Source organism: Watersipora subatra, chromosome 11 (genome assembly GCF_963576615.1).
Source record: "Watersipora subatra chromosome 11, tzWatSuba1.1, whole genome shotgun sequence".
NCBI lineage: Eukaryota > Metazoa > Bryozoa > Gymnolaemata > Cheilostomatida > Watersiporidae > Watersipora > Watersipora subatra.
Genome location: NC_088718.1, coordinates 38,239,418 through 38,290,033, shown reverse-complemented (window position 1 = coordinate 38,290,033; position 50,616 = coordinate 38,239,418). Strand labels below are relative to the sequence as shown.

At 34.5% G+C, this 50,616-nt stretch overlaps 1 protein-coding gene across 1 annotated transcript; it reads right to left on the bottom strand.

Moving 5' to 3' along the window:
• Positions 1-8,142: 8,142 nt before the first annotated feature.
• LOC137408038 (uncharacterized) lies at positions 8,143-34,077 on the bottom strand. Its single transcript, XM_068094428.1, has 7 exons — positions 34,008-34,077; positions 16,969-17,091; positions 15,119-15,210; positions 11,483-11,558; positions 9,683-9,821; positions 8,620-8,761; positions 8,143-8,220 (listed from the first exon to the last, which is right to left on the bottom strand). The coding sequence occupies exons 1-7, from the start codon at positions 34,075-34,077 to the stop codon at positions 8,143-8,145; spliced, it is 720 nt and encodes a 239-aa protein (XP_067950529.1).
• Positions 34,078-50,616: the final 16,539 nt, after the last annotated feature.

Sequence of the window (50,616 nt, the reverse complement as noted above, 5' to 3'; positions counted from 1 at the left end):
TATATACATACGGTAAATCTCACTGTTTGTTTGTTTTTTTTGTTGGTCTTTTTGTTTTCATCCCCGTGTTCAGTTATAGCAACTAAAATCTAGCACTTAAAAATCTGTTTTGCAGAGTATTTTATCTCTCGATATTCAAATCGCAGGTCTACAAACGAGTGCCTAACCACAAAGCTAAGTCATTCTTATCATTTTTAACTCTCTCACATACACGTAGGTATATCCTTATTGCAATTACACACGCTAAATATTCATTTTTTATTATTACTTTTTAGTTTTTACTATTGTTATTTTTTCACCGTTATCAATTTTTTAATTTACACTTTTTACACCTTTACATTCATATACATTGTATTTGGTTTCAGTAAATCCGTAAAAACTAAATTCTTTTATGCGGGCGATTGTATGTTCTGGAATATGAGCTGCTTCTACATTCTCTATCAGCTTGGTCAGACAGAATGTTAGACAAAAAAGGTTCGAGTTCTCATTTTGTAAGTTTGTACCAGTATTGAGAGGTACAAATAATATCCCTCAAAACATTGAATACAAAGAGCCTCTGCTGCAACAGTAAAATTTTTTATACACACACTTCGGTGAACTAATTGTTTTTTTCTCAATGTATTTGAACTGCACAAAAACACTTTTCTCATTATATGAAGTTTAAAAGTGAGAATCGCAAATGTATTTTTCAATTAAAAATAAGTTTTTTGCACAAACCCCTACTTTATTACTTATTATTATTTATTATTATTATTTAGCTTTTGTGTTTATAGTTGAACAGTAAAGTATTCCTGCTTTCCTGTGTCCTATAAAACAATTTTAATACACAAAAAAAGTTTCTCAACATCAGGGCCACAGCATCAGTTTCATTTTTTGAAATATAATCTTTCTAGCATTGAACTGAAATATGTTCTGGTAATAAGAAAAGTTGAAATTATTAAGTTTCTCAAAATCCTAATTGTATTTTATGACTTAGTGCACTTCTTAACCTATGCATTCCGTTAATGACTATTAATATAAAAGTCGAAAAATATCTAAACTCTTAAGATAATGCAGTTAAAACATAGTTGTGATGAAAGAGAAAAATACAAGAGCTAGAGTGTTGCATGAATAGTATAAAATAAACATCAATAAGAAATGTTGAAAATCCCTCATGTTAAACTTGTCTAATACAATCCAACTTTATAAAAGCACTTCAATTTGTAAAATAAAACTAGTTAGAAAGTTTTATATAGCACAAAACGTAGCTAATCATACATACTAATATGATTACTGTATGCAATGTGATGTTGAACCATTATGCTTCAGCAAAGCTTCAAAACACCCAAATTAATGAATTTTTCTTTAGAGCTTGTGTTGTTCGTAGGAGACACTGCTGTGTCATGGCAAACCCAGTTAATTCAGCATTATCGAGAGAGAGGTCTGAGGTTGATAATTATAAGGTAACTCTCTGAAAGGCGTGACAGCTCTAAAGGTTTCTGTTGCTTTCAATTTTATGTTAACAATGGTAATTGGGTAAATGTTTCAGCTTGAACAAACTTGTAACTTTTGTGTTAAAGTGGAGATTTAACATTTATATCTCCTTGCTTCTCCAATACTGCAAGTTTGTCTATATTAGAAAGAGGGAGAGGGGAGAGAAGGGGAGAGGGAGAGAGAGATAGGGAGGGAGGGGGAGAAAGGGGAGAGAGAGGAGAGAGAGGGGAAGAGGGGGGGGAGAGAGTGAGAGGGCGAATGAGAGGGTGAAAGAGAGGGGGAGAGAAGAAGAAGAGAGAGAGAGAGAGAGAGAGAGAGAGAGAGAGAGAGAGAGAGAGAGATAGGGGAGAGGGCAAAGAAAGAGAGGGGGAGAAAGGAGGGAAAGAGTGAGATAGAAGAGGAGTGAGGGAGAGAGAGTGAGAGAGAGGGGGGAAGGGAAGAGAGTGAGAGAAAGGGGGAGAGGGGGAAAGAGGGGGAGGGAGAGAAAGAGCGGGAAAGAGAGGAAGAGAGAGTCAGAAAGAGGGAAGGAGAGAGAGAGAGGGGGAGAGAGATGGAGAGAGATGGGGAGGGAAAGAGTGAGATAGAAGGGAAGAGAGGGAGAGAGGGAGATAGAGATAGGAAGTTTGTGTCTACTGTTTGCTAGTATACATGGTTTGCCATAGATCAATACCTTTATGTTGATCTAAATACATCTATTGTTTTTTATATCTGCTAGCACTCTGGTACTTGATAGCTTGAGTTTTTCTTTTTTTTGCAGGAGATCGGCTTCAAAAGTTTGAAAGGAAATTGGAAAATGCAGAAACTAAATAACTCTCTTTCCTCAGTTCACAGCTGGTTGGATACAAAGTATCCTAGTTTAAAACTACGTGTAACAAGAGGATAAGTCGATTTCTTGTAGAAATGGCCCGTAGCAAATTAGACAGAATTACTGATGTCTCAGGAAAATCTTTTCAACCAAAGATTTAACTCCTAAAGATCTTTGTTAGCATGTTTAAAGACGTTTTACAGTTTAATTAAGGCCTTCATTGTCATACTAATTTTTAGAAAGATTTTATATAATCTGTGTATCAGGATTGTGGTTTGTCTACACAGGAAGACTGAGTTGAAAAAGTACACTTTCAATTAAGCAAGTATATTACGGAGGCCAATGAGGTTTTCAAGGTTTGTAAACATCAGTTAATGATTGTGAAAATCTATTCTAACTCGGGATCTAACTAATAATCTAACTCGGGATCCTCCATTATATTTTACCAAACTACGTGGTTTGGTATTAGAAAGATTTTGAACTATTGAACATGGCAAATCATGAAAGTCTGCATGTTGCTGGCCATTTTTTCAAGTGACCAAATGATCAAGGCTGGCAGTGGTGACACCATTTTTATAGCTGTACAATCATATTTAATAAGAAAAATTGTGGACATTTAATTTCACAAACCAATATTTCTTATTAGATTTATTTATTATTATTATTATTTATTATTATTAATATTTCTTATTAGATTTATTAAACAAACAGGCGCTACAATGGCAAGCAAAATTAGACAGCTTAGAATATTACAATCATGTCATATGACAACCGTCCAATAAAAACCCGTTTTCCACTATTTAAATATTTATAACTTTACCCATTTATGTAATATCTACTTATTTTTTGTAATGCCTAGCCTTTTATGTTTTAATATCAATACACCGGTTCGATTATGTATCGCTAACAACTTTTTAGGCATTCCTATACTGTATGGTATATTTGACCTTGCATCGCCTTATGTAAATCCATTTATCTGTTGACCTTTTATAGTCATATGTAAATGCATTTTATCTGTTGGCCTTCTAGTCATATGTAAATTCATTTATTTGTTAACATATATAGTCATATGTGAATTCATTTATCTGTAGACCATATACAGTCATATGTAAATGCACTTGATCTGTTGACCTTATACAGTCATATGTAAATGCATTTTGTCTGTTGACCTTATATAGTCATATGTAAATACTTGAGCAGACAACCATGAAGATAGTTTGTACAGTTTGCTGAAGGCTAGTGTCATGCAAGTGCCAAGTATTATTGGTACTTTGCCAACAAACATTATGCTTTTTAGCTAAAGCTTTATACAAGCTAATATTATATAGTACTGTCTCATTATAGCTATTAATAATGCTTGTAGCTTTTTACAAAGCTTTTCTATGACCAAACATATAAATACTTGGGTTTCCTGTTATCAAATCAGTTGTCTCTGGAGTGTGCAATAAACCATTTCTCTAATTTAATACTCTATTTAATTGCTTCTGTGCAGAAACATAACAGAAGCTAATTGGCGACAAGGATTTCTCTTTTGAACAGTTACAAAGAGTTTTGTTCAGATTTTATCATTGATAAAATCAATACAAAGAGTTCTAGTTTATTACAAGAGTAACTGTTCAAAATTGCACCACTACAATGGCAGAAGTAGCAGACCTGATCAAGCTAATGCAGAAGCAGCAGGAGGACCAGAGACAGCAGCAAGAGGAGCAGAGAAAGCAGCAAGAAGAGCATAGACAACAGCAGCATGAGGAGTTCAAGCAGCAACAAGAGGAATACAGACGTCAGCAAGATGAAAGAATGGAGGAGAATAAGAAACTGATGGAGCTACTACTACAAAACCTACAACGGAAACAAGAAACAGCTGCAACCGCTGTTCCAGCCTTCCCAGGTTTTGACCCAACAGCAGAGCTACTAACAGATTACATAGACAGACTCAACACATTCATTGCAGCAAATTCTATTCATCAAGACAAGATTGCTGGCACTTTTCTCACCAACCAACAGCCTACACTCTACAAGCAGCTTAGTAATATGGCAGCTCAGCTTTCAACACCCAAGCAGATCAACGACCTCAACATGGATGAAATACTGGAATTTCTCAAAGACCAGTATGACCCTAAGCGCTTCATTGTTAGAGAGCGTTACAAGTATTGGAGTGACATGCAGAGGAAACCTGGAGAAACTATTCAAGAGTTAGCTGCCAGAATTCGTCAAGATGCAACTACATGTGCCTTCATAGACATTACAGATCCATTAGATGAGGCTCTCAGAACAAGATTTATCTGCTCTGTAAACAATGAAGCAGTTCTCAAATCTCTCTTCAAGGTCAAGGACAATGAACTCAACTTCAACAAAGCTATACAGGTAGCACAGGAGACAGAAGAAGCAGCTAAAGTTGCCAAAGAGACAGTTTATGGAAACTCGTCTAAAGTCAACAAGGTTGCTCAACAGAAATCAAGATACAAACCAATCCAGAAAAACAACTCTACATCTGACAAGCAGAAGGAAGGAAAGCTATGCTACAGATGTGACCGAACTAACCATACAGCGGATGACTGCAGATTCAAAGCAGCCACCTGCAACTTTTGTTCTAAACAAGGTCACATAGAAAGAGCATGCAAGAAAAAGAAATCATCTGCAGCAGAAAAACCAGTAAAGATGATAGAATGCACATCAACCAAGATGGTGAAACTTGCTGAAAACATCAAACTGGAGGGAGACAACTTCACACTTGAACTGGACACTGGAGCATGTGACAACTTCATCTGTAAATCAATATGGGAGAAGCTAGGAAAGCCAAACCTAAAACCTACTACAGTTAACTACAAATCAGCCTCAGGACATCTCATAGAGACGCTTGGCAGATGTGAGCTAACTGCCCAATTGGATGCACAGAAAGAAGTCAGACTACCATTTGTGATTAGTGCTGTACAAGATCTCAACCTACTAGGAAGAACTGCTATACAGCAACTAGGCATCTCTATTGATGACAAGCTGCAACAGAACCTTGTATCAACAATCACAGAGAACCAGCCAGATGGGAGGTTACAAATCAAGTGTAAGGAGATGTGCAAAGAATTTCCAGAAATATTCAAAGACGAGCTAGGATGTCTCAAGAACTTTGAACTAGAGATAAACTTCAAACCTTCAACAAAGCCAGTCTTCTGCCGACCCAGACCAGTTCCTATTGCCTTGACAGAAGAGCTCAACCAAGCATACGAAGCAGGTGTAGCTAAAGGCATATGGGAACCAACTCAATTCAACCAGTATGGAACACCAGTTGTACCTGTACGCAAATCTACAACAGGTCAAGCTGCAGGGAAGATCAGAGTATGTGGAGACTACTCCAAGACTATCAATAATCAGCTAGAAACACATAGGAAACCTATCCCACTACCAGAAGATCTAATCAGAAAACTAGGTGGAGGCTATTGCTACACAAAGATTGATTTAGCAGATGCCTACAATCAAATATTGTTGGCACCAGAAAGTCAACGACGACTAGCACTATCAACACACCGAGGAGTACTACTACAGAAGAGGTTGCCCTTTGGCATAAGCTCAGCACCAGGGTATTTTCAAGAAATCATGGAGCAACTGACACAAGACCTCCCAGAAGTAGCAGTATACCTAGATGATATACTAGTGAGTGGAGCCAATGCAGAGAGCCATCTACAAAACTTACGTCAACTTCTTCAAAGATTAGAAGAAAGAGGGCTCAGATGTAGAAAAAACAAGTGCTGTTTTGCTCAACCTACAGTAGAGTATCTGGGACACAAACTCACTTCAAAGGGAATCACTAAAGGAAAGAAGGCAGATGCAGTACAACAGATGCCAGTCCCAACAGACTTAACTCAGCTAAGATCTTTCTTAGGAGCTACACAATTCTACAGCAAGTTCATACCCAATCTGTCACAACTCACAGGACCATTGCACAAACTGACACGCAAAGGAGAGACCTGGAAGTGGGGCACTGAACAAGAAAAGAGCTTCAACAAACGGAAAGATATGCTATCAACTGATAGTGTCTTAGCACACTTCAACCCAGATCTTGACATTGGAATCTCATGTGATGCTTCTGAAACTGGACTGGGAGCTGTACTATTTCATCGTTATCCTGATGGAAGTGAGAGACCAATAGCCAATGTTTCAAAAACACTGACCAGCACACAGAGGAAATATGGACAAATACAAAAAGAAGCTCTCTCAATCATATTTGCTCTAAAGAAGTATCACCAGTACCTGTATGGTCGACGGTTTATCTTGGTAACTGACCACAGACCTCTTCTCACACTTCTAGGACCTACCAAAGGAGTTCCAGCTCTAGCAGCCAACAGACTAGCAAGATGGGCACTGGTACTAAATCAGTATGACTACACCATAGAATACAGATCTACCCAGCATCATCAAAATGCAGATGTCCTCTCAAGACTGCCAGTTGGACCTGATAAAGAGTTTGATGCAAGAGAAGATGAGGATGATGTTGATACAGTATGCACTATTCACACTATTGGACAACAGCTCAACTCTACAGACTACAATGTTCTAGCTAAAGAGAACCAGAAAGAACCTTTAGCTTAGTGAGGAGGTGTCATGCAAGTGCCAAGTATTATTGGTACTTTGCCAACAAACATTATGCTTTTTAGCTAAAGCTTTATACAAGCTAATATTATATAGTACTGTCTCATTATAGCTATTAATAATGCTTGTAGCTTTTTACAAAGCTTTTCTATGACCAAACATATAAATACTTGGGTTTCCTGTTATCAAATCAGTTGTCTCTGGAGTGTGCAATAAACCATTTCTCTAATTTAATACTCTATTTAATTGCTTCTGTGCAGAAACATAACAGCTAGCAAAATCTAGTATATTGAACTAATATTGATAGTATATTGATAAATTTGAAATACTTGAGCATTTTTTCCTCATAGGTATAATGATTTATATACTTGTGCTTTTGGAGTTTTCCATCAACATTTATGTCTAGTCAGTGCATCTTGTACCTTGTACTTTGTAAGCATCTATTCATATATACGTTTTTCAGTTCCATGTTTTTTGCATGCTACGCTGGTAATAGTTGAAATAAATCATAAAGCTCAAATAAACGTTTCAGTTTAGCTATGACAATGCAATATCTATTTCATCTAGAAAGTTGAATAGGTGAGAGAAGTCTAAAAACTTTTGAAATGTCAATAACAAATTAGGTTCATCAGCTTCATTAATTCCGCCATGTTTTGACAAGCTTAATCATTTTTTCTTTTCACATTTTTACGCCCTTTTTAGTAAGGGAATAATTCTCTAATTACCTTGCACCGTCAAGCTTTGCAGTTTCTTTGTTCTCAAACTTTTGTGTTTATTAAACACAATAATCAATAATTCCGGTCGATAATTATAATTATTGACTATTATAATTATAAGCCTGTCAATAATCATAAATTTCCTATCAATAAAGAATGTGTGGACTGAAACAAGTGTGTGGACTTGCTGCTTTGTATTGCGCTGAAAAGCCCAGTTACATGTATAAGTTGATAGTTAACAGAAGACAAGCTGTTCTGATGCAGGGTTCCTAACACGGAATACAAATTTAGTGACCCAAATCATATTGTAAAACTGTTACTAATCATCAATTGTTGTTGGCACTAACTGTAAACACATACACTTTAAATACATGCTTGCTCAATTTTTACACATTTTATAAAAATACTATTATTAAAACTGGCTAATGAAAATACTCTTTATATAGACGTCACAAAATACCATAAACTCTCTTATCTGCACCAGTGTGACCATGTGACCTGTGATCATGGTGCCTTTAATTCAGTTGTTTCTGAATACTTGGCTATCAGCATACATGTAGCTTTGTCTCAATGTTCAACCATGAGTAGGAAAGCGGATTCAAAGTCATCTGCCCACATTTTCTGGTCTCTTGCATAACTCTTCACCTGCAAGTCAGTATATGAACATTCATAGTTACGAGGCCTCGGTGAATTGTTGACATAAAAGGTTAATGTTGATTGGCTGCATACAATTGCTGTTAGCTTAACGCTTGATTTCTGATTGGTTAATGTAAAAAGCAACACTAGAGCAGTTTGTCAACAGAAAGCCAATATAATAATAAAAGTCTATGGACTGATTTGCTGACTCAGCAAACTTAAAAAGGTTTTCTTTCTATGTTTATTAATCCATCAATGTAAAGCCAACTCTTGGCTGTGGTCAAACACTTACACTCATGAAGTCCGAAATGGTTTTTGCCGTTTCATATGAATCTAATAACTGAATAAGAATCATTTTATTGTCATCAAAATTATTGATTCCAATAATTGCAGCTATTGATCTGTTACCTGTTTATTGATGGATGCATTTAGAGGACAATCGTTAGAAGTGAGGCATTCTGGGGTCTCTCCACTGCTTATACCTAAATTCCTTCGTAGAGACATGTCGGCATGGAGCATCATCGTTTCATCCTTACTCCATTGAGTAAATCTATAATAGAAATATGGTCTAAAGACTACATAGATACCGTTTAGAGCCTATATAGCCAGTTGACTAGATATCGTTTTGAGACTCCATAGATATTACCTACAAAGGTTCTGTAGATATAGTCTAAAATTAAAGTAGTCATTTTTAGGCATTATGTAAACATTTTCTCGGATTCCATAGATATTAAATAGAAGCTCCAGGAGTGTTCTAAGTAAATTATAAATGTTGTCTAAAATATTAGTAAACTAACCAAATGCCCGGCGTTGCACTGTATGAAAATACAGCTTAGAAACAGTGGCAAGTAATGTAGCTGCCTGCCACTTGCTATTAGCGTGACACATTACCAATGGGTAGTTTGAGTAAGCTACTATCCATATTGCTAAACTCTTACTATTAAGAGCCGTAAGAGCAAACTTTAGTGACATTACGTGATACAGAGTGCTATGCATATTTTAATGAAATAACCACTCATATCGTCAAAGGAATCCATTGCATCTCGCGTAGCTTAAGTGGTTAGGTTGTTGCCTGGTGAACGGAATGTCCTGAGATTAAATCCAGCACAAAGCGGATCTCTCATTCCTAGATTTTAATAGTTATAGCTTGACAGGCCAAACAATGACTGACTTTAAGGTTTATATATCTAGATACAGTCTAGAAACTCAACTATTATAATTATCAATCCTTTTGTTTTTAGCTAGAAGTAGTAAGACCAGTGTACTGTGAGAGATTGTCAGGTGTGCCGATAAAGCACAGAGAATAACTATGTGCACAAGCATTCTGAAATGCAGAAAGGTGGCTAATTGAAGCAGGTGTTAGAGTTTTCAATTGCTAATCAGAATTTCATAAGTTCAAGTCCTGTTGACAGCAATTCATAACCCTGGCTTTAGACAGACAACTCTCTTGTTATAGTAGAACGTTGCTCACCCATTGCTAGCTTCCTCAAGGTCAAATTTGGTATTAACAAGACTTCGGTAGTAGCCATTATCCAGTGTCTGAGGAGTCTCATCCCAGGGGCCTTCAAATCCGCTGTTGTCCTCACGACATCGACCAAGTGAATGAGCACCTATGACACAGAACATTACTAGGGTCAAAGTTTGCTCAAGGTTGAGGTAGATAAATATATCTAGATGTAGCTCTGAAAGCCTCACTTTTTGCAAACGCTGGAAGCTAATACAAACTTTTGGACAGATGCTTAATTTTATTTAATATCGAAAGTCGAAGGTCAACATAACTATTTGTGTAAAATTTACAAATAACTTAAGCATTTAATAAAAGGTAACACTTCTGCGATAGAGCAAGAATACATTTGTACACTAATGAATTAGTGATTGCATGCAAAATGGCTTCATTTGTTGAAATTAACATAAATAATCATAAGTATTTTTGTTTCCAAAGAGCCATATAAAATTTTGAGTTCAATAAAATCAGCAGATTACAAACAATGATTAATAGATGGGTCTGTTAGAGCCGGTATATTGAAAATAGAATACCTACTTCATAAACACATACGAGTTATTTTAAGGCTTTTTTCATATGTTACAAGTGTCAATAAATGTAATGTAGAATAGTTTATACCTAACAAAAGTAAATAAACCATATGGAATAAAAAAATGCATTCTTTGTTCATTGATACAACATTCTAGTTGAGTTTCTAACATATTTAATATAGCTTCGTGAACAATTTAGCCTGAAATTCTGGATAGCTGTGAATTAGCGCAGGTATTATAAAACTAGGCTGCCAAGCTGAATGTCATGACCAAAAGCAGTGCAGTGCAAAGCAATCTTGTATCTTAACCTCCAAAGCTGTCTTCAAAGAAATGGATAGGCGTACACCGCTTTCACTACACAAAAGGTTTTTGCTCATGTACTGTGCAATCACCGTTGCCAGGTAATCGTTTGATTTACTGAAAACTAATCGTGAATGCTTCATTACATCTATTCATGATAATATTATGGAATACAGTATGTCAATCAATAAACTGTAGAGATCAATGCATGACTATACATATAACTATAGTTGAGAGCTAAGTCGTCGTCAGCTGTCCTGCCCATTACAAATTTTAGATTGAAAATGCCTATGTTCTTACCCTAGAAATGAACTAAAACATTAAAGATGAAATCACACAAAATTTTTGTAAGTTATATCAAAGATATTAGTATTTTTTGATCATTTCCGATTGTTTTTGATGTTTGAGGTGATCTGATTGCGAGGATGTTTTAAGATTAAAATTGATAAAACTTTTTCGCGATTAAAATGTTCAGAAGAAAATGTGTGAATTGGCATCTCCAATTGTTATCATTATTATATAATCTATAATATTACAATATTATAGATTATTATGTAACAGCTGGTATCAACTATAATATATATTATTATAGTTGCTATCAGCTGTTACAGTCAAGTTGAAGCGTTACTCATTTCTGTTCTACTGGTCTCTTTGCAATTATAGACTCCCAATTGAACTTTTGTCGAATCTGTGCGTTTTAATAACAATTAAGTTTTATTGATTTTAATCTTGAAACATCCTGGCAATCAGATCACTTCAAATATCAAAGACAATTGTAGATGATAAAACTGTACCTATACTTTCTAATAAATTTTATAAAAATTTTATGCTAGTTCATCTTTAATTAGTAAAAAGTAATAGATAAAAGAGAAAATGTACTCTATATAAGTCATATATCATATGACTATATGACTATATGACTCTATATAAGAATCACCCATCAAAGCGACTGCCTGCTTCTTTGATAATCCAAATTCCGTCATAAGGAAAGATAGTGATTCTGGATCTTCACCCTGCAAGTAAACCAAAGTCAACCTCTGCAAATATCTTTAGTTGAAAGTCGTAGCTGTGGCTTCAGCTATGACAAACATCTGCTTGTATATTTATTAAGTTAAACTTGCTAAGACACCTTTTCTGTGGCTACAAACAATTTAGGTTTTATAAGTCCTGTATTATCACATGAACTTCTCTGTACGCTTTTAAAGCATTTGATAACATTTTAAAATATTTAAAAGTTTTTAAACAGGTAGCGACAATTTTACTTTTAAACCATTACAAGTTTTAACGAGTACACATCAATAGGGGTAACGGGGGCACAGTGGGCCGTTTTTTACCTTACTCAAAATTTCCCTGCTCATAGTCGATCAACTAAGTTTAAATTTATATGAAAGCAAAAGAAATATGTTCTCTAACATATCTGAAAGCCTTCTGGCTCTATGCCAATCCTTGTAAAAAATATTGCGTATTACATAAAATAAAAATTTTGGACCACTGTGCCCCATGGCTGGGGTACAGTGGTCCATGACATGGGGCACGCTGGACATCACTTATATTCCGTCATAATGTTATCAAATCACAATGATTTTAATGTGATTATTTATCTTTGTGAGTTATATGAAACTTTATCTATTTTTACTGGATAACAAGCAAGCGTGAGACAAGAAAAATCAATGTATTCAGCTAAATGTCACTCTCTTTGTCTTTTCAAGTACCCGTTTATTCAATCTTCCCCAGCACATTTGTTCTCATCCTATCTGGGAGGATAGCTACAATGGTTTTGTTTAGCATAGGCCCGTGCTAACTTTCTTAGTCGTTTCTCTGTCAGCCCTCAATGATGCCTTAAAGCTGTGAGCAGGTATTCTTTCAGTAAAAGTTCTTGATGAACTGTAAAAACTGTTCTATTTGCTTCTTTTTGGAAATGGACTCAACATTATTTATTCCTTTGTATTTTGCCTTATTTACATAACGAGTCATGATAATTCTCAAGATCTTCAGGTTCTCAGGGACCCTGTGCGCTGCTAGGCCTTCCTCAAGCACCATCTTTATGGCAGTCCTAATTTCAGCAGCAAGGGTTCAATTTTTATCATGGCTGTCAGCCATTTTCTTATATGTATGCACTATCTCTCTCTTTTTTCAATAGCACTATCAATCTTGATGCTTTTATTTAAAAATAACATATATAAACAAATGCCTTTTAAAACCTGTCTCAAATATGAGGGAAAGTAAGTTTGAGCAACTAAACTTAGTGGGTTGAGGAGATTATTATTGGTACAAATAGTGCTGGAGATCTGAGGGGAAAGCGTTTCAAAGTTAGCCTATTTGTATTTTAGCTTAAAATTGCCTTTTTATTACCCTTGTTTTGGTGTAGGAGCATTGAGAATAAAGCGGGGTATAGTAAACCATGTTCACTGTGCCCCACTTCAAATTGTTCACTGTGCCCCAACCATACCATGTGAGAAAAATTGAGCTGAAATTTTCCCAGCTTCCATCCATTGTTTATGTTGAACATTGAAAAAAGAAGAGAACATTCATGCCTATCTTTGTTCACATCAAGAGATACATACCTATGACAGTGTAATGTATATGTTCATTTTCAGCTTGCATGTCATACATTACTTTTACTATGAAAAATTACATTTTGCTTACCTGAGATTTTCCTTTTTTAGCTATCTATTACCAAATAATAAAAGTAAACCCCTGCCATCATTTCCTATTAACTATAATTGGTGTGACAACACTCAACTAATTGTATCTCTGAAAAAAGAGGGGTGTTCACTGTGCCCCTATGTCCACTGTGCCCCCGTTACCCCTAAGCAAAAATTGTTAAAATAACGCTAGTTGTAACAAAATTAACCAGATCTTTCGTTTAAGTCGGCTGCAAACAGTTCGTGTTTAAAAAAGTATTAAAATAGTATGACTAATTCTAGCTAATTTGTTGGTTGAAAAATTTCAAAAAAAAATTGGAATTATTATCATACATATATATTTTCAAATATACTTAATATATATTTTTATATTAATTATATATAAAGTCTTTTCTGCAATCTTCAGGTGATTTGTGGCAGCATAAAACAGAAGTGTAGTGACTCCAGAGAAGAACATTAGGGGAAAAGATAAGCAACATTAACCTATTCCAACTCTCTAGTTAGTTATAATACTCCACACTTTTCAGAGCATAGAGTGTTGTTACAGGTAGACCTGGCTACTTGTCTGTTATATAGGTCTATCTATATATTTTTTTTTAAAGGTTTGTCGTCTGTCATCTGATTTTTTTGTCTGTCCTTTGGTATGTCCAGCTATAGTGATTAGAATCTTGATATTAAAATTCCGCGTCCCGATGAATTTGAACTCACGAAAATTGCATCTGCAAGTTTTTTTTAATCACGAGCTCTATCACTGAGTTACAAAAGGCAATTGATCAAACAGATTATTATATACCGTATAGCCAATGCTAGTGCTAAATGACGTACTATTTGAAACTCTATGAATTCTATTACCTCTATGAAATACGATGGATTTTTGAATTTTTGTGAACTTCTATTTCCAGCTATTCGTAAGGTTCCATGGCTAAATCGTGGTGAAGTTTAATACTTTTCATGCGGACAATTGTATTATCTTGAGTAGAAATGGCCTCTATGTTCTTTTACCGTTCGGTCAAACAAGGACAGTACGACATCTCATTTTCACATTTGTACCAATATCAAGAGGTACCAGTATTGTCACATTCAAAGTTTTGATGAATAGCTTTTGGTGGAACCGTAACCTTTTTTATACACACACATACACTTCTATGCAAGAATTGTTATTATTAATTCAAAATATTCAGAATTTTAATTTTTTTTTCTCAGTTTGTATTAATTGTATCATTACCAAATCATCTCTTACTGTAATCATAGCAAAACAGATTTAATTTAGCTATTATATGCAAATTATTTAACATTTACATTTAAACCCTTTTATAGTCATTTTATTTTTTTAATTTATTCGACAGGCACGAAACATTTTTCTCGTAATATGAAGTTTAAAAGTTACTTGTTTCACAAATTTTAAAAACCTTTACAGTTGTTTTTATTTTCTTTCTTAATTTATTTCAATCACACAAAACACTTTTCTCATGATACGTAGCTTAAAAGTTAGAATAGCAAATGTTGTTATATATCGAATAAAAATAAATTTTCTCTCCATGGAAGCGATCGTCATGAGAAGCGGTAGATTTTATTAGCAAGTTTACTCAAATTATCCATTGGCAATGTGCCAGGCTAATAGCAAGTGGCAGGCAACTCTCATTACCTCTAATTGTTTATAAGCTGATTTTTAATACTCAGGCCACCGCATCACAGCTAGTATTTATAATATATATATATATATATATATATATATATATATATATATATATATATATACATATATACATATATACATATATACATATATATGTATACTAGTTATGAAAAATAGTTGCACTTATCTTTGCAGCTACTAGCAGTTTTATGACTTTTGTCAATTTTCAAGCTGCTACTAAAGATTGTAGACAGATATTACACAGAGTATCAGACAGAGACCAACTCCTTACCCTAGGAAATTGATGATTTTGTTCATATTCCTCTGGGTCAGCACAAGTGGTCCTGCCAGTGCGAAAAGGTATGTTTCTCTTGCCTGGTCCACCTGCCAAGTAATACAAAAATTAAAAACTACTATTGAAGTTATAGTGTTGCTTTTCATTGTAATTTTTTACAGTTTATTTGTTTTACTTTATTTTTTCACTAGTTATTAAGTTTCTTGTATGGTTTAAATTACCAAAGATAATCTTTGCTTTATAATTGCTTTGCTAATTATCAAAACTATAAATATTATTTCTAAAGATAGCCTATATACTAACAAATAGAATATTAGTGTGCGTATAGCATTTTAATGTTATAAGTTTTTGGGCACAACTGAATATTGTGAAACCTTAGATGCCGAGTGGGCGCAGTTTGACTTGTGACCTAATGATGATTCCTACCAGAAGAAAGCATAACACAACCATGTCTGTTTGTGAACATATTTTATTAATTTGACTGGTACAGTAGCAAACAACAGCAGCATCAAACTGCAACAATTCTGCTTTAGAAGCCTTTGCTACAGAAGGTAGTGCATCATGTTTGACACACTGTCATGTTAGTTGTTCTATTTTAAATATCAACCTGCAATACCAAAGGCCATGCATCACATTAAACACACTGGCATGTTAGTTGTTCAATTTTAAATTCCAACTTTCAATTCCAAACATCATGCATCATGATTAACACATTGTCATGTTAGTTGTTCCATTTAAATTACCAACTTTCAATACAAAACATCAGGCATTACGTTTAATACACTATCCTGTTAGTTGTTCAATTTTAAATACCAACTTTAAATACCAAACATCAGGCATTACGTTTAATACACTGTCCTGTTAGTTGTTCAATTTTAAATACCAACTTTCAATACCAAACATCAGGCATTACGTTTAACTCAATGGCATGTTAGCTGTTCAATTTTAAAGACCAACTTTCCATACCAAACATCAGGCATTACGTTTAACTCACTGGCATTTTAGCTGTTCAATTTTGAAGACCAACTTTTCATACCAAACATCAGGCATTACGTTTAATACACTGTCCTATTAGTTGTTCAATTTTAAATACCAACTTGCAATACCAAACATCAGGCATTACGTTTAATACACTGTCCTGTTAGTTGTTCAATTTTAAAGACCAACTTTCAATACCAAACATCATGCATTACGTTTAACACATTATCGCATTCGCTATTCAATTTTAAAAAACTTGTTTAGTTCAGAGCCACCAGAGGCTCACATTTTAGAGCTATTTAGTGCTCATCAACCACTTAATCATAGCTCTATTTATATACTGTACCAAAGAAGTATGATTGCGCAAAGGCTTTTATATTAAGGATTAATCTGCAAAGTCGATGTTTTGCATTAACTATCGTTATTAATGCAAGTAATTCCATTTTATTTTACTCATTTTTTGATGTATCTCATTAGTCTGTCTCACTGTTATTTCTTATCAGCAAACAATTAAACAAAATAAATGAAGCCTGCACTTTCTACTAGAAGTTTAATCTTTGCTGTGTTTGAAATCTCTCAGCATACGCTGGTAGCTACAACCATAGAGTTATCTCCCCCTAGAGTGATAACTACACGAGGAGATAACTCTATGGCTACAACTGTCTTATCAAAAGATGATAAATAAAAATAAAATAACAATAAATAAATATTTGTCTCAAAATAAAATGGCTGTCTCATAGTCCCAGCTTTCACCTCTTCTGGTAAACTACTTAAATGACCTTCCTAATGCTTCAAATTATTGCAAAGGTCTTTTTTTAAAGATTTGCGGTCACTAAAATGTCTCTCTTTTAATGTTCACATTTCCTCACCTGATTGAGCCATGCCCTTCTCTACAGCTGTTGTACCGACCAACACAACAAAATCTGCAAAGGATATTGATGGATCTAGCTCTTCCCATAGTTCCATCACATCTTCATAGATGTCCTCTAGTCCTACATCAGATCATTTCATAATCACAGCCAGTGATGCTCATGTAAAGGCATGTTTTAGTAGAGTACATATACTCTACATATAACATTGTTCTTTATGAAATCAATTTTATTCTATACTTCAAAGATATTATGAGTTCATCATTTTTACCAATGTAATGCTTCTTGTTCGCATTTAACGGTGAAAAATAAGTTTTATCTCAATGAATATGCTTTTAAATGCATAAGCATAAATATATACATATATAGACCTAATGTAGTGTATGTAAATAAATATGCACGTGTCTTATAAATAATTATAGTAAAATATAATATATATTTGTTACTCAGTAGTATATTTATGAGGTGATAGTTGCTCAATAGCAAATACATACATATATACATGTATATATATATACTCAAAATATGTAGGATGGGAGGCCCCCTAATAAGAGGCCTTCGTATATATAAAAATTATCTAAAATGTGTATAGCAAATTGATAATAGGAAGCGGAACATTTTTGCCTCCTATCGAGGATATATTTTTAAATTCGTTAGAGGTAGTTTTGAACTTGGAGTTGTCTCCTCAAGGATATGTGTCCAAAATTAATGAATTCATAGGTAAAATCTGTACACACTTAAGAGTTAAGTCTCCTTACCCCAAATTTTGCAATAAAATGCACAACTGATGGCTGCCAGCTGAGCTTTTATAGGCAGGTTTTTATCAGGCATGAAATCAAAGTGTTATGTGATGTGAATAATAAACAAACCAATTATGAATTGAATTAGCAAGAAGTTATTTTTTGAATATAAACCTTTAAAACTGATGGTTTGATTTCGATGATTGTGGTTGATCTTTTGAACTTATGTGTAAATTGGCTACTTTTCCTCAATATAAAAAAACTCATAGCATTTTATTTATTGTACAACAAATATAGTTTGCAAATGTGGATGTTGGCTGACTGGTTATTGTCATGGCAAGAAGGGACTGAATGGTAGGTACTAAAACAGCTGGTTTACCTAACATTTTTATCCAAAAAGTTGTAAATGCATTAAAACCAATTAAAATAGTTTGTATTTTATTACTTCACAACAGTGCTAAAAATAAATAGCAAACAGCAACAAATTTATGCAAATATAGTATGATCATGCAGAACTACGCTAAAAAAATCATCTTTTGATATTAATGTTAAGAAATCAACAACATATTGATACTTAATTACAAAAACGATATAATACCAAATAAATTTAAAAGATATATTCTACAAAAGTAGAGACATCATTATTCAAACACATACTAAGTATTCACAATGTGTTTTTATTATTTTCTATGATTCATCAGTGTCAGTTTATAAAACATAATATTATTATAATGTTTTTATTTCGTATTGTAAAATGAAGCTATTAAACTATACAGTTATATATCCATGTACATATACGTATGCACATGTATATAGTTTTAGTGTGCATGTAACAATCGTAGGATATGGAATGTTCAACAATAGATAGAATGTTAATTTTGACTTCTCCCCTGGTATTCTAAATCACTGCAAGATAATTTAGATAAAAATAGCAAATTTGATGCTTCTATGGAAGAAATCGTATTTACAGGGGAGATAAATCCTAAAATGTCATTTTTGCCAGATCTCTCATAGAAGTGGAAATGACAGCTACGGCACTTCTTCAGCTTTGAATTATCTATACAATAATTAGTCTAAATCACTGCAAAAATTTCCACTGAAAAACGGTGCCAATGGAAACGCAAAATAAACTGTCTTGGCCCACGGCCAATACGGCATCAAAGTGTTAATTGACTTCATAACAAGTGTTTGGAAAACCATGAACAGGCCATTAGGCATGCTACTAATTAAAAAGCTTACACTGTTCTGGCTACATTATTACAAACATACTGTAAGAATCGCTTGCAGCTAATTTTGTGATGAAGGCAGCAAAAATTCAGTTATTTTATCTTAGTTCATTGGCTATCATTACAACAATGCATCAATAGTTACAAAGAAAATTTTTTTGCTTCTACTAGCATTTTATATTTATATAATTGTATTGAATAAAACATTGCTGTTTGTCAATAAAATGCTACCTCACAAAGCGGAGAGTGGTTAAGCGAATTACTTCATCTAATGAAGAACAGGTTCAGGCTTTCCTTTTTTACCGGTTTTAATAGGCAAACATCAAACAGAGCAGACAGTATTCAATAATTTCTATAGTATGCAACACTTTTGTCTGTGCCTCTGAAGCTAGGGGCAGAGATTAAAAAAACTATTTTTATTGGTTTGGCTACTGGTGGCATACAGCTTAAGAGTCGACTACCCTAACACATGCAATAATGAGCTGTCTTCTTTAAGGGTAGAATAATTGTGGATGTAATTATTCTCTGCACTTTATCAACACGCATGACCATCCCTCAAAGTACAGCGGACTGCCATGGGTACTAGTAATAGCAATACAATGATAATTGTAAAGTATGAAAGCCGCAGTCTGAAAAAATACATATTACATACATATACATATTTTAAATAAACTGATAACTAACAATGAATAAGACATGTAAGATAGAATTTCGAAAACAAACTAGAAGGTGCTATGCTAGATAATGAACACCAAGACTGATGAATGAACTATAACAAATGAAAACAAGCAATCAGACAGTAGGGGACACAAAAGTGGATGACAAAAAGAGGCCTTAAGAAAGAGGCAGAGTGTCTAATAACAGCAGCGCAAGACTAAGCACTGCAAACCAATTCCAGGAATGGTAACTAAGTGCAGGTTGTGTAAGACAAAGGGTGAAACAGCCATATTGTAAACAAGTGCTCAAAGATTGCACAAACTGAATACAACCTCTGACTTGATCAAGTGGCCTCAGCAGATTACTGGAGTATCTGTAAGAAGCATGGCATACCACACACAGCATAATAGTATAACCATAGGGTAGAGCCAGTGTCTGAGAATGACAAAGTGAAAGGTTTAGTACTGATAAAAAAAGAAACAACAGATTGTCAGATTAGTTGTATAACCATCCTATGTGATGCCAGAGTAAAAAGAAGAAGGAAATATATAAAGGAGATGTACAAAGTGCAAGATTGGAGCGTCGAAGGCTGTAGAATTTTCAACCGAAAGTAATATAATGTATGTAGTGATTGGAGTGATTGATACATTATTCAGCCAGCTTGTGTCATATCTCATTGAGGTCAGTGCTCAATAGTCTTTCAAACAACTCAGAAAACAGTGCTGCTAGGAGCTGGTCAGATTTTAAGGAAGACTATTCAGTAAAATGACTCGTTAAAGTCAAAATCATCAGGCTAAGGCCTTGGCTCACCTCCTACCAGCCACCCGGTTGTGAAGACAGTTTTTAGAATGACACTAATAATATAAATAATAGCAGTGTCTGTCCATATGTCTAAAGCTAGATATAGAGGTTAGGAAAAACATTGCATGGGAAATTGAACTCAAATCTTTGGCTGAGCAGCTGTGCACACTAACAACTAACACTAAAAACGGCTCAGCTTAACCACCTTGCAGCTATGTTGGGCAGTGGGCCAAGGCAGTTTATTCTTGCATCTCCGTTGGCACCCCCTTTCAGTGGCAATTTCTGCAGTGATTCAGACTAATTTTGGTATGGATAATTCAAAACTGAACAGTTGCCACAGCTGTCATTCCCAATTCTGAAAGAAATTTAATAAAATTTTATTTTAGGATTTATCACCCCTGTAAATAAGATTCTTTCCATAGAACCATCAGATTTGCAACTTTTTATAATATTTATTTTGCTGCAATTTAGGCTGTCATTGGTGAAGTCAAAATTCATCTTCTATCTACTTTCTAACTTTCTATATCTTACGATTGTTACAACCACATGTAAACTATATACATGTATATACGTATACGTATATGTAAATGTGTGTATAGTTGTATGGTTAATAGCTTTATTTTACACAAAAAATTCAAAACCTCTTTAATTATGTTTTATAACCTGAAACTGATGAATCATAGAATATAATTATTGGTGATTATTATTAGCATTATTATTAGTGGTATTATTAACAGCTAATATCAGCAGTCTTACAAAACGAGCTGGGATATTTCAAAATATCGCATATCCTAACTATTTGTTCAATATAATTAGTTCTTAATCATTTTCCTCACTATCGGCATCTTCTGCTACTCCTGCTACAGTTTTGTTTCAGTGCATGCATGTGTAAAGCTCTGTGTAAGGCAGCTCTGCCATGATACTGGCACATCAGTTCCCTCGGAACCTGTATTTTGACACTCCCATAGAACAGCTTGTAGAATTTCAGGTGGGGCGATAATTGTGGTATGACACTTTACTGCATACTCATCAATTTCCTTACCCAGTATCCACCGATGTAAAGAAGGAAATTGTGCTTTGGCAAGTTGTGTTGTTGACCCTTTCCATATACATGTATGTATAGCTGCTACATAATTGACACAATGCACATGGTTTTTCAGCGATTAAAGGGAGGGACTGACTGGTTTAGACCTAGACACAAACAGCCAGTCTGTTAGTCAGTTGAAGTCTGTACCATTTTCTTGGGTGCTATCTCCTTGGCCATAGAGTCTGCGTGTGTAGGTCTCACAGAGAGAATAAAGTCGCTTTGAAACTTAAATGATTCTCAGAGTCCTTTCATTACGTGCTGAAGGTCGACTTCTGAAATACTCACTCACCTCACAGTGTTTTCTCATAACAAGCTCAATTTTGCTGTTATTCGTCTCTGATGGCATATGTTCTGTGAATCTAGTAGCGATTGCAGACAACTTGAAGCATACACTATTTGAAACAGACCATTCAGGCTCTTTAAAAGTGTTTTCCAGCTTTCTAGACAGTGACTAGTCAAGGTTTATTAAGTTAATTTTTTGAGAGTCATGTATGTGAGCTACACAAATCATGTCAAAGCTCAAACAATGAATGCACTTATCTTGTATCTTATTATTTTCTGTTATTCATCTGTGTCAGGCAATAAAACATAACTAATCTGTGTCAGGTTATAAAACATAATTATAGTGTTTTGAATAGTTTTTTGTAAAATAAAGCTATTAAACCATACAATTATTTACATACATGTATGTACATATTCATATATACATGTATATAGTTTACATGTGGGTGTAACAATAGTACGATATGGAATGTTCGAAAATAGATAGAAGATAAATTTCGACTTCAGCAATGACATCCTAAATTACAGCAAAATAATTATGATAAAAAGTTGCTAATCTGACGCTTCTATAGAAATAATTTAATTTACAGGGGAGATAAATCCTAATATATTCTTTTTATCAAATTTATCATAGAAGTGGGAATGGCAGCTGCGGCAACTCTTAAGTTTTGAGCTCTCCATACCAAAATTAGTCTAAATCACTGCAGAAAATGCCACCGAAATGGGGTGCCAAAGGAACATCTTTTCTAGAACTGTTTTTCCTGCTCGGCCCATAGCCTATGTGTAATAATTTTACAAATTCAGCGTGCCAGACTGACAGGGTACCAGTTTTTCTGTAATAAGAATTCTGGGCCTCCTTCTGCTCTAAGCCATGGTTGGAGGTTTGGGAAAAACGCTGCGTAATAGGTAAGGTTTCATACTGGGTAAAGATTGAAAAGTTGCAACGAAAAAATTATTTTTTACAAATAAATTGCTGCTTTGATAATTTCCCGAGGTAAAGTTTTTAGAATTCAGCCTGTTCATGAAACATCACTGCCAGAGACAGCTAGAGGAAAAGCACAAGGTTAGCGACAGCTGAGAAAATTAGGTTTTCACACTGATCAAGAACAGTCCCAGCAATCTTGTACTATTGGTAGAAAATCAGCAAGGAGATGCAAACAAACATTTGTAAAAAATATTTAAAAGAACTGATCAGTTTACACTCTCATACATTTACAAGTAGAACTGCTTGGAGTTTGTATTTGATGGAGAAAAGGCTAATGAAAAGGCTGTACTAATGAACTACCAATACAATCATCCAGGCATCTTGCTTGTAGCTGTGCATATATGCAGGATAAGACAACTTGTGCTTAGAGGCCACTGATGATGGATAGTCAAAGCTGCCATGATTTTTCACAAGCTTTTTAAAAACGTGTGGTTCTCCTTGCTGCCTGTTACACTTTAATATAACGCTTGCTGTGCTTCCGGAAATGTCAGCAATTATTATACGGTTTAAACAGAAATTAAGATGCTTGTGACATTTTAGTCTCAATTTTAATACATAGTTCATTTGCTTTGATGTCTTAACGGCCTCTTTTCCTGTCAAATTCAAAAATAGTTGGTCAAAAAGTATTGAAGTTTTTCCATCATTTGAAATTTTGTTGGTTGTTTTTGGTGTTCTGACAGACAGGATGTTTTAAGATTAAAATTAGCAAAACTCAATTCCAGTTACAATGCTCACACAAAAAAAGTGCTCAGACCTCTCCAAAAATTACATCCATAGTCATGCTAGTTGTTTATAAAAATAGACATACTGTCACGTTATCAATGGATACTCACGTGTTCATACAGTATTTAAAGGAAAACAGTGGGACTAATTCTAATCAAACTATCTTTATAATATTTGAAACTGGCTATAGCGGTGTATCTAAGGATAGGCTTACATTCTAATTTGCATCTAAACACTCATAAGCAAACACAAATAATATGTACGTCAATAAATATGCATAACACCGCAACTTAGCTGCAATAGCCGATGACATCACTGGAGGAAGAACAGGAAGTGCAATGATTGACATATTTTTGGAGTAAACATTTTCTTCTGAACTTTATCAATGCAATCAAAAATTCTCCATTTTAATTTTGAAACATCCCTGCAGCCAAATCACATAAAACAACATGCAGAAAGTCAAAAGAAGGAAAATATAACGATTATATAACGATTTTTAAAACTTGATGCAATGGACAATTTCAAAATATTGGTTTTAAAAGGTTTATAGGAAGTATTTGCCAAATAATGACATCAATATTAGTTGTACGTCCTACTCAATAAATAGTAAGTAAGAGTTGCAACATTTTCGATGATATCAACATTTTAATCTTTTTATGAAAACGCTTTGATAAATATAATTAGCTCGTGTAATACATTGAACTTTAAAACAGAGAGCTACATTGTAAATCTCACAAAAAGTGATGGTTTTAGACGTCTGTGAATTTTTTGGTTAACTATATCATAACTATTGTGTCACACATGCAAGAGTACACCACATTTCATCCAACATATATAACAAGAATTTTAATCTAATTTTTAATTTAAGAGCTTTTAATCAAAAGCTGTAAAGGTTGACTTGCACAAAAGAAGTTCGCATTACAGGTGTATAGTATCAAAAGATTGACCATGTCTTACTCTGCTGTGTTGTTGGTGCAAAATTTGTGTAAATGTAATTGCAAGCTTTTAAAAGCTATAAATCGAACAGTTAATCGCCGCCGGTTGGAATCAATTTATTTTACTGACGTAGGCCAATACAAGGCTCAATATAAAAGTTCTTGTAGCATTAGTTTATGACAAACACTTTGGGTTTTATCGAGAAACCCATATCAAATATAGATGCTCGCTACTTTACAGTTTTGTTTCAGCTTGGTCTAATCATCTAGTCGTTATCTGATCATGAAACTTGGGGAACTTGAACCATTTTTCGCCCGAGTTTGAGGGCATAGTATATTTAGCTGACTTTAGACTCTTATAAGTTCAAGAATATACCAGTGAGAGGTATAGATTCTTTTGTGTTTACACACAATTTGTATATTTACACAAGCAAACGAATGAAAATTTTCAGAAGAATAATGTGGGAGATAACTCCGACCGAAAATGACCAAAAATGCTTTTTAGCGACTATTCAAAAACAATTATTGCTCCTAACATATAATTTGTCTTTGTTTCTGTTATTATTTCTGAATTTCCCAGGTCTCAGCTATCCAACACTAGTCTCGTCTTCTCTGTAGATGCATCGGGTCAACGTATAGAAGCCATAAGCCTGCAAGATTAACGTCTTAGTCGAAATACTGCAAAAGTAGAGGTCCAGGTCAACTTGTGGTTTCAACAAAGTCACACATTTTTCTCATGTTTACACCAATTCACATATGCAGATTTTATTAAAACCATCTAAAGTTTGTGTTTCATACTGTAAACCGCTTAAAATTGAGTTTCAAATGCCCTCCAAACACCTTTTTAAATCGCCTTAATTAAATGAGATGATCCCGCTTGTCAAGCTTTAACTTGGCTGATTATTATCCTTTCATTATCAAATTTTCTGTTTTCTTTTGGTTTGTGATTGTGATAGTAATGAAGCTTGAATTATTCTACTAACATATATTCCTAAATGTTATCAATTGTTGTAGCTTCAAATGCATATGTTTTGCCTGAGTTGGTCGTAGGTGGTGGCACCACTGCTAATAAAAAAACGCTCTTGTGGTACCCAGCAGATGTCTTCCCGCTTTGATCATGTGAAATTGTTTGTTGAGCCTTTGCACATGAATCTCACATTAACATCATTGTTCTCTTGATCATAGCCAATTGCCATCCCCATATACTACCGACCATCATATATACAGGCCAGATATTGTCCAGGTTGAGGTGTTAAGGTATTGTTGGTAACATGTGAGTCATCAGTCTTCTCAACTTTGTATCTTTGTAGCATACATTTTTTTCAACAAGTGGTGAAAGTTTTCAAAATTCAATGGCTTTCCTACTGAGTGGCTTGAACCAGTGCTGTTCCCGACAACCAATGACTCGTTGTGTTGATTAGAACCTTGGTTCCAAAATCGCTGCTTAATCTGCGGCTTCATCAGTGGGTACATAAAACACCTCCACCCCAGCAATGTTTTCCTTAGCATACTTGTACAGTTGCTCAGTACTGAGCAGTCTTTCTTTTCCTGACTTAAAGGTTGACCTGCAACAAAATTCACATTACAGTTATTTGGTATCAAAAGATTCACCATGTCTTACTCTGTTGCGGTGTAGGTGCCAAATGTGTGGAAATGTGATTACAAGCTCTTAAAAGCTCAAAAACGAAAAGCCGCCGTAGATTGGAATCTCTTTATTTCTTGGACGTAGACATGATATTTGGTTATTGTCTTGTCACGTGATGTTCTCATGTGAATTGAAAGGCCAATAGAAAGCTCAATATAAAACTTATCGTAGAACTTGTTTATGACAAACACTTCGGGTTTTACCGAAGACACCGTATCAAATATAGATGCTTGCTACTTTACCGTTTTCTTTTGGTTTGGTCTAATCGGCAAGTCGTAATCTGATTATGTGACCCAATACATCGCAAACAATTTCTGCAGCACTTTTCGGTTACAATCCAAAGCGTACAATCCGGATAACACATTTTAGATTGTATACATACATTCCAGAGAACGCTCATCAGATTCATTAAAAAACCTACCTCAAGTGACTCATGTGAATTATTTCAGTAATGGATCTGGCGCCCAATACAAGAATTACAAGAACTTTGCCAACTTATGTTACCATGAGCTTGATTTCAATCTTACAGCATCTTGGAGCTTCTTTGCCATCTCACATGAAAAAGGTCCGTGAGATGGGATTCATGGGGTGGTCAAGAGACTGGCCACCCGTCACTCCAAGCAGTTAGTTAAGTCAGGAAAAGAAAGACTGCTCAGTGCTAAACCACTGTGCAAGTATGCTAGAGAAAACATTGCTGGGGTGGAGGTGTTTTATGTACTCACTGAAGAAGCCGCAGAACAAGCAGCGAATTAAAAACCAAGGTTCAAGGCAGCACAACGAGTCATTGGTTTTCAGAACCAGCACTGTTTCAAGCTACTGTTCTACTGTTCTACTGTTTCCCAGTAGAACAGCCATTGAAGTTTGCAAACTTTCACCACTGGTTGATGAAAAATGTATGCTACAAGAATACAAAGTTGGGAAGACTGATGACTCACATGTTACCAGCAATACCTTAACACCTCAACCTGGACAATATCTGGCCTGTATATATGATGGTCGATGGTATATGGGGATGGCAATTGGCTATGATCGAGAGAACGTTTGTGTCAATGTGAAATTCATGTGCAAAGGCTCAACAAACAATTTCACATGGCCACAGCAAGATGACATCTGCTGGGTACCACAAAAGCATGTTCTATTAGCTGTGGCGCCACCATATACCACCAACTCAGGCAAGCATATGCATTTGAAGCTACAACAATTGATAACATTGTGGAATGTAAGTTAAGAAAATATTTTAGGCTCATTACTATCACAATCACAAACCGCAATTACACGGCATATTTGAACTTGATAGGATAATATTCTAATAATCAGCCAAGTTAAAGCTTGACAAGGGGGGGATAACCTCATTTGATTGAGGCAAGTTTTAAAGGAGTTTGGAGGGAATTTGAAACTCAATTTTCAGCATTTTACAGGCTGAAACACAAACTTTTGATAGTTTTAATGAAATCTGCATATGCTAATTGGTGTAAAACATGAGAAAAATGTGTGACTGTTGAAACCGCAGGTTGACCTTGACCTCTCCTTTTGCAATAATTCGACAAAGACCTTATTCTTGTATGGCTTCCAGACGCTGACCTGATACATCTACAGAGAAGATGAGACTAGTTTTGGATAGCTGAGGCATGGGGAAATTCAGAAATAATAACAGAAACAAAGGCAAATTATATGATAGGAGGGATAATTGTTTTTGAATAGTCGCTAAAATAGCATTTTCGTTCATTTTTGGTTGAAGTTATCTCCCCCATTATTTATCCAAAAAATTTCAAACCTATTTGTTTGTGTAAATATAGAAACTTTGTGTAGACACAAAAATCTAGATATTTAACTTGTATATTCTTCAGATCATATGAGTCTAAATTCAGCTACATGTAGATGTGCTATGCCCTCAAACTCGGGCTACAAATGGTCAATGTTCAAATCTTCTTAGCACCTGAACCAATGACCCTAGAATATCAAAATTTGGGATATAAGCGCTTTTCAACATAGGCAACAACATATTAAAAAAAATCATCAAAATCTGAGACTATGAGGTTTTTTTAGTTAAACTTGGTAAATTATATGCCAAATATATTTTTGCAAAACTCCAATTTTTAAAATAAAGCCAAAACATGTGTGCTTAATTGAAATGGTTGATTTTTACAGTCTCTTTTTTATTTAATGAGTTTCCAACATACTTTTAATTTGTCCATGAATGACATTTGAACGAAGATAGCAACAGGGATTCACACAAACATCTATTAACAAGGGGACAAAAAGATTCTCACTTTTACCATATATCTGAAAAATATTAGGAAAACTTGGAAATGTTTATAATACAATAAATTATTTATACTTCAAAGTTTAGTATGTCATAACTCAAATTATTTTAGAGTGTTTTTTATCATGACCATGTCTAATAGTTGTTGAGATGAATTGTTGAAAAAACGCAACTAGATGCGAAAATTCAATTATTATCACATTTTTCTTATTACACACGCTGTCTGTTGGCATGTAGCAGCCACAAGTAAAAAGGCTTGACCTCAATATTAATTAACATCTATGGAGCCAGGTGTCCTTTTTGAGAACCCGCAAGGTTGGCCTTGGTGTCATGAAAGCAACCAGCATGAAGTTTTGACCTTCAGTTACCACAGTTCTTAGATGGGTTATTTAAGAGACAGGAGTGGTTTTTAAGTATTTGACGGTGCGATTTATAAGGTTTTGAAGCGATGTTGAGGCCTTCACCGTTGGTTTGCACCTTCTTTAAAAACTCCATGTATCAGGAGGGGAGGAGTCTACAAATGCTATAATATAGTTATTTTGATTATACTTCAACATTAGTCATATTGGATGATGTAGCAATGAAAATGTGAGTGAAGCCAAGATTAATTAGTATCATCAGCTTGCATTCAGCTCTGTATTTGGCCAGATCATCAAGCCAGCCCATAAAACAATGTTACCTAATCAACCTCAGAGCTAACCTTTAAAGCTAATTGTGGTGTACCAATTCATTGCCTATAGTTGCTGGGACAGGCACGAATTTCTGTCTGTTACTCCCTTTATTCTTAGCCCTGCCTAATTTAGGTGCAGGTGACCAATGGACTGAGAAATATAGGTCGGAGTGGTCAAGTTTCAGCTGATTGCCGGGTTTATCCTGTGGGCCTATAAATACACCTATTTATGAAGCAAGACTAACATTAATCGTCACAGTATTGCTAGATGTGACAGAGATGTTATTTACGGCTGCTGCAGTCAAAGCAAGGCCAATGTTATTACAGCTGCTTATCTAGTATTTTGCGATATTATCACATACTCGTTATATACGCATTATGTGGCTCTCAGCCTGAAGGGCCAGGTTTGTAAGGCAGAGCTAGTTAAAGAGTGGTAGAACACACATGTGAAAAATAAAGCCTGCTCTGAAACACTTACTAGAACCAACATGTACATTCAAACATAAAACATTAAAAATACCTATTTTTGTTACGGTATATGCTTGCATGCTATATGCTGACCTTAGAGCAAATCAGATGATGCAGTTTACAGAAAGTTGTTTGGAAAATAGAACTGTCTGGGCCCTAGCTTGTATATTATTTATGTTAGCCGTTTGGCCTTGCTGCTAGAATTTTTAAGACAACACAATAGCAGTTTGAACAAGCTAGAATAAATAAATGCAGGGTTAAATCCAGATATATATATATATATATATATATATATATATATATATATATATATATATATATATATATATATATATATATATATATATACACGAATCTCAATGTTTGTCTGTCTGTCATTCATTCACCAAATTATAGCGATAAAGCTTTAGCAATGAGAAAATCGCCCTGCAGTATATTGGACTCATGACATTCAGACCGCAAGTCTACTAACAAGAGTGACTAACCACAAGGCTAAGCCATTCTTATCACTCCCATCACTCTTACCATATACAGTAAACGTTCCTATAATGTAGGCCTATACCTCTTAGAACTAGTCTAGACGACATACGTTTCTGTAAAGTTTTTGCTTCCGACTACCAAAAACATTTTATATTACATGCTAAGTCGAGTAAGTTCTCAACTTTGATTTAAACGTTAGTTTATATTGATTGCTTCATATGCAAGAGAGAAGACTATGTGCATATAGCATTATACATATTATGTATATAATTTTTGTAGCAATCTAGTTGGTTGTGACAGATTGCCAGATGTACCGACAAAACAGAGAATAGGGTAATTGTGCAATTTTCATAAATATAAAGGCGATTGATTGGCGCAGGTGTTACAGCGTAAGTCCACCAATGTGAATGTAACGAGTGGGAGTATCATCACTAGTTCTATTTTTTCCTAACCTTGACCTCTGAATACAGATAGGTGATGAGCAGGCAGAACAGCTTTTGTAAAATATTTTGTTGTTTTGTTTCCATGTAGACATAAAATATTTGTTATTAGTTTTCCTTTGCAGATTATACATTGCTGTTTAGAAAAATTAGTAAATCGTTGTAAATGAACATCAAAGATGTACGCTCCCCAAGTTATTGTGGAAGTACTGAAAAATGGTAAAAAAAAAATGAGGTTGATCAAAAACAGAGAAAAGTTGTCAATGCACTCTAATATTACTGCAGTTACAGTACACCCCACATATTAAAAAAAAATTACGTCAAGTTTTTCCTCTTTGTATGCCCGAAAGGTCAGTTTGAAAAGGTCTTTGAATAGGTTGTGCAATTCACATGTATTTTACTGTTCTTATATTGTACAATCAATATATTATTGTAAACTTCACTGGAAAAGATTATTTATGCTGCAGGAGCTCGTAATGTAGGCCTACTGTATATTCTTTCAACGATTGGAAAAGCCAAAGTTGCACTTCCTATAAGTAGCTAATTGATATTACCTTTGGTGTTTTGTTTTTTTAAATCTAATTTTTACCATTATACACTTTTAGTTGGTAGTTTTCAATGGATTTCAATTTTCAATTTTCAATTTCAATTTCAAAGGTCCTGGTACACTCATGTTTCTGGTTTTCCTAAGATTCGATCACTAAATATACATATGACTAACAATATACAGTGTCGTATACTCTTTCACTGCCGTATGCTCATTTATGTGAAATATATGGTCGACTGGGCTTTTTCGCGAACTTCCCAGTAATTGCGTAGTAGCCTAATTTTATTATCCGTTGACAACATAACCAATGATATTTAGGACTTTTATGGTATTGACAATGTTGTCCAAAAATTGTTGTATTAAATTAGCATTGAATCACAAGGTAATTTTAAATTTTTGTTTGGAAATTTCCATCCGAAAAAACCAACATTATTGTGTAAGTTTTATGTAAGAACCTTCCGAGATACATGTGAATTGGATTACCTATCATAAGCAGAGTAGAATTAAGTCTGTCATTAAATATGTCATTAATATTAGTTTTAGCACTGGCTCACATTCAATCATCTGTTAAAGTATTCATGATGTTTTTCGTCATTAGTTAGTCTTGCCTAAGGTCTTGTTATGGTATGCTATTATAAAGCAATTATGCTGTGGTTTTTGTATCTGTTTTTGTCGTTGATGAGTTATGCTAGTAGCATTGTTTTGCTGGAGTCAGTGAGCTACGTATGCTTTAACAGTAAAGGAGAGTATCACAACAGAGCTGAAGATGAGAGGCATTTAGTGAATTTTAGTAGACCAAGATACATAACTTACATTAGACAACAGATAATTACTTATGTTGATGATATTATGTCTAATTCAGATTTACTTTTTTTTTCATTAAACCGACAAAAAATAGCAGCACTGACTCTGATGGTAGTGAAAGTAATATTTTTGTAAGAGTAAGAAATATTGAGGAGGATTGTTTTAGCTTTGTAGTGATTGTACTTTACATCGCTTTATCAATGCACAAAAAAGTTATAAAAAACAAACTGAAATATTGTTTCCAAGTCTATTTATAAAAGCCTTTAATGAAATTTTTTTATATCAAATATTCCAGATTTATAGGTTCATAAAATTATTGTTATGAAAATGAAATACAGATCAACAACAAACTATAGGGCTCAGCAAACGTTCAAAGTATGACATAGCAGAACGGTAGAACCTCAGCACATTTGCTATTACGCAATCTAGACAGAAACCGGTAGCCACTCCCAAATTGATTCATTATACCAACTACCTAATTGTATATGTAGAAGTGAAAGCATTAGCTCTTGCTACTATGCTTTTGAAATGCACAAAATGCCATTTATTTGCGTTGCAATTAAGTAGCTTGGCTATCTATCACAAACAACTCAAGAAAACATGTTTTTCAACTCTTAATGAAGTTGTTGCCATAAAATTTGGCCAATATCTTATAATTGAGTTATATAACATCTATTATAGATGTTATATAACCCAATAATAAGATATTAGCCAAATTTTCCGGTACAATAATAATAATACATTAGTTACTTATTTGGCTTCAGCTGTTAGCCAAACCTAAAAAAAACAGCAACCTATATGGGCTAGGGGCGCTTATCGGATCCAATCATTAGTATTTACAAGTTTGGATTAAACCAAACAATGTTCTTCTTTTTTTTAGGTGTGAGCTGTCATCACAAACGTGGAGAATGATTAAGCTAGGCTCCTTTTTAACTTCCCAACCTTTCATAAGTTTCATTATCTTTTTAGACAGCCGTTGCCTGTTCAATTAGAACTCTTGGCATTCAAACTGTGGTTCATTGTTCAATTCTCAAATAGGCTCCTATGGATGGCCAGATCTACATCAACCCCTGAAATGTTCTCTTAGCCAATGTTCTCCGCTAATAACTATTACTTGTTATTGCTATAATAGTTCAAACAGATTGTGTTGGCAGAAGATTGTTCCATCATACGGTAGTTTTCAATTATTATCATGTATGTTTTATTAGGAGTTGCATAATTTCCAATTAGGGATTTTAAATGTTTTTCAATTTGATGAATCCAAACATCTATGTTTAGAATGATTGTGATTAGAAATAATCACTGCCAGAGCAACGAGCTATGGGGATCAGTGAATGTCCAATTTGGCGCAGCAGACCCTCAATGCGAGAGTAATTACGTAATACCGATGGAGTGTCTCCAGCTCGACAAAAGATGAGAGAAATTAACAGCAAATGACACAGCAAAAGTGTAGCAGTGCCCGGCTTTGATAGAGACACACTAATTAAGGCAATGCTATTTCACTGTCACTCTGAACTTTGACGTTCTTACTTACTCCAATGCTTTTAGTAAAAGGCTTTCAATAAATTTTAAAGGTGTTGTATTTACTCAGATATCATATATATTAAACTGCAAAAGAAAAGATTTAACAAAAGTTTTTACTGCCGCCTAATGTAGCAGTGTTTTTAAACTACTGTCATTGACAATCAGTTAGCCATGATGGATTAAGCATGCCGATAGCTTGTGAACTGTATACGGTTTTAAAGCATTGCAGAAAGCCCTGCAGTCTTAAAATAAATTTCATAGACATACCAGATAGGTGAGCCTTCCAGAAGGCATTTAAAAAGCATTAAAAGGCACCTATATGCTTCAAATATATTTTTTTCTAATGCATTTCATGCACTATGCAAATATTGTTTTTTAAATTTGTGCTCAAATTCATCCCCACTTTCATCATTGCCTTTTGAACTGATGATTTGGCAAGTCTCTTGCAGTTATTGTTTTAAAAATATAATGATATATTGTATATATATATTATTGTGCATGTGGTAGCGTATAAATTAAAACCATCAAAAATTTACAAATCCTGTAGTGAAGTTTATCTTATCTTGAAATTATCAGTGTGGCACTCCTTTGTCTGCGCATGCTAAGGTGAGGCCGGGTTCAGACCTGGGGACAGCTGCGTAATCTCGACTCATTATGTATCCAACAGCTGGAAAGCAAACAAATTGTGTAGCTGCGTATGGGCATCAAATTAATTTAATTGCGCAAATGACTTTCTTTCTGTAGGACATAATAGTCGCGCACTCTTGAGCTTGTAGTCCATGAGCGATCGCTTGCATAACAGGTACTCTGTCTCCCGTGTCTTAGATGCCATATTGGTTCGAACCAGGCCTAAGTAAATCTAACTCATTCCATCTCGTTTCAGTCAGGCTTTTAGCTTTTAGTTTCTGATTTAGACGAACAAGGATAGGCTAAAACTCTATTTAAGAAATAGGACAGATAGTGAAGGTAGCAGGTATGTGTGCTTATGCTTTAGCTCTGGCTTACCATGTACTTTGGAGACTACATTGAACTAAAGAATTTATGGTTGTCACTCATCCAAAGTAACAAAAAATTAGGACTTTTATTAGAAGCCTGAATAATTGTAGCCTAGCATTTATTTTATATTCATGTTTTTAACGTAGTCACTCTGACTTAATATATGTGTTAGTCATATAACAACTGAAAAGCAGAAAGTCAAAGAAGATAAAGGCTGTTATGAATGCTTAAATATAAAGTTATAGGGAGCAAAAAATATGCAGGTACAAAAACCCACCTGACCGCGCAGGCCAAGACAACATATGTAGTTTTAAAAGCTGCAAATAACTGTAGAAATGTCAAGTGATTTGCAGGAATTGAGAGTCGCTATCCTTGGTAATGTTTCCGTAGATATGGATTACAGAAAAATGTTGTCTTGCTAACTGGTTGCTAGATGCATGCTTTACATTAAAGCTTCAAGGTCGCGCATGATAAGTTTTTCAACTTTTTAAAGATGTCAAGGGATTCAAAAATGTACAGCAACTGTTTCAATAATATGGTTTACAGAAGGATATTTAAGAATTGAATAGTGAAATGGTATATAATTCATATTGTAATATTCATACAAAAATTATTTCCGTACCATATGCTTATCAAAGCTTCCATTGCAAGGCAAAAGCTAGCAGTAGTTCATTTTTCAGTATAGAAATATAGGACGAAAAATGGATGTAAAATGAGCAACATTGTATAATGCTAGAACTACATGTAGCATCAACTTTGCTAGCAAGGCTTCGTGAAGGATATTAGATACGCATGACATGAGAAAAATCTTTTACCATGGATGTTTATACTATCGAATGATATTATTAATATTCCCAGTCGCAGATATTACTTTAGGGAAAATGACTATTTTGCCATAAGCTTAGCTTTTGAATATTTTTTTGATTGGCTAATCAACCATGATACAGATACATGCAAAATAATTAAGCTCTTTGTATACACATTAATATACTAGTTAGCAACAAATTTGTGTGTAGCATTAGCAAAATCAATGGCTAAAATTTGCTTTATAGTTTTCCAGTGTGCTGCAGGACACTTTTTGTCTCTTGTGAGCTTTAGCTTTCAGAGCCAGACATTACTCAGTTCACGAACTGAAGGTCATAATCTAGTAGCTAGCATTATTTAAAATTATTTAAACATCCATTTGTATATAGCTGAGGGTATGGCATTATGTAATAGCATGACTGGTGGTTGTTTAGTTCAGGCTAATCCCATCGGCCACTGTCAACACCTCGCTGGCACTTGTTACATGCATTACTAGTGCGTCTTTGTCTATTGGTGTGTTTACACTGGCCGATTTTGTCACCCATTTTGTCGAGCACAGACCAATTTGATGAGTAGGTGACGGCATCGGTCGGTGTGAGCAAAGAGATCGGTGTTGGTACTGATTTGAAAGTCGGTGTCGGTGAATCCTAGCAGCTCATCAGCCAATCAGAAGCTAAGAGCCTCTGATTAAATGAGCCTAAGCTTTAATGACAGTTCTAAGTTTCTGAAACAAAAGGGCTAGGTTTAATGAGAGGCTAGGACACTGTTATTAAACTTTCCCTAGTGTTCTTTCTGATAGTGAGCTTTTATTTAAAGTAATTAAAAGTGAATAGCCAGTTGTATGACTACTACTAGTACTAGTACTAGTTCTACTACATGTACTACTTTAAAGGAATTTGCCGGCCCTTACTTGGCACGATCTAAATTATTTCATACAGAAATAAATTGAGTGTGATTTTATTCAATGTTTTATTAGCGAAGGAAATTTACTAGCCGAGGAGCGTACGGCCATTTGCTCTGTCTACTAAGTGTGCGTTGCTTCCTTCTATACAATAAAATTGCCCGTTACGGCTAACGGGACTGAGTAGGAACACCAGGTAACAATGTTTAAATGGCCAATAATTAGGCCCGCTAGTGCGTTGATATGGCAACATAAACGACGACAATTGATAGCCTAACGAGTAACAAGGCTATAATAAAAAGGAAGACACATATAATAAAATATTTATAGACATAAAATATATACAAACATATAATTACTTATAATACAGACTGTCAGAGCTCCCGCAACCGATCCTGCCATCAACAAAATCTAATCGTCATCGGAAGATTCCATTCGGCAATCAGTAGTTGCTTCTAGCGGTAGTAGTAGGAGCAGTAGTAATAGTGTAGTACTAGTATATAATTTTCCACATCAAGCGCGTTGATTTTTATGTGTACTCGTCTTTGCGTGGTCGGGTGAAGGTCAGAACGGCGAAGCGCTGTGATTAGCTATTAGTACCGAAAAAAATATTTCGATCATTGCAATGTAAAGGGTGGTCGGTGTCGGCACCCATACGTGAAATGTCTGAGGTACCGGTCTGAGTCAGGGTATTGGCACTTAATCGGAGTCGGTCCTGGCCAGTGTAAACGCACCATAACTTGTGATGGACTGTATAACTGGTCTTGGTCAACATGAATGCATGCTCACCTTCAATTGTCTTTTTTTCCTGTAGATTCTGCAATCGTGTTTTGTAATGATGCTATGAAGCCTGACTTGCTTTTGGTTGCAGGTATGTACTGACAAGATAAAACAGTGTGACTCATTTTTCAATTTTATTTTCAAGGTTTAATTATATGGTCTATAATTTTGATAACAACTGTGACTTAGTCTTTAGCTGAACGCCCTCTTTTCTTGTTTTTTTGTTACTGTTACTCATGCCAACAAGAAATTTAAAAATCATATTGTTTTAACTAATTATAATAGGAAGGGGTGGAGTACTATTTAAGATAGCTTTTTCTGTAGACCCACATAACAAAAATCATAATTAGCAATTGATTAAGCTCTAGTCATGACATTAAAATTAACATTTTTGTGGTTTAGTGTCATGCTTAGCCTCTGAACATTGACTTCAATGTTTTCCAACTTGTTTCTAACTTGAAAGTTTTGAACTCTTGAGATTACACCATACTGACCCTCTTATAAAGCTAAACCCTGTATATAACAATTATGATTTCATCTAGTTTTCAATAGCCTAGCCGACTAACCTTACCCACACTGTGTAGTACTGTTCTCATGGTATTGTGGTTGACTTTTGTTAGTACAAAGTAGTATTATACTCACTGGAAATTCGAGAATTATCTTCTCTCAAATCTTGATATTTAAAAGTTTGAGTATTTTTATCTTGTTGGCTAGAATTTAGACTGATGCGTGTGAGATTTGGTGCATGAATTATTTGAACAGAATGGATTAATGCTGGGTTTACTGGGACTGAAAGATGTGTGATATTCAACAACCAGGCTTGCTATGAACTACAGCAACTATGGAAATAATTATAATTGCATTTCAATATCATGATGACTAAGCTGGTGCCTTGTAATAAATTAGGTTGTACACATAAAACACCATAGATATAGCATGTTTCAGTCAGTTCTACTAGTTCAATTAAATATGACATGAAGCCAAGTAGTGTTTTTATAATTTTAGTCTCCATTCTTCTGATTTGAGATTCTGACGCTTGTTGCCAATGTTTTTGTAGTTCTACCTGCGAAATGATAAAAAGTTATTTTTACCTGTAAAATTACAATTTAAGTATATATATTGAATAATACTTAAATTGTTCTATATACTCAAAGAAGAGATAGAGATAAGGTTTGAGTGATCAAAAAAGATACGTGTATGCAGGGACAAAAACACTCCAGATAACCTAATCGCAAACCAAGAAAACCTCTGTAGTCATAAAAGTCGAAGAAACTGTAGAAATTTCAAGCGATTAGCAGTAGTCGAGAGTTGCTATAATTCATAATGCTTTGGTAGATATGATTTACTAAATAATTTTTCAGCAAGCTTAGCTTTTGAACCATGATACAGATACATGCAAAATAATTAAGCTCTCTGTATACGCATTAATATGCTAGTTAGCAACAAATTTGTGTGTAGCATTAGCAAAATCAATGACTAAATTTGCTTGATAGTTCTCCAATGTGCTGTGGGACACCTTTTGTATCTTGCGAGCTTTAGCTTTCAGAGCCAGACATTACCCAGTTCAAGAACTGAAGGTCCTAATCTAGTAGCTAGCATTATTTAAACATCCATTTGTGTTTAGCTGAGTGTATGGCATTATGTAATAGCGTGGCTGGTGATTGTTTGGTTCAGAGAAATGGCTAATCCCATCAGCCACTGTCAACACATCGCTGGCACTTGTTACATGGTTTACTCATAGTCTTTGTCTAACTTGTGATTTACTGTCGAACTTGTCTTGGTCAACAAGAATGCATGCTAATCATCAATTGTCTTTTTTTCCTGTAGATTCTGCAATTGTGTTTCGTAATGGTGCTATGATGCCCGACTTGCTTTCGTTGCAGGTATGTACTGACAAGATAAAACAATCTGCCTCTTTTTTTAATTTTGTTTTTCAGGGTTCAATTATATGGTCTATAATTTTGACAACAACTGCGACTTAGTCTTTAGCTGAACGCCTTTTTTTCTTGTTATTTTTTTACTGTTATTCATGCCAACAAGAAATTTAAAAATCATGTTGTTTTAAATAATTATAATAAGAGCCTATGGAATACTATTTAAAATAGCCTTTCTCTGTAGGCCCACATAACAAAGATCATAATTAGCAATTGATTAAGCTCTAGTCATGACATTAAAATTAACATTTTTGTGGTTTAGTGTCATGCTTAGCCTCTGAACATTGATTTCAATGTTTTCCAACTTGTTTCTAACTTGAAAGTTTTGAACTCTTGAGATTACACCATACTGACCCTCTTATAAAGCTAAACCCTGTATATAACAATTATGATTTCATCTAGTTTTCAATAGCCTAGCCGACTAACCTTACCCACACTGTGTAGTACTGTTCTCATGGTATTGTGGTTGACTTTTGTCAGTACAAAGTAGTATTATACTCACTGGAAATTCGAGAATTATCTTCTCTCAAATCTTGATATTTAAAAGTTTGAGTATTTTTATCTTGTTGGCTAGAATTTAAACTGCTGAGTTTGAGATTTGGCACAATAACTCTTTGAGCAGAATGTATAAGTGCTGGGTTTACTCCACTTGAAAGATGTGCAATATTCAGCAACTATGCTTGCTATGGACTAATGCAACTCGGGAAATAATTATAGTTGCACTTAAATATCACGCTGACTATGCTGGTGTCATGTATTAAGTTGGGTTTTACAAAAAAAAACACCGGAGATGTAGCATGTTTCAGTCAGTTTAACTTGTTCAATTAAAATGACATAGAATGGTGTAGTGTTTTTATAATTTTAGTCTCCAATCTTCTGATTTGAGATTATCACGCTTGTCGCCAATGTTTTTGTAGTTGTACCTGCAAAACAAAAGAAAATTATTTTTCATTTGTTTTTACAATTTAGGTATAAGGAACAATACTAACCAAAAGAGTAAATAACGCAGTATCTCATCAATGTTAGCCCTCTGAACCCTCACAGCTGGTATTACGGAATCGCGTAGGCTGTGGCAGAAACCTTAACGGCGGAATACAGGCTTCCACATGGTTCGGTTTACAAAATATGTTTTTAAGCAACAGCAAAAACTAATAAAATTAATTCTTTTACAGGATGTTAGATTCTAAATTTCTCTTCCATTTGTAACATTTTTCACTTATCTTTATCTACTTCCTTCATTATAATAACACATTTTATTAGAATGATATCGCGAAACAATCAATACGACTCATTCGTTGGTAGGTCATAAATGACTGTGATACAAATGTAGAATTTTATGACAATAAATATAAATTTCCAGTATATTTTGAGTCATGAAAGAATGATGAGTGTGCTATGGATGAATATTATCTGTAAATGTTTAATCAGTGTTTAAAATCGTGCGAACTTTTATAGTTTTAGCCCGAATAATGGTGGCATACTGTTTTTTCTGTTTGATGACATCTGCTGTAGGTTGTCCGACTTTTTGTACTGCTGTTTCACCAAATATGATTGCATTGTTAACACGTTTAGATATATTTGGTAAAAAATTAATAACTTCAGATTGCTGGACATATTGTCTAGGTTTACTGACAAGCATTGATTAGATCGAGCAAGGTTCAACGGGTTAAAACTCGGTTTTGTATCATGGGTTTTTACAAGTTTTGTATTTATATTTAACAACTATGATATTATCTTACATGTATTTACATAGCATTGTCTAATTTATTTGAAAATTATAGAGCTTTAACTAGCAAATGTGGTTGCTGCCTAATGACACAGGCTTGGGTAATATTTCATACCAAGGGTTAGTACAAAGCCATTTGCATAGCTATTCATCCATATCTCGTGTATTGCTTTTCATTTGACCAGCACTTTATGTATTTCTATATCAAATTCATCGACATATAAACCGGTGGTGACTCACGGTTCCTTCATCTATATAGGCCTGGGCGGTCATCAAGGTCCTCTTCCTTGCATTGTCTTTTGGCGAAGATTTTGGCGATTAGTAGATCATAAATGTCAGTTGAACGCTTCTTCCCTGTCATTAGACATGTACACAACCTAATTTTAAACAGCTGGTAAGTCATCATTGACTACTTGATTCGATGGGCTTTGTACCTAATGACCTCCCATATACTTTCAACACATTAGTCATAACTTATAATAATCTTTCATGGGTAGCAAAATCGTAAATGATACAGAATTTGAAGCGAACACGAGTCAATACACAAACCGGAGTGAATACACAAACCGGCTATAGGAAATCAATTGATTCTTCAGAAGATTGTGTCAGTCTACCCCAAACCTTCAAAATAAATGTATTGATATATATATATATATATATAACAATAGCCAATGAATAGATTTAAGAATTCAAGCAATTTATGTTTACACAAATTCTGTACCATTCACTATCTCGCTACCCACTTTCGCCTTGAAATTCTAGAAAATTAGAGATGCGAGTTCGCACTGTGGTTTTTGATGTATCACTAAATGCCCAAAGATGCGAGAGGCCAGTTACGGAAACTACATCACTTGATTTTCCCGTCAGGTCTGCTTTAATTTTGTTTTAAAAAGGTTGGCTGAAAATGAGAGTATAAGCAAATCGAAAAGTTTGAATCCAAGAAGAGATGATTTAAAAATGAAAATGAAGAAAAAATAGAATTAGCTCTAATATAAGATCAGAGCATTTTTTTCAAGTATGTTTTATTAAGCTAAATTCAGTTATATTAAATTTATACTTTAAGTTTGTTTATGCGATTTCACAAAAGTGTAGAGTACCAAGCGTGTTGCATCAAGTCTCTCTCACACCGTCATTAGTGCTATGACTCTCAGAAAGGTCAGAAATTCATACGGTATGCTACTGTATGGACTGCTGCATACTGCCACTACTCAAAATTATGTTATACATAATACTGCTACAATTTAATGCAGACCATAACCTTTACATAGGTATTTGTAACCTTGGAGGCATGGGTATAGAGCATGAATAGATAAAATCATGTATTTTTTCATTGTTATATCTCTTATTGGAAGTTTTTTAGAGGATGGCAACACAATAATTTATCTTTAGTTAATTTATATGAAAAACATTTTTTGAGATAGGACTTTAAGAAAATTAACTTGCGAGCTTTTGTCCAAGAATGCATTTTGCTCTCATATCAGACATGACTGTATAGTAGGCGCTCCTAAAAGGGGATGATCGGTTCCAGGAACGTTTACATGATAAGGATTTTTCATTATAAGAATGTTAACATACATTTGTACATGTAAATTATCTAAACCATTTCAGGACCTTTCCAAACTCGCTCATGTGAGAATCTGACTTAAATTCTTTTGAATGTATTGGCGGTGCCTTAACTGCATTATTATTGGTTTTCATCGACAACTTTTCATGATCAACCTCATTGGTTTAATAGACCATGATTGTGGTAATTTGACAATAATTTGATGAAGAGCGCATAGTTTTGACGCGACAGCGACTTACAACAATTGACTAAGAAAAAATAGTTTCACTATAAAAAAGCGGTAGTACCTTTTCGTCATCTATTCGTCCTTAAGAGCTCAAGATTGCAACTCCAACTCGTGACATTCAGATGCACCGACCAATAGCCTTAAAAGTATTTATCAACAATTGCACTGCTATATGTACCTATTCTCTGTTCCGTCGTCACTTCAGAAAAATTATCAAAAGAGTCAGAATGTCATGGAAATTGTATGTATTATATGTATAATGCTTTATGTACAGTGTTGGGAAAAATCTTTGTCCGCCTGTTTAAGTAAGTGTAGCACTGCAATAAATTCATCATAATTTGGAAATATTTTGCACCGCATACATAAAACCCTGTATCAAAACAATCCTAATGAGCTGAAGAATAGAAATAACTAGATTTTAAAATTGCCAAATATCTTCTATTGTATCAACCGCTGCCTACTCATTCACACTACATACCAGAAAATATGTCATCGCAAATTTTGTTATTATCTCTTCTTTAATTATTTTCTAAATTGAAAATAACAGTCTTGTACTGTTATGGGCCCAGAAAAAAGCCATTGGGGTTGTTTTGCATTTTAATATTTTATCTGGTAGCCTTTGCAGACTATAATCATTCTGCAGCCTTAGGCATGCTGTGAACAAGCCTCACGAGCGCTTGAGTGTTCATAATCTGAAACCGGCAATCATGTTGGACAGCTGGTTTTTTCAAGCGCCTTGATCGTAGTAGATCTTTGGTGGTTTGATGCTGCGTTCATTTCTTTACCACTTAATTTTCTTTAGATTGAAATACTCTAAGCTTCTTCGCTATTTTTCTACTGCTCAGATTGGCCATCGTAAGCAGGTGAATGATGAGGTCGTTGACACATTTCTTATCCATGGTTGATGTTGACGCTAATATGAATTCTGGGATCTCTAGCTGTTCCTTTTTTAACAAGCAAAACTGTAAACCTTTGCTGCACATGCTGTCCAAAAGGACCCATATTGTTGTGATAATATTCCACTTGAAAATTAATAATGTCATATTGCGTTTGAAAATGAGTTAATAAGCACTGATTCACATTGATTGGCCTAAAATTGATTATTGATCCCTGATTAACCCTAATTTTATTACTGATGGTGTCAACAAGATCTAATGTTAATTTACTTTTAAATGATGCATGGTTTGTCAGGGTTCAATCCCTCTACATGACTACAACAACAAATTTACCTAAAATGGGCAGTGAGGTTTGAGGTGGACAAAGACTTTCTGACACCACTGTATGTCGCTTTCTTTTCTCGCAGGTGTGGCAAGACAGACTAACACTCAAATCGAACTTTAGAACTCGCCCGATGATACACTTTAAGTTATATGGCGTTTTTTACGCGGTACGAAGCAAAAACTTTACAAAATTGCCTGACTTTTTCTAGAATTTATGCTATAGGAGGTATATGTTATAGGAGCATCTAATTTACTCTAAAAGACCATGTGAGTTTGTGAGGTACAAATATCATGTTTAAAGGGTGCAATAGCTCCCATGTAGGATACTTTTGCTCCCTCATCACTAATTGAACTCTGTTCCAAATTTTGGTCAGGTTACCACGTTTTGTCACAATGTCTCAGCATTTATGCTATATTTTTTGTAGACAAATAAAGTTTATTGTGTGTTATCTATTTTTTATCACTTTTAGCCTTGCTTGTCCTCTAGCGCAAAGCCGACCTATTGCTCCTAGCTTTGACTCTGGCACTTATGGGATAAAAGTGCAAGCTGAGTTATCAGTGAAGATTTTGACAGAACTGTTCATGAAATGAGTGTGAGAGTGCTTTAATTTCAATGCTGTAGTTTATCCCATTTTCTTTCCACTTAACGTGGAATGTTTGATTAGTACGATATTTTAGGCAGTTTGAGGCAGCTTGTTTTTGGGACAATGTTTAATTATGACTGCTGATGTACTGGCGGTTAAGACATTTAAAAAGCTGATAATGGTGTTTTTTATAAAACCCCGACAATAAATGCAGAGGGATTTTTTGCTTTGTAGCATATTTGACTCAATAGAACAAGTGTTATCGCTGAAGCATTATCTTAAGGTGAAAACAAATTAGGCGATAATTAGAGCGATATTGGCGCTAATCTGGCGCTAAATTACGCGCTAATCTGCGTTAGAATTCACTCAGCGTGTTTATGCAGAGCGATAAAGCTAGAATTTCTCTACACAACTTTATTGCTAACGAGATGCATTTCGATTGGTTAGTTTTTACCAGAATGTAATTTTACGGCGGGTAATTATTTCTTACCGATGTTCAACAACGTACAGCAGCGCCAATTTTCTATTTTGTTACGATTGAAACATCTTCAGAACGAACACTCAATTGTTCATGAATTTAATAATAGCACTCCCAGTTCTGTCCATCATAACAAACAAAATTAAAAAAAATCTGAGTTGAACACCAACATCTGGAGTCAATCGTTGCGCCGGTTGACCATCTTGAGAAGGGTAAATATTTAATACATTAAATATGAAAAACCACTACAAAATATAATATGTATAAAAAATTTGTAAAAACAATACAGGTAAAAATACAAGAATCGTTTTTCTTTTGTCTTATAGTGTAGGCAGTGTACACTCTTTGAAAGAAAGATAGGTTTAATAACAAATGTGGAGGTTGTTCATGTTGTAGCATAGACGACGACATATTGACTGGCCTAAATTTATTAACAACTCCGAAAAAACTGATGATACGGATTTTTATTGGCAGTTTGTGAGCGTGCCCATTATATCATTTACTAGTAAATCGCTCAAGTGTGTTTACGCACGCACCAGCGATATCTTTGCCCTCCTCATGACGCTTGCAATAAAATCGCCCTGTTTGGACCTTAAAAGCTCCTTGCTATATTTTCAAAAAAAGTGAATATACCTAAACCTATACCTATACTGAGAAGGTAACTTACCTCCTCAAATAGAGGTGGCGTTCATTAAAAAGATGGCGCTCGATTTTCAAAGCACTCTCCTGATGTGGTCCCAAATAGCGGTGCCAATCAAATCAAGGTGCATCCAAATATAGGTTTAATGGGAGCTCACTTTCAACATTTCTTCCAATACCAAATTGAAGGTGGCCAGAGACTCTGTGCATGAAGTCCTCATCAACTTACTTTTTTATACAATGTTAAAAACTTTGTGCTTTTGTAGAAGTTGTTTAATCTGGAGAACGAAGATGAGCTCACCACGCAGAACTATTGTTCTTTAATCATATTCTCACAGAACTAATCATATTGGCCTACAAGTTTTTTGAAAAACTGAAGGGTAAGTTGATGAGTCCTCTACTTTTTGTAGCCCTAATCTTCTGATAATTAAATTGGGCTTTGATGACTAAAGTGAGCTCTGGAGACTGCAGTCATTACATTGGGTAGTTGGCTACACTAAAATACTATAGCACTGACAATCCGCAAAAATAGTAAAACAATAGTTATGAAGCAAAATAATCATGTATGGAGTGGCATGTACAATTGATATTTAAATTGTACAAATACAATATCAAAGTATTAAAATATTAACCATTTTTTAAAGATTGAATGTATTTCTTAATGAGTGTAGCCTGGGTTTTCCAAATGGAAAAATTCTAAAACACAATCAGATTTTGGTCTAGTCCATTAACTGAGTGCGTACAACAGGCTGCGCAGTGCAGCTCAGCACAATGTATGCTTATAACCAAGAGCAATGCGCTAAAAAAATCTTTGTACAAAACATTTCTTATTAGTGAGTAGGCAATTAGTTAGCCGGTCATATGTGTACCTAATAGAAAAAAACCAATCGCCATCCTGCATCTAACTAATAGAAAACATGTTAACAGCCAACAGGGACCAAAGTTTTTTGAGAATCATTATTTTTGTTTTTACAGTTTATTATTGCAATAAACAGCTGTGTTAGACCTTTACAGCTACTAAGGTTTTAGAAATGGGCAATAAATAAACCTTTGGAAAATGGACTACTGATTGCTACCTATTGTATGAGCAAAAGAGGATGAGAACCTGACCAAGCTCATACTGCAACACACTTTTTTAGATTTTTTGTCGGTAACATTAGGCGTAAAACCTTCTGCTGATTAATTTGTATGTTAAAAAACTCTGATAGGCGGTGTGGTTCATAAATAGGGTCATCTTAATCTGAGGGCACACTTCATTGGTAAAAATTAGGTCTTTAATAAGAGCCATCACATGTAGGACAAATTAATGTACCAAAGTCTGTTTTCTTCTAATAAAAAAGTGTATTACGTTATTCAATAGAAAAATGATATGGTAATGATGCTACCACTACCAGGCACAATAGCCTTTTAGCTTTTACTTTGAACCAATTTTTATTTACCCTTTATAGTCACAATGTTTGCGCTTTAATTTTGGAGTTGTCTGTTCGTGTAATAATGTTCTATCTACCAATCTTTCATACAAATAAAAGTGTCCTCAAGAACCCTGGCCATCATTTTTTAGCTGTTTTTTTATGAAATCTAGAGGCATTTGAAGCGTTCTCTCTTCCAACAGCGTCAATAATTTTTTAACCTTGTCTTAGCATTTTACAACATATTGAAGGGTAAAGTAACAATTTGTTCAAAACTTCATGAACTTGTGGTATGGCTCTTACTCTGTTTTTTACACTAAGCCTGCTTATAAAATTGCTGATGAAATGCAGTTGCATTTAAATTCTGCATAAATTGTCTAAATTGTTTTTTATCACGGTTCATTAACAAATTAAATACTTGGTAAATTTTGATCTTGCAGCCATTTTTTCCTAATTGTGCACGCAGTATGATGCTCAATTACAACAAGGCATGAAGTAAATGTAATATGAAGCAGTTATTGCACTGATTTTTTATGTCTTAATTTTATTTTGAAGCTGTTTCAGTGTGAACTCTTAAACTACCAATAGTACAGCTCGTTAGGCAATGTGTTTCTGTATGGCCAAGTGCTGCATGATGCGGCTTTAGCAATCTTTTGTACAAATTGTTTCCGATTACTGAGTAATTAGTAAATTACCTTATTACATCTATACCTGATTAAAAAAAGCTATTATTTGCATATTTTGAGCAAATAAGAATGCGTTTACAACCTGAACATAGTTTTGCTTTGCAAAAACTTGTTTTATGAAATCTTCTTACTGATGACCAGTAATTTCAGAAGCAATACAGCCATAAATGGTTACTAACTTCAGATCTATAGACTGAGTAACTTTATTGAGCAATAGTACTAATGAGAGTAATTATGTTCATCAGATTAATTAACATGTAAACTAATAATATTCATAAATCATCCGACTAGAGTTTTGTGCTTACCTCACAGTAATTTCAAAATAGACGAAAAGTGGTCCCTCTCACTCGGCAACTCGTTTGTAATATTTTTGGGGGCATGAACTAACATAAAAATTTATGCTGACAAATTTGCTGAAAAAATATTGTTAATAAACAATTGGAGTGTAAAGTTATAACCATTTACACACTCTTTTTAGAAATTAGGTTTCACGAAACATGTATGTCGCGGTAGAGAGATCCATTTGGTAGTAAAGGAGTTTAAGTTATAAGCAGGTAGATTATATGGGTCGCGGTCACAGAAACCATGATTAAGTCGCAAATCACGAAGTTGAGTTATTCGACTTTGAAGTTGCACCAACTGAACTTATAATATTGGTAACAAATTTTGTAACCTGTAGTTCTGGACCAATCAAAGAGTGATCTTTCTGAATCTGAAGTCAGTTTAGCCAATAAAAGTATTTTACCCTCGAAAAAAAACTTAAAACCGTTGCTATGCTAAACAAGAAGTACTGAAAAATGGTGTCCGATAAACATAATTGTTTCTTTTTTGCCGATTTTAAAGGTAACTTTGACATTTTGGACACTTGTAATGAGTACTTTGGTATTCTAACTGATGTCAAAAGCAGTGAAAGTAAAGGGAGTTGCGGTGATATTTTTCTAACGATTCTTACAAGATTACTACAAGATTTAATAATAAGAATAATTATTCAATTTTTATGAAATTATAATCAGATTTAGTTATGAGAATAATTATTCGAGTTTGCAAGGTCGAAGTATATAATGACCGATGGTGTGCAATATGTTACTGTTGTTATTTTTCTAAAGATTTGGTTGATGATTTGGGTGTGCCCAATATAGCGATACTATCAAGCTGTTTTTAATATCTGCAAAATTAAGTAATACACTTTCTTATAAACATACAGCTATTTCTCTGAAAACCAGCTAAAATATGTTTAGATTTTTAAATTCAGCATAATGTTTTGGATCCAAGTGCAGAAATCTAGATAAATATCACAATATCTTGATATTGGTTGCTATGTCGTTTTTAAATATAAACAAAACTGTACATTTGTTTTCGTTTCTCAAACTTTAACACCAGTTTTCTTGGAACTATGTTTTTGCACTAATGGTAAACGTGCTTCAGTTTTTTGACCATAAAATCTGCTGTAATTTGGCTAGAATCAAAATTTTGTTTGCTAAATCTTGTAATCCCGACTTACCATGAATTCTGTGATCATGACACATATTAATAGTTAATGCACTGTTTGGAACTTAATAGTGCTACTGTAAAACTACAATAAAAATATGTCATCACTAACAGAAATTAACAACCAGTTTTGATTTTGTATAGGTGTCTTGTTTTCTATTACAGATTTCAATGCGTTTGCAGGACAAAATGAAGCAACTGCAAGCGGTTTATCATATAATTTATTTCAAATTATGTTATTATGATAAAACTTTCCGTAACAAACTTTCATTTGGCTAATACTTGTATCCATTTTTGACTAAAATAAGTCGAACCAATTTGTTTCACTCCTACTACCTGCCCTAAATTGGTGCAAATGGTCATCAGAAATGTGCTTTCTTTGCGCTGCTAAAATGGCCCATTAAATGTACTTTAATTTGATGAAAACTCAAATATTGGTTAATTATTGGCTTTTCCAAAATACCGTAAAATACTCTTCTGATTTGCATGTACAACTTAGCTGCCCAAGTTGTCAATGCATGGTACTGGAGCTTGTTATCATTTTGCTTGTTGAAGGTTGACTTGCAACAAAATTTCATTACGGTTATTTGGTATCAAAAGATTCACCATGGCTTACTCTGCTGTGTTGTAGGTGCAAAATATGGAGAACTGTGATTACAAGCTCTTAAAAGCTAAAAAAGAAACAGTTAATCTCCGCGATCCCAAAACCGCCGTAGATTGGAATCAATTTATTTCTCTGACATAGTAAAATGATTTGGTTATTGTTTTGACCCGTGATCTTCTCACATGAATTGTAAGTTCCGTAAAAGGCTCAATATAAAACTTCTTGTAGCACTAGTTTATGACATAAACTTTGGGTTTCACCAAAGAGCTCTTACTAAATATAGATGCTTGCTAGTTTACAATTTTGTTTTGGGTTGATCTAATCGTCTAGTCGCAATCTGATCATGTGACCCATGCTTCCTGCCAAACAGCGAGCATAATTTCCGCAGCATTTTTTGACTATCACAAGTGACCAACAGGCTTTTCATGCTTATCAGGTGATGATATGCATTCCTTCGAGCTAAGGTTAAAAATTAAACAAATTTTTACGGTAGGTTTTGAGATATCAGTGCTCAAAGTGACATCAATACAGTGATGAGGAAACAGATGCTTGAGGACAATAGACATCGTTTTATTGAATGCGTGAAGTGTATTTGTGACATAATTTAAATGAATGAGGTTGCATGAAAGTGTAAACAGAAGCCATCTTGTTGAGCTATGTTCCATTTGACCAATTTTTGGAACTGGATTGTAATCTTCGGCAATTTTGTGATGGCGGCGATTAACTGTTCGATTTTCAGCTTTTAAGAGCATGTTATCACATTTCTACATATATTGCACATGCAACACAACAGAGTAAGACATAGTGAATCTTTTGATACCAAATAACTGTAGTGTGAATTTTGTTGCAAGTCAACCTTTAAGCATTAGTGATCTTTTCGAAAAATGACAAGACTTTCTTTTGGAAACATACCTTTCAAGCAACAACGGTATGCGAGTGCCACTGTACGTAATTTTGATTAATATTCTTAAACTTCATAATCATTCTTAGTATTGACTAAGTATTATTGCTTTTTAGTTTGTGTATTTCTTTATGTAATTTTTATCTGTGAATGTTTAGCTGAAGCTTGTGCAGAGCTGTCATCAACAACAATTTAGTTGAATGTCATTTACTAGTTATTCCGTTTTACAAATTGGACTGTGCCCTGTGAAATAACTGCTTTATTTTAATTGTGTATACAGCTCCTATTCACCCTTGCATGTTTATATTTGTCATGTTCTTGCATTCTGGTTGCCTGACCATTGACGATAGCACTTGTACAGACTATATGTAAGCATAGTGTCTGGGATAGGAACTGAAACTCACAGTTAAAACCTATGGTGACCAGCTCTA

Bases quoted from the DNA above. Each gene is read 5' to 3' on its own strand.
- LOC137408038 (XM_068094428.1), bottom strand. From the start codon at position 34,077: ATGGCATCTAAGACACGGGAGACAGAGTACCTGTTATGCAAGCGATCG. The intron at 8,762-9,682 runs GTGAGCAACGTT...TTTCTATTATAG, and splicing joins CTTGAGGAAGCTAGCAATGG to ATTTACTCAATGGAGTAAGG. The intron at 8,221-8,619 runs GTAACAGATCAA...ACTGACTTGCAG, and splicing joins ATGCATCCATCAATAAACAG to GTGAAGAGTTATGCAAGAGA.